The 72,089-nt window shown below is 32.2% G+C and overlaps 4 protein-coding genes, 1 non-coding gene and 1 pseudogene across 7 annotated transcripts; 4 read left to right on the top strand and 2 right to left on the bottom strand.

Annotated features, from left to right (window-relative positions):
• Window positions 1–19,953: 19,953 nt before the first annotated feature.
• Window positions 19,954–27,032, top strand: LOC129876375 (glucomannan 4-beta-mannosyltransferase 9). Its single transcript, XM_055951793.1, has 9 exons — window positions 19,954–20,683; window positions 20,770–20,868; window positions 21,306–21,558; window positions 24,130–24,240; window positions 25,150–25,286; window positions 25,412–25,525; window positions 25,634–25,833; window positions 26,213–26,407; window positions 26,508–27,032. The coding sequence occupies exons 1-9, from the start codon at window positions 20,354–20,356 to the stop codon at window positions 26,668–26,670; spliced, it is 1,602 nt and encodes a 533-aa protein (XP_055807768.1). The 5' UTR covers window positions 19,954–20,353; the 3' UTR covers window positions 26,671–27,032.
• A 1,114-nt stretch (window positions 27,033–28,146) lies between these two features.
• Window positions 28,147–29,080, top strand: LOC129877479 (peroxiredoxin-2B-like). The gene has a single exon (XM_055952988.1). It carries the CDS (start codon window positions 28,237–28,239, stop codon window positions 28,921–28,923), a length of 687 nt encoding a protein of 228 aa, XP_055808963.1. The 5' UTR covers window positions 28,147–28,236; the 3' UTR covers window positions 28,924–29,080.
• A 3,418-nt stretch (window positions 29,081–32,498) lies between these two features.
• Window positions 32,499–35,009, bottom strand: LOC129876879 (eukaryotic translation initiation factor 2 subunit beta-like; annotated as a pseudogene).
• A 14,772-nt stretch (window positions 35,010–49,781) lies between these two features.
• LOC129876025 (splicing factor U2af small subunit B-like) lies at window positions 49,782–54,275 on the top strand. Of its 3 annotated transcripts, none has more exons than XM_055951307.1 (6): window positions 49,782–50,155; window positions 51,662–51,748; window positions 51,834–51,915; window positions 52,447–52,573; window positions 52,700–53,262; window positions 53,898–54,275. In XM_055951307.1, the coding sequence occupies exons 1-5, from the start codon at window positions 49,919–49,921 to the stop codon at window positions 53,217–53,219; spliced, it is 1,053 nt and encodes a 350-aa protein (XP_055807282.1). In that variant the 5' UTR covers window positions 49,782–49,918; the 3' UTR covers window positions 53,220–53,262; window positions 53,898–54,275. The 3 variants fall into 3 exon arrangements, with proteins under 3 accessions (XP_055807282.1, XP_055807283.1, XP_055807281.1); XM_055951308.1 differs by lacking the exon at window positions 53,898–54,275 and adding an exon at window positions 53,365–53,891; XM_055951306.1 differs by having other exon boundaries at window positions 49,783–50,155; window positions 53,969–54,275.
• Window positions 54,276–55,570: 1,295 nt separating this feature from the next.
• Window positions 55,571–55,730, top strand: LOC129877959 (U1 spliceosomal RNA). Its single transcript, XR_008763674.1, has one exon. It is a non-coding gene; the product is annotated as a U1 spliceosomal RNA (small nuclear RNA).
• A 10,895-nt stretch (window positions 55,731–66,625) lies between these two features.
• Window positions 66,626–69,423, bottom strand: LOC129876877 (zinc finger BED domain-containing protein RICESLEEPER 1-like). The gene is made up of 3 exons (XM_055952356.1): window positions 69,336–69,423; window positions 67,530–67,898; window positions 66,626–66,687 (listed from the first exon to the last, which is right to left on the bottom strand). The coding sequence occupies exons 1-3, from the start codon at window positions 69,418–69,420 to the stop codon at window positions 66,626–66,628; spliced, it is 516 nt and encodes a 171-aa protein (XP_055808331.1). The 5' UTR covers window positions 69,421–69,423.
• Between the last annotated feature and the right edge of the window lie 2,666 nt (window positions 69,424–72,089).

Below are 72,089 nucleotides of genomic sequence, written 5' to 3'. Positions count from 1 at the left end.
TTCATACTTTTCTCTAAAATCCAAATTTCCATTTGACAATACTTTTTGATTTCAAATCATGTTTCCATAAAGATATTCCGGGATGAGCAACAGATAGTTGTTGCTCAAGAGAAGCCGTTTCAATATCACATAGTGAAGACATGCTTAAATGAAGCCTGTAGTAATCATACATTTCAATATCACAAAGTGAAGACAAGCTCAAATGAAGCCAGTTCAATATCAACTACGTGAAGAATGTGTTCTTTTTATAGGTACAACTTTCTGAAGTTGGAGTTTCCTCACTGCTATTCCTATCCTCTCTTTCATGTCCATCTCGTTGTGTTAACCCTGTGTTCAAAAAATGTAAATTGGAAGCAGGAAAATACGTTATCTTCTTCATATGTGTGTATAATATCATATTCCAATATTATTATTATTACGGAAAAGGGCCAAAATTACCCCTGAACTTTGAAAAATAGTTTATTTATGCCTTTCGTTCTAATTTAGGGCCAATTATACCCCTACCGTTATACTTTGGGCCAAATATGCCCTTGAGTATAACAGAATGCCACGTGTCAGTTTCTCAGTGGTCAACTTATTTCCCCTTTTAAATATGTTTTTTTAATTTTTTTAAAATCTGTTTTTAAAACCATATTTTTAAAATATTTTTAAAAAAAAAAAATCTATTTCGTTTTTTTTTATCTATTTTTAAATCTGCTTTTTAATTTATTTTTTTAAAATCTGTTTATTTTATGTATTTTTTACAATATGTTTATTTTATTTTATTTTAAATTTGTTTTTAAAATAAATTTGCATTCACAGATTTAAAAAAATATATTTAAAAAGCAGATTTAAAAATAGATTAAAAATGGATTTAAAAAACATATAAAAACAGATTTTAAAAACAAATTTAAAATAAAAATTTTTAAATCTGTTTTTTTATGTATTTTTTACAATATATTTATTTTATTTTATTTTAAATTTGTTTTTAAAATAAATTTGCATTAACAGATTTTTAAAAATAATAATTTAAAAAGCAGATTTAAAAATAGATTAAAAAATGGATTTAAAAAACATATAAAAAATAGATTTTAAAAACAAATTTAAAATAAAATAAAATAAACTGATTTTAAAAAATAGATAAAAAAACAGATTTAATTAAGCCTTTTGTTAAGATACTAGTTCATAGAAATCGTTGATCAACGAATGACATTCACGGTTGTGATAGAATGGATAGATATATTTACCCTGTTCATTGTAAGGGTAAAATGTATAAAAAAAATTAATTAATTCTGTCTTGATATAATAAATAATTAGGTAATATGGGACAATTATATTTAGTGATGTCCATCTAATATAGGACAGAGGAAGTATTCATTTTTCAATATTTAAATGACTTATAATTAATAGGGTGATATGGTAAAACTATCCCTCTATTTATTAGAAATGTACCGAAAGAGTATTTAATTAGAGATGTATTTTACTAAACTAACTTTATTTATAATATTTTGAAACTCTAAATTTAACTATTACTATTTTATATAGTTATTTAATACAAAAAATAACATAAGAAAAAATAATAAAACTCTTTTAATTTACTATATGAACAAATAAAATAAAATGAAACACTAGTTTTGATATAAAGGTCGATTAAAATAAAGGAAAAACTACGCGATCAAGCAAACATATATTAGTTAATTAGTTAACATTGCAAGATAGTCAAAACGCGTTTTGAACGCGTAGTCAACAAAACGCGTTTTGAACGCGTAGTCAAAAAAAGAACAAAACGCGTTTTGAACGCGTAGTCAAAAATGGAGGTTCAATACGCGGATTTTACGCGTTTCTAGTTTCCTATAAATAGAAGACCTTTTGCCCTCATTTATCCCATCCCCAAAAGAGAGAGTAAGAATACAAAGACAGTTATACACCAAGATAAATATTTTAGTCTTGAGTGTCCTCTTTAGTAATTGTTCCTTTTACAAGAGAGAAGTGTTTATTGTTGTTTTCTCCTTGTATTTGAGAGCTGTGTACTCCATATTAAAATAGTGAGATCCTTCTACCCCGTGGTTTTTCCCCTCTATCTTTTAGAGGGGTTTCCACGTAAAATTCTCGTGTCCAATTTATTTTCATTATTTTCATCATATCAAACTTTAGTTGTGATGCTTCCTCCCCCCAACAGTGGTATCAGAGCCCTCGGTTATTCTGTCTATTTTATGCGAAGGTACTATCTGTGAATAGTAACTTTTCGTGAATAGTAAAATTCGGTGAATAGTAAAATTCGGTGAATAGTACTATTCACGTGAATAGTAAATTTTGGTGACGGTACAGTTTGTCACGGTTGTTCGCAAAATATTCAGAAACGATCTATAAGGGTGTGAAGCAAATAACAATATCGAGTACAACAAAGTTTGACGTTGAGAAATTCAATGGGACTAATTTCTCATTGTGAAAAATGAAAATAAAAGCAATATTGAGAAAAGACAATTGCTTAGCTGCAATTGAAGGCAGGCCCACAGACTTTGTTGATGACAGCAAGTGGAACGACATAGACAGCAACGCAGTTGCTGATCTACACTTGGCACTAGCTGATCAAGTGTTATATAGTGTGGCGGAAAAGCGGACGGCGAAGGAAATATGAGATACTCTTACGGGGTTGTATGAGGCCAAGTCTTTACATAATAAAATCTTCTTAAAAATAAGATTGTATACTCTTCGAATGGCAGAGTACATGTCAGTTACTGAACACATCAATACTTTGAATACTCTGTTTTTGCAACTTACAACAATGGGTTGCAAAATAGAGGGGACTGAACGTGCGGAGCTTCTACTTCAAAGTCTGCCTGACTCGTATGATCAACTCATCATCAACCTGACGAACAATACAGACAGTCTAGTTTTCGATGAAATTGCAACCGCTGTCTTGGAAGAAGAAAATCGGCACAAAAATAAGGAAGACAGACAAACAAGTTCGCAGCAAGCTAAAGCCTTGATGATAGTGAGAGGAAGACCAACGGAACGTGGCCCTAGTGGGAGTCACAATCATGGCAGATCTCAATCAAGAAGTAAGAAGAATATCAAGTGCTACAACTGTGGCAAGAAAGGGCACTTCAAGAAAGATTGTCGGTTCAAGAAGAAGAGTGAAAACCCTGAGCCATCAAATGCTCAAGGGAATGTTGCATGTACCTCGGATGATGGCGATATTTTATGTAGTGAGGCAATATCAAATAATGAAGGCAGAAAATGTTTCGCTGATGTCTGGATCATGGACACAGGAGCAACATGGCACATGACTTCCAGGAGAGAATGGTTCCATCAATATAATCCTATCTCAGGAGGGTTGTGTTCATGGGAAACGATCATGCTTTGGATGTTATTGGTATTGGGTCCATCAAAATAAAGATGTATGATGGCACAGTTTGCACCATCCAGGAGGTACGACATGTAAAAGACTTGAAGAAGAATATATTGTCTTTAGGACAACTAGATGATAATGGATGTTCATATAAGACTCATGGTGGAGTCATGAGAATATCCAAAGGAGCGCTTGTAGTGATGAAAGCGGAAAAACTTGCGGCAAACCTATATGTGCTTAAAGGTGAAACACATCAAGAAGGAGAAGCATCAACCGCGACAGCAAGTTCATTTGAAGAATCAACGATGATGTGTCATCGTAAACTTGGCCATATGTCGGAACGAGGTTTGAAGATTCTTGCTGAGCAAAAACTTTTTTCAGGGCTTAAAAAGGTTTCACTACCCTTTTGTGAGCATTGTGTTATCAGTAAGCAAAATAGACTGAAGTTTAGCAGTTCCTTTGCTAAAAGCAAGGAAATACTAGATCTGGTTCACTCTGATGTCTGGCAAGCACCGGTGGAGTCTCTAGGAGGAGCGAAATATTTCGTGTCATTTATCGACAATTACTCCAGGAGAAGTTGGGTGTATCCAATCAAGAGGAAGGCAGATGTTTTTTCAGTTTTCAAAGAATTCAAAGCGCGGGTGGAACTTGAATCTCAGAAAAAGATCAAGTGATTGAGAACAGATAATAGAGGAGAATACGCTGGTGATGAATTTAATAACTTCTGTAAACAAAAAGATATTAAACGGCAGTTCACGGTGGCATATACTCCACAACAAAATAGAGTAGCAAAGCGGATGAACAGAGCCTTGTTGGAACGGACAAGAGCTATGTTGGCAACTGCAGGGTTGGAAAAACCATTCTGGGCAGAAGCAGTCAAAATTGCCTGTTATGTGATCAATCGGTCACCATCAACCGCAATTGATCTGAAAACGCCAATGGAGATGTGGACAGGAAAACCAGCTGATTATTCTCGCTTACATATATTCGGAAGTCCTGCGTATGTTATGTACAACACCCAAGAAAAATTAAAGTTGGATCCAAAATCTAGGGAATGCATTTTCTTAGGGTATGCTGATGGAGTCAAGGGGTATCGCTTGTGGGATCCCACAGCCCGCAAGGTGATAATCAGCAGGGATGTTGTATTTGTTGAAAATAAGATACAAGCAAAAGAAGGTAGCACTTCAAAAGAAAAATCAGAGACTACTACAGTTGAAGTTGAAGAAATAGAAGAAGTTCCAATTTCTTCTGAAGCAGCACCAGAGCACGAAGAACAAGAGCAAGCTGAGATCGAAACTCCAGAAGTTCGACGGTCAACTAGGGAGAAAAGAGAACCAGCTTGGCACTCAGATTATTCTATGGAGAGTAATATTGCATATTGTCTACTAACAGAAGATGGAGAGCCTTCAACTTTTCATGAGGCTATGAAAGGCCAAGAATCATCTCTGTGGGTGGAAGCAATGCAAGAAGAAATTGAAGCTCTTCATAAAAATAAAACATGAGATCTTGTTCAATTACCACAAGGAAGGAAGGCCATTGGAAACAAATGGGTCTACAAGATCAAACGCAATGGTAATGATCAAGTGGAGAAGTATCGTGCAAGATTGGTGGTGAAAGGATTCGCTCAGAAAGAAGGCATAGACTTCAATGAGATATTTTCTCCGGTGGTTCAACTCACAACAATTCGAGTGGTCTTGGCGATGTGTGCTACATTTGACTTGTACTTGGAGCAGTTAGATGTCAAAACTGCATTTCTTCATGGAGAACTTGAAGAAGAAATTTATATGCTCCAACCAGAAGGTTTTGAAGAACAGGGAAAAAAGAACTTGGTTTGCAGGTTGAACAAATCTCTATACGGTCTCAAACAGACGCCGAGATGTTGGTATAAGAGATTTGATTCCTTCATTATAAGCCTTGGATATAATAGACATAGTTTAGATCCTTGTGTTTATTACAAGAGATTTGATGATGAAGATTTGTTATTTTGCTGTTGTATGTTGATGACATGTTGGTAGCAGGCCCCAACAAAGATCGTCTCACAAATTTAAAGGCACAGTTGGCTAGGGAGTTTGAAATGAAGGACTTGGGACCAGCAAACAAGATTCTAGGGATGCAAATTCACTGAGACAGAAATAATAGAAAGATTTGGCTTTCTCTAAAGAACTACTTGAAGAAAATCTTGAGACGCTTCAAGATGCAAGATTGTAAGTCAATTTCTACCCCACTTCCTATTAATTTCAAGTTATCCTCAAGTATGAGTCCTAGCAATGAAGTAGAGAGGATGGAGATATCTCGAGTACCGTATGCATCAGCAGTGGGAAGTTTAATGTTCGCTATGGTATATACAAGACCTGACATTGCACAAGCAGTGGGAGTGGTTAGTCGATACATGGCTAATCCTGGTTGAGAGCATTGGAATACTGTTAAGAGGATCTTGAGATACATCAAGGGTACCTCAGATGTTACAATGTGTTATGGAGGATCAGACTTTACTGTTAAAGGTTATGTTGATTCAGATTATGCAGGTGATCTTGATAAAAGTAAGTCTACCACAGGTTATGTGTTTACTCTTGCTGGAGGAGCTTTAAGCTGGGTTTCAAAACTGCAATCTATCGTGGCAACATCTACGACGGAAGCAGAATATGTAGCAGCTACACAAGCTAGCAAAGAAGCAATATGGATGCAGATGTTACTGGAGGAGCTCGGGCACAAACAAGAGAAGATTGCTCTATTTTGTGACAGTCAGAGCGCTTTGCATCTTGCAAAGAATCCGGCATTTCATTCAAGGACAAAGCACATACGAGTTCAGTATCACTTTGTTCGTGAGAAGGTGGAAGAAGGCAGTGTGGATATTCAGAAAATTCACACTAATGACAACCTGGCAGATATGTTTACGAAGCCGATCAACAGTAACAAGTTCATATGGTGTCGATCTTCTATTGGCCTAGCAGAAACGTAACATTGCAGTAATTGGGTAGAAAGGATGATGTGAAGACTTAATTGATTCTCAATTAAATCTTCAAGTGGGAGAATGCAAGATAGTCAAAACGCGTTTTGAACGCGTAGTCAACAAAACGCGTTTTGAACGCGTAGTCAAAAAGGGAACAAAACGCGTTTTGAACGCGTAGTCAAAAATAGAGGTTCAATACGCAGATTTTACGCGTTTCTAGTTTCCTATAAATAGAAGACCTCTTGCCCTCATTTATCCCATCCCAAAAAGAGAGAGTAAGAATACAAAGAGAGTTATACACCAAGATAAATATTTTAGTCTTGAGTGTCCTCTTTAGTAGTTGTTCCTTTTACAAGAGAGAAGTGTTTATTGTTGTTTTCTCCTTGTATTTGAGAGCTGTGTACTCCATATTAAAATAGTGAGATCCTTCTACCCTGTGGTTTTTCCCCTCTATCTTTTAGAGGGGTTTCCACATAAAATTCTCGTGTCCAATTTATTTTCATTATTTTCATCATATCAAACTTTAGTTGTGGTGCTTCCTCCCCCCAACAAACATAACTATAGTTTAACTAATTTACAATTCGTCACTAACATTTAGCGTTAATTATGGTTTATGTTTGTGTAATTCGTACGTTTGTATAATTCAAAAAATTTATAATATAATTTGCATAACTTTTGTATAATATAATTTGTATAACTGTTTAAAGTTCAAATATTTGTGTTTGTATAAATTCTTTATTTCTAGTTTATACAAAAACAGCTCAATTATCTGTAAATTATACATATCCATGAATTATACAAACTCGCGAATTATACAAATAAGACAGATTAAATTATAATTACAGCCCGTAAATATGAAAACTATAACTAAGGAATCTAATTAAATATATTATACAAGTTATTTTTGAAATTTTCCCTAAAATAAACGGACAGAATATTAGTCAATTCAAGGAGGGATCGTGAATTCATTGTGTTTTGGACAATTTTGGACATTTATGGATGTAAAGGAATTGAAAAAAACAAAATTGCTTGCATGTCTGTGGTGAATCATATTTGGTATTTATTAGAATACTTTGAGTTCTTCTACATAGAAAAGAATACGAACAAGTCTATGAAAGATTTATAACGTTGGTTTTTGTTTGTTTTTTTTCCTTTTCTTGTCCAATACCTCTATTAAAATTTGTCTAATACAGATTTTCGATGTGTAAGGCCTCATTTTGAAGGAAAATGCTCCCTTTTAAATATAATTTCATACTCAGAATTCGAATTCGAGATTTCTATTTAAGAAAGGAATAAATTTATTTGCTCAAATTCGAAACCTATAATTAAGGGAGGAACTACTTTATTTGTTGCATTGTATTCTTTAGTGATAATTTGGGGGTTATTAGGGCGGCTCAACTAATTTTGGGACCTAAAATCAAATTTCTATTGTTTTTTGATTTTAAATAAAAAAATTTATATTTTCAGTTGGCATATTTAAATTCTTATAATTAACAAAATTTCAAATGTGAAAATTATATCTTAAAATAAGGCACTCCCTCCGATAAGAAATCATAATATTATTCTACCATTGTCGTATTTCTTACGGTTATTCTTTTATACCTTAGTTATTCTTATTATTATGTTGTCAGTATATTTTTTTCTCCGATATCTTCATCTCAATTTCCTTATTTTTATGGAAAAATTATTAGAAAAAAATACTTTTTAATAAATAATTATTAATTTTAGCGATACTTTTTATTTATTATCATTTATAGCAATATTATGATATATCTACTATATATTAAAAGTGAATTATGCATGCAATATAAATGTATTATAAGTGTTTTAAAATATATTATACTTGTCTGGTAAGAAATTGACACAATGTATTATAAGTGTATTAAAGTATGTGATAAATATATTATCCGTGATTAAAACTTGTATTATATGAGTTTTATAAATTATTCTCGCTAATATGTATTAAAATTGTATTATAAGTGTTCAGTGAAAAAAATAATATTATTGCTATAAATGGTAAATATTTTCTTAATGTAGTACATTTATGTAAATTTCCCTATTTTTATCCCTTTTCCTCAAACTTGTTTCGTTAAATACTTTTCTTGAGCCCATTGTGTATCAGAAGCAACCTACATATCCTACGAAGGGATAAGGTCTACATACCCCGCATATCTGTTTCTTTTTCTCAGATTTTTTATTTTTGTTGACTGGGCTCACATTCTTACTATTGGGCCTTAAGCCTTGGGCTTAAATGACTGAAGCCCAAATAGCTCAATCAACTATGCTTTACTTCAAATAACCAATCAATTGAAAATAAAGAAAATGACAATTTAATAACTGTGTGTCTAATCCATATGCATCAATTTAGAGGTGTCAAACGGGCTGGTTGAACTAAATTTGGCAGGTTAGAATAAGCACAATTAATTAATGGGCTAAAATAGGAATCATAATTCAATTCGCCCAATTCATTACGTTTTTATTGTATGGCAATTGATTTCGATTTATTCACTAGTATTATACTGAAACTTTGTAATCAGAAGCTCTATAGTTCCGAAATACAATAACCTCTTTCTCTTTCGGTAACATTACCAGTCAGCTACGACAGAATACAAGCTAAACTTGTTTTTCTATTTCGTTATTGTTACTTGATTCTATTATTTGTATGTTATTGAATTACGTCTTTAAATTTAACTGTTCCGTTTTAAGTGTAAACACTTTTCCGAATTAGTTTCAAATAAATAATTGTTATAAAGCCTATGTATTATTAATAATATTGCTAATATTTAGTTCCCTTGAATCCTTTTAAATCAAGGAATTTTCCAAATTATATTCCACCTGGAGGATGTAAACTTAAAGAATAATCAATTTTGATGAATAACAAATTAACAAACTATTTTTGTGACTCTCGACCAGTTTATGGAAGCTGGATATTTAGGAAGAATATATTGTAACTACAATCTGTTTCACCAATCATCAGAAATTTTCACGAAACAAATGAATTTTCTTATTTTTACAGCCTAAAAATACTCGATAGAAAGATGGAAATAAATTCTAACCGTCATATTAATATAAATTTCTAACAACTCCCATAATTATGCAATATTTCACGAAAAAGATAAATTACGAGCTAACGGGCTAATTAGTAGCTTTTATGAATAGACCCAACTCAATAACTATTTTGTATAACTTACATAAATCACATAATATTAAGAGTTAATTACATCATATCTCTATTTTTTTAAATTACAAAAATCTCTTATTTTTTTATAAAATTGGATACATAAGTCATCTTCCCTAATACATAGTGATGCATTTAATGTTGTTGCGCTAAAAAAGAAAAATTAATGAAAGATCTGTTAATTGAATATTTTGTTACGTTTATAAAGGAAAAAAGTAAATAAAAAAAACATAAATTATGGAAAAACTTTATTGGCAATGGGATTCAATCCCTGACAAATTGAAACATGCTAGTACAATTCAAAGTTCAAAAATCTTCTTTCCATCCTTCCAAAAAAAACTCTCAATTTTTGAATCAAAATTATCGACAAATTGTACTGATACAACATGAACATGTTGATCTTGTTGAGATATTCCGAAATCTGAAAAAGTGAGGTGAGGTATGAACGATACAAAAGTAATGGAATTGTTGTTGGTCAAAATATGAGAGTTGGTGGTGGCTCTGATAAGGGCTTTGAGTCAAGATCAATGGATGACGCCATTGTTGAAAGTGAAAAAAGTTACGGGATTGGTATAGAGCAAAGAAGAATGTGTAGAATGATTTCGTCATCACGTTTTTTTGTTTTCAACAAATTAGACTGTTGATTTTTTTTTTTCAATTTTTTGTTGTTCATCAATTTGTTATACATATAGATTCAAGTTTTTAATGTATCTAGTTGTTTTTTTTTTTCTTAACTTAATGTACCATGCCTTCGTTTTAATATTATGATACATTATATTTTTATCATGCACAATATATTGTGTTTAAATATAATATTTTGATACATAACCTTAATTTATTAAAACACAAATTAGTATGTATCATGTTCATAGTTATTTATTTGATACATAACTGTTACAAATTTTGTTATTTTTTACTACCAAATATGTACATCTTAACTTATTCAATTAGAAGGTTATGTATCTATAGACATTATCAAATATAATTGTTGATATATAAACACTAATGTTTTTATAACAATATCAGTTTGTATCATATTCATTGTTATGTATATGACACAACATTGATAGAACAACTGATTTATTTATTTTTTGATTTTTTGTTGTTAATCTTTTTTTGATACATTTGAGTTCTGGACATGATACATGAATTTGAATTTATAATAAATGTATCTGATATATAACGACTATCATTAATGTATCTATCTCAAATATAACATCTTATGAGCAACAATTACCTATTTAATGTATCTAGTAGAAATAATGTACTTAATAATTCAAACAAGGTACACAAATAGCAATGTGTCATGATAAATCTATGCATCTCGAAAATACAATTCAAATGTAATATATCATAATGTTGAAAAGAAGACATTATACATTAATTTAAGAAACCAAAATAATTAGATACATTAAAAATGTGAACCTATATGTATCACAAAAGGATAAACAACAAAAATCGACCTTCATTCATATGTAACAGCAATTTTTTAAGATGAAAAAACTATTTAAAAAAAAAACCTTAAGTGATGGAAAGAAATCTACCTCTTGAATAACTTGAAATCATTAATTGGAAAAAGAAAATATTTGAAATTTAAAAATAGATTAATGTATGTAATTGTGGAGAGATTTGTGGAGTAAAAAAAGAAGAAAATCATGAATATGGTATTTGAATTGATGTATCTAAAACAAGGGGATGATGAGACCAAAAAAAGGAAGTTTTAATATTTTTTAAAACGATAGAAAAAATTAAAAAATATGATAAAAAGGGGTGTATAATTAAGTAATTTTTTTCAACTATTTTCCATACAACATATAAAGTTCATTAATATCCTAGAATTGTGTTGGATTATGAGGCGAATCAAATTTAAAATTTATAATAGTAATTCAATTCATAATCAAATAAAAAAAATAATAAAACAAAAAAATAATATATATATATATATATATATATGTAACTAGGCCTTTGAATCGGTCCTATGTGTGTTACTTCGGAGGTTATCAAATAACGAATGCCACGTAACAAATTTTTATCCAGGTCATAGTACACGTGTCATATTTTTTTTAGGAATTTGACTTTAGTCGATCATTCATATAGGAACAAGAGTAATTAACTAAAATAAAAATATATAATAATTAATTTTTATTAAATAAAATAAAATTATATTTAAACGCATGAGATATATATTGACTTGATATAAATATTCGTGACGGACAAATTATTAGCATACCGAGAAAGCGACTCCACATCTACAAATTATTTTCCTTGACTGAAAATCTACTTCTGTCAAGTGACTAATGACTAGCCTTAATAGACAAAATTCTGGACTATCGACATATTAACTTTTAATTTCTTTATATAACGTTTTCTAAAGTAGAAAACATATCTAGATAAATTTAAATGGTAAGTGATCAAACGAGATCATTTCTCTCATTAATTTTTTCACTTGTAGGATATTTTTTAAAGCTCCTTTTTATACTTTAAAATATTACTTTTTTTAAGAAATATTATTTTACAGGACCATAATTTGAAAATGTTTATTTTTTCTTTGAAAGGGGTTGGGACAGATGGGGGAGTGGGTGGAACATACCATTAATTTGAGCATTTACACAAAGAAAAATCAAAGATAAAATCTAATATACCATGAAATTAACTTTTCCACATTCTTCTAGTTATTTAAGAAAAAATTGACAAGTCTTCTGATAAATAGACATGCAACCATCCTTTTTTTTTTTTTTGCTTATGTTTGCTACTAAAAATGTTATCTGTCTGTTTCATGATTAATTAAACTTGTTTAACAATGAAGATTATTGAGTTTAATTAGGTTCAATGTTTCTTATCTGAGGTAGATATGGGAACTCCTTGGTAAACTTAGACTATATCTGAAAATGGTTTAACTAAAGAGTCACATTATAATGATAGAGTATTAATATAGCCAACTTTTTTTTTTCCTATTTAGAGTTCGGTGTTTATATTGGAGTTCGATTAATTTAGATTTGCACATTGTAGGAGCTCAAATTTGAGACCTTTGACTAAGGATGGAGCTCAACTATTACACTACGACTTATATCGATAACCAACGATGGAGTTAGGTAGGATCGAGGGGTTTCATCTAAACCCCCTTCAGTTAAAAATAATATTATTTATACATGATCAAAATTATTTTTCATATATCTATATATAATAAACGTTGAATCCTTTTCAACTATTTCATATATTTACTTTTTCACATTTTAAATTCTCTTTGCTGAAAATTCTGGCTACGCCGCTATCGATAAGATAGCTAACTGTTTACTTGATTGGAAATCTACTTATTAGCCTAGATTATTAGCTAAGCTAGATAAAACTTAAATTGACTAATTGTTGGATGGTGGCCATGTCACTTTGAAAGAGAAGATAATGAGCATTAATATGTACAAATTAACTACTATGTATTTGCTTTTCCTTTTTTATGATGAATTTCATTGGTTTAAGGTTAGAATTTTATTCAGTCATTTTTTTAGGAGAAGTGGAAATGATGGTAGAACAATTATTTTTGCTACAAAGAATTTTAGTTTTTCACCTATATCATGAAGGTACAATGAGAGAGATGATCATTAAGTGAACTAATTCTCAATATCTAATTTCAATGGTATTTATTTAACACGATAAGCTAGTTGTGTTAATTACCTTGCTCTCCATCGAGCATATTTTGAAAGTGAGTCTTCCGCAATCTTAGAGTACAATGCATTTTTATTCGCGCTTTAAAATTCAATAACTTTATATTCATAATTTTTAAATCCTAACTCCGTCATAGCTAGACAAGACATTAACTTTTAAACTATTCAAACAAGTGATGGAATATGTTAGGGAATTTAGGAAGGGGCAAGTTAGATGAGGCATCAATTCCATATCTGCTTGGGGCATTTTGAACCAACCAACCACATCCCGAAAATCCTATCTGCCCACCAAAACTTAAAACATTAAGAACAATTCCACCACTTCCATGAAATGTTAATATTAAGTGACCAAGTTCTACTAGAAATAACTTTTTTACCTCACAAAATATAAATATAAAATTTTACGTATATTATATGTTTTAAAAATTTTATAAAATTATATTAAATATGTTATTATTGTTGTTTATATATATATGTGTGAGAGAGCATGTGCGCCAGCCGCTATAGTCACACTAAAATCTTGAATTTAATGGGATAAATTATTTTTACATATTAAGTAAATTTCTTTAACACATATGTAAGTTTGTGCCAAAAATACCGAGTTCATCAAGCTCAAAGTAGGGATAGTAAAATTAGTTCATAAAAATGTTTCACCTAAATTTGAGTTGGTTAGTGCCCCGCCCATTTATTAGTTCAGCTTACCAAAAAATTGAATTGATATTTAGTCTAAATTGGCCTATTAGAAATCTTCTCAAAATGTTTTCAAAACAACATTTTAAAATTTTGATAGCCATAATAAAGGAAAAAACTAATTTTATTAGGTGTTAAAAAATTATTAAAGAACAATTATGAACCACTCTGTAGTCCATTTCAATCTAAGTAATTTTTGTACGGATCACTAATCCGCTCATTTATTAATTCTGTCCATTTTAACTTTCCCAAATATTTCAATCCAAGACACTCATTTAACATCTCTATGTACGAATAATTGATTTGATTTCAAATGCATACCTTATTATTATTATTATTATTATTCCTTATTACCTTCATAACTTATAGCCCACACGTAACTAATATGAGTTGGGATGGATAGTTGAAATTCTTTCACCCTTGATCAGAATTTAGTATTTGAGCATTTAAAAATGAAAAATTATGTTTGAAGAGCTATTCTTAAAAATAAATTATGTTGTACGAATTCTTTTAAAATTTAATTGAACTTTCATACGAATATATTAAAACATGATTTGAGGAGCTTCCAAGGGCACATGTTAGTTTTATGGTGTTCGGTTCGAAAGGATACACGTTTGCAAAGTCCACCGCTCAATTAAATCCAAAATATGACCATATTGTTGATATGTTAAAATCATCCAACTTTAAATATATCTAAATGCACCGTTTATCTGACTTTTTACAAAAATATAATGTATTTTTAGTCGGTTATTTTGATTTATTTTGTGCATTTTGAGTTGTCAAATTAGGATTACTATTGACCATAAGCTTAATTTGATAAGGCAAAAATAATAATAATAAAGTGTACATTGTAAGTAATGCACATTTCTACACACGTATGCATATTAGGGGTGAAGTTATATAGTTCTTATGACACTTGTTTAAACTGGTTTCCTAAAAGCTTGTTTGGATGGTTGTTACCTATTATATTTTGTTCTATGTTTAAATCTAATATTTATTTTAATTATTATTTAAATTATATTATATTATATTGTTAAATTGTTGGTTAGATGAAGAAGAAATCTTTAATTTTGTGTAAGAATCAATTTAGTTTGATTATATTGTTACTTCTTTCTTCTTCTTTTTTCCTCATTTTGTTATTACTTATTATTTAATAATTCTATTTAATTATTTACTCTAAGGGAGGGGGAGGGAATACCTTTTTATAGTATTTTTATCCTGTAATTTATTTATTTTTTAAATTTATTCTTCAAATTATTGATATGTGATATTATATATGACGAAAAACGATATGATCTATCTAAATGATGGATTCATTAAAACAATATAATATTATACGATACTAACATATTATAATATAATATGATATGACATATTATAATATAATACAATATAATTATATAACAACCATTCAACCAAAGTATAAATAGCTTTATCAAAAGCTGTGGTGATTTGAAGTGGTAACTATCTCGAGATTTGCATTTTAAGGTCGTTTTTTTAGGTGGATAAGAAATAAGTTATTAATATATTAATTTTTTGTATAATCTATACGATATTTAATAGATAAATAGGAAATAAGTTATTTATGTATAAAATTAATATGATGTTTGGTTGACAATTTAAAAACAGGGGCATGCATCCATCCTCTCCTCCTTAATCCATGATTAACATTGCCATTTTTCTAATTAAGTTCTTAAATTTGTGTAGGTGAACCCATGGACAAGTGAGGACTTTAGTGTATTGGTAAAATATCTACAAATAAGTAGTGCACAACCTTAATTCTTACATTACTAATACTTGCATAACTTTAACTAGCTACCAAACGACCCCTGAATGCAGTCACTTCTAATAAGGAGTAGTGTTTTTATTTTCAAGATGGTAAAATTTTTCGATACAAATCTAAATTAATTTAATCTCGATGTAAATAAAATTAACTAATTTCAACCTCCTATCAAGATAACATATATTGTTATTTCTTCTTCTTCTTCTTTTAAAAAGAAGAATTTGTACATTAATTAGAACCGACAGACATAGGAAAGATATATACTATTAGTCATAGGACATGGATCTTGTTCCATAACTACTAGCTAGTTATAATAATTACTATAACATTTATTTAAATCAAATAATTGAATGTTTTATATGTCGTTAATACAATCTTATAAAATACATTCATGTCATTATCATTAATAAAACGAGAACAAAAAAGAAAACAACAACATTCAATCAAATGAATGAGAGGTAATTAACTTTACTAATAGTAGCTATGTAACATCATTATTTGATTGTCCTCTCAAAATATGTTGTAATCATCATGAAATTATTTGCAAACAAACAAGTAGAGATTACTATGAGAGTTTTAATTTCAAAATCAAGTCCCCCTAAATAAGTAAAGACTTGTAATTTTTCAAAATCGATCTTATCTAACGAAACCAACCTACAAAGATATTCGACATGAGCGAAGAGAAAATCTGAACGGTTACCTTACCATCACACAAAAGGAAAAAGGAGGACCCCCTTTATCATTTATTATTTTTGGTCGATAATTAATAACATAATAGAGGAAAGAAGAAAATACAAGAAAGTGATTATGTAAAGATCCACAAGCAGAAAAGAAAGAAGTGTTATATATATATATTAGTATATTTTTTATGTGTTATTTATTGCTTTTTGGGGGAACTACTTGAGTGTTTGTTAATATTCAAATCTAGTAAAAGTAGATGAAAAGTCTCTTAACAACCTTGACAGTATAGAAAACATGTCGAAGTGTCAATTTCTTACTTTATAATATAATGAGATTTAAACATTTCTTAGATGTTTTATTTTCTTGGTTATGGGTAGTTTAGTTCCTTCTATGGTTCTACAGTTTACAAGTTTTATGGTAGAGTTTTTCCAATGTGGGCATATATTAGTCAATACTCTTTTCTAAGTAATTAGAAAATTGATGCTTAACGTCTGGATATAGATTTAGTTGAAATTTATATAATTTTTTTTTTAAAAAAAGAAGATATTAAATTTAAGTTGAAAAATATGTGGGCTTCTTTGAGATTTCATTAAATCTATTAAGAATCAAAACTTTATATATGAATGAAAATTTTAAATAATTTTAAGATACTCCTAAAACTAAATTTTTCTAATTTAAAATTCTTTTAAAATAATCGACCAAATTCATAACCTAGAAGTGGAAGTTGAGATTGTATTTCCACATGAGTTTCACTTAAAAAGATTAGAATTTTGGGAGTGAAAATGATTACTTTTTCGATATGTTTGTTTGATTTTTACTTGATAAGAAGTTTAAGAAAATAAAAAAAATGTTCAATCACATGATCTAAAATTAAAGATATGCTAATGTACTAACTTTGTGTTTTGGTCTTAAATATACCATGTAAAAAATTAAACATTAAAGAATTGTTAAAAAGAAGAAAAAGATTTTTTTTGAAATGGAATAAAAATAAAAGTAAGATAGACAAATTAAAACGAAGTGTTCACTTTAAATAGTCTTTAAAATAGTTTTTCAACTTCAAATTCTCCATTTTCAAATTGAAGTTAAAATAATTAATGAGAAAAAATTGCAAAATAAATACTAAATTAAAAAAGAAAGATATGAATCTAACTCAACCCGGCAAGAGTTAGTTCATGAGTGAAAAATTGATCAAGATTATATAAGGAGATCGTACAAATTATTATCCATCAACGTGGATTCGACCCCCCACCCTCTCCCCAAACCAAACACACTTAGCATGGCTAATATAACTCAAAGACCAATATCGGGTAAATAAAAAATTGAAATGGACTAAATCTGATATCATGATAAGAAAATAAATTTGAATCTAACTTAATTTAAAAAATAGCTCATGAAATAAAAATTGTCCAATATCATATAAAATAATTCACCACTTGGGTAATTGACTAGTGGAATTAATGATCAATAATTATGCTAAATTTATGAATATTCACAAATAAAAAGGTCAAAAATGAATACTATTAACCTAAAATTTAATATGATGATTATGAACTCTAACCAAATCCTGCGGCACACTTGGTTTGAGACTTAATTAATTCCTCAACTACTCCAGCAATATTGCATTAATTTGTTTTCTTTAAGAGAAAACACAAAAGTATTATAAAATCATAAGTACTTAAATAAATAATTTGCTTCAGTTGATTAAAATAATGTACCACTAATTCCAAAAAATTCAGAAAATAAAATTTACTTTGACACACAAGATTGAATTGTTATATTAATTATTTATTTGTAACAAAGATTTCTTGTCTGCTAATAAGACAATTTATTTTAGATTATTACAAAACAACTTAAGTTCTTAATTATTATTTTTTGTAAAAAAAAGTACTATAATAAACTATATATGTGTCCAAGCAACATCATAATCATAGGATTCATTGTGACAACAGCCGTCAGACATAGATTTTTCCCAAATAAAAAGTTAAAATATAAATTAGGAGATTAGAATATACATAAAATTGTTTCTAAAATATAACATGTTTTAAGACTCTCACAAATCATATAACAAATTCAGAGTGAGGGAATCAATAAACAATGTCATAAGTTACTTCTTTAACCAGCAATTAGTATTTCTTTATTCTTAATCAGATTAGTATGGAATTATTTTTAATACGGAGCGCTTTATTCCACAAAGTGAGATTTTTATGCAAAAAATTAAATTAATCTAGCTCCAAAATGATTATCAATTATTAAGTGAAAAATAAAAAAAAAACAAATTACTTCTTTAAAGGTCAAGTAAAAATCTATTGTTGACTGATATTTTCCAAACATTTTTAAAGTCAAAAGTAATTAAACCTAGGTAATTTTTCTCCAAATAAATAAATAAATTAAATTTAAATAATAATCAAAATAAATATTATATTTAAAATTATAACACCGATTACTCAAAAAAAAAGAAATTCCTATTTTTCTTCATAAAAGAAAAAATGGAACTAGAAAATGTACCAAAAATACAGTTGAACTGTCAGAGTCTTGCAAACTGTATAGAGTAAGTTGAGGCAAATTAGTCAATATATCATTACTTGAATTACTCTACTTCATTTACCTAATTTAAAAAATGTAACCATTGATTACTGTGGTATTTACGATTGATTACCTACTAATCTTGTTTTAGTTATAGAGTAGATTATACTAAGTTTTCTTGGTTCTGCAATTTCTATATGGAGCTTATGTATTATTATTTTTACCACTTTATTTTAATGTTTGTCATGGAACTAATTATTTCTCCCTGTTTCAATTTATGTAAATTTATTTAACTCATAGAAGGTAAAAAATAAAAGATTTTTTTAAAAAAATTATACTATAAAATATATCGTAATATTTATGTAGTGACTATAAAAAACTTTCACAAATGTGTAGTCTCTAATATCTCATAACATCTGCAGTGATCTGCATAGCTATGAAAACTTCTCATTAAAATAAAATGAGAAGCTTAAATTGTTATTTCCGAATAAACAACTTAGAAGGAAATAGGTTTATTGAAATAAGTTTTCTATTCTATATGATTTCTTCATTACTATATTTTCTTTTCTTACTTAACTTTGATATGTTTTTCTATTAAAAATAGTCTTTCAACTTTCGCTAGGAAGAAATAAGACTGCATACACACCATCCTTCTCAAACTTTTTTATGAATATATTGTGCGTGTTGTTGTTGATGGCATAAACTTTTTTCATAGTCGTTATTATATGTATAATTTTTGACTAAATAAATTTTTTTTACGCTATTTAATTATCTATTACTCTTTTTTATATTAATTTATGTGATACTATTTTACTTGATACAAAATTTAAAAAATGAAGGACTTTTAAAAATTATAATCTAAAATACTTCTTGATCATTTGTGTTCTTATAACCCCCTTCATTAAAAATAAAATAAAATTTTTAAATTAAATAGTTTTCGATTATAAAAATTCGAGATTCTTCTTAGAACAAACTTAAAAAGAGTGTGCTCTGAGACAGATGTAGTAAAAATCAATAGTATCATATGAAATATTAATACTAATAGCCTAAAATTTAATTAATTTAAACATTTCTCAATCAATTTTTTTGTTTATTTCTTCTTACTCCACCAGCCCCAAACACATAAGCCAAATTATAAAAAGATGCCTTTATTCTCTTCCTCTTTCCACATTCTCCTGTGCTTCTTCTTTTTCTCTCTGGTTTCTTCTGTCACCGTTTCTTCTCCATTAATACTATAACATCTGCTTCTACTTTCTCATTGATTGCAGAAGCAGAAATCATCATTTCTTACACCATTTAAAATTGCAAAAAAAAAAAAAAATTAAAAAATTCTGTCCACATTTGATCATGAGTTCAATTTGATCTTCTTTTTTTTTCTGTTCTCTGACATTCCACCATTGTTTTGCTTCATTCAGAAGCAAAAAATCCTCCCCAAAAAAACATTCCTTTTCACTTTTTGCCTTAGTTAAAAATCTCCCCTGTTTTTACTCTGTTTTGCGGTTACTTAAAAAAGCTCTTTCCACTCTAATAATCCCCTGTTTCTGCTCTGTTTTCTAAAATGGATCGTTTTTCGTCGACGACTCTGTTTCCTGATACACTTTCTGGTAATAGAGATGATTTAACAGAGCAATTGACGATAATTTGGGAGGAAATCAAAGCCCCATTAATTGTTCCACTTCTCAGAATTGCAGTGTTTTTGTGCCTGTTAATGTCGATTTTGCTCTTCATTGAGAGAGTATACATGGGGATTGTGATTACACTTGTGAAATTTTTCGGTAGAAAACCAGAAAAACGTTACAAATGGGAATCTTTAAAAGATGATGTTGAGCTTGGGAATTCATCTTATCCTATGGTTCTTGTTCAAATCCCAATGTATAATGAAAAAGAGGTCTGTAACTTCTATAATTAATTAATTGCTCTGTTTCATAATCATTTGTTAATTAATTGCTCTGTTTCATAATCATTTGGTCACAGGTTTATCAACTTTCAATTGGTGCTGCATGTGGCCTTTCATGGCCTTGTGATCGTATTATAATCCAAGTTCTTGATGATTCAACCGATCCCATTATCAAGGTGTAAACAAATATGTCTAATTTATATACACCGTCACTATGAAACAAAATTTTATAATATCTCTTCACCTAAGAGATAACAATAGTTAACGGTCCAAAAATAAATAGAACTACTAGTTCTTAAAAATGACGTAGGCAATCTACTATAAACATGTTAAATGACACACATAGTGTTAACTATTATATAGGTTAAATCTCTTTTTTTCAAGTGTCAATTTTAGATAAACATTTTTTTACTATCTATATCTATATATTAGATGTTAAATCTTCTTGACGATCCAGATGAGGGGTTCGTGTTCTATCCAACCGGAGAAGCGCTTAGTGAAAGTGGGTTCTCCCGTTTGGACACATGCCAAAGGCGCTTGATTTTATATATTTATTTTTTTATATTTTGTGATGAAAATTTTAATTCCGCTGTTGTTTTTGAAATTGGAGTAGAATTTGGTGTCAATGGAGTGTCAGAGATGGTCAAGCAAAGGGATAAATATAAAATATGAAATTAGAGACAACAGAAATGGTTACAAAGCAGGAGCATTGAAGGAAGGATTGAAACATCCATATGTGAAACAGTGTGATTATGTTGCTATATTTGATGCTGATTTTCAACCAGAGCCTGATTTTCTGTTGCGCACCATTCCATTTCTGGTTCACAATCCTCAACTTGGACTTGTTCAAGCTCGTTGGAAATTTGGTAAGTTACTTATTGCTCATTTCCAATCTCAGATTATTTGAATCGTGAAAATAATCTCTTCAGATAAAAATAAGGGCGCTTTGGTTGGTCTAGTGAAGAAATTTACAAACATAATTGGTTAAATTTTTAAAAGTAGTTTAAATAGCAGTGTTTCTAGAAAAATAAAATATTCTTGAAGAGTAATAATTTGTATTTCACTAATTAATTTGAAAAATATTCTAGTCAATTCTAGAACAACAATTTGTGTTTGACTGAGGTTTAAAAGTACTTCTGGAAAAAATAATTTTTTCAATTTCCGGAAACAACTTATACTACTATAAAAACATTTATTTTTCAAAAAGATAGTCAAACACTTCAATACTATAAAATAAATATTTTTGAGTTTTCAAAAATTTAACCAAACAAACTATTAATCTCCGCATAAAATTTGAACCATTAATTAATAATAATACCTGCATAGATTACAAGGAAATCTTATATATTATTTTGTCCCGAATGGAACGTAAAACAAATATGTTAGTATTTAAATACAACGACATCATAATAATAAACAAACTTTTGTTTTATTCAAAGAGTAAACACAAAATATATAAATTATATATAATATACAGTGACTTGTAGTACTAAATTAGATAGTACTAAATTGGATATTCAAAAAAGGAACAATTTTTGCATTATAATCCACGTATTCCTAATTACAGAATAAAGCTTTTGTCACTAATTATTGTTTTAAAAGATCACGTGTTATGGTATCATCTTTCTAGCAAAATATATTTTATAATTCTTTTTAAAAAAAAAACCACTAGCTGTCGGTGGCTTTAGACAGCTATTTTCTTGTTGGGTGTATAATGACGATAACTAGATTTAGGTAACAATCTTGGTTGGTCAATTTGGTTGGTCCACGTATACTCCTATTAACTTCGATGGGACCTAAAAACAAAATTATTTCGAATACCATAAAATGACAGTTCGATAGATAAAGCATTCCCGTGTTAGCAGGGGGAGAGAAATGGCCCCACTTTAAAATGTATGATGTAAATAATCTATCATGATGCAAATATGCAAATATTAGAGACGACTTCCAGACTCGAATCCGTACTCCATCTAAATATAAATTTAGGATAATGGTCTAAAAATAGTTTATTAAGTAAATTTTTACTCTTGTGATCTAATCTCACAATATTTTTTTGACAACAAATTTCAAAAATAATTTTATTTTCTTGAATTCAATGTTCAATTAAATTATTCAAAAATAACTTTATTTTCTTGAATCTAATGCTCAATTAAACTACACCACATAATTAGATGTGTTCGTTAAGGTATTTATTATTGTCTCGTGATATAGGCACTTCAAAAGGTTGAACAACAATATACACCTATATATACTAACATGAATTGTGGCAAGATGATTGAAATTTTCAAAATTTGAATTTGAATTTGAATTTTCGAATTCAAACCCCTTCTAATAAAAAAAATATTCTATAAGGAGCTTCCCCTTCAAAAATGCTATTTAATGCATGAATTTGAATTTAGTTAAACACGTCAATATCAATATCGAATGTCTAGTGTAAAACAAATAAATATACACCTATCCTTTTGAGCTGGAACGATACTGAAAAAGCTGCAGTGTTTTATACTTGAAATGTAAGGCTGTTATGGATTAGTCTTCATGAAGACAAATGGTACTTATAATACATAGCCAGCAATTGCATGTGCCAAAAGAGTTGTGGACCTAAGCCCCCTCCAACTAACCGACACTAATAAGTGAAATAAATTCCACACTATAACGTGAGTTTCGGAGCAATAACAAATTATTTAAATTATTTATCTTATCGTGTGATTTACGAATTACGAATTCGAGTAATACGTAAGTAGTAACTAATATATATATATATGTGTCAGCATAGCATAACATCGCATTAAAATGTGACTTTTTTTAGATTTTATGTGAACACAAGATGTTTTGTGCACCGAACAACGTTCTAATATAGTTTAATGCGACTCTTTTTTAGATTTTACCTGAACAAAGAATGCTTTGTGCATCGAGCAACGTTCTAATATAGTTTTATCGATTGTAACATTAGATAGACTTTACATAACTGCGAGATGTTTTGTGCACCGAGCTATTTTCTAATATAGTTTATTTGTCGTAACATGTGATCTATCAATTCATGCTGGCTTTAGAGATTTAATTCGTGAACTTTCATGTTCTAATTTATTTAACACGCTTTCCTAATTAGTCGATCTAAAAAAAGGTGATATTTCTATAAATAGAAATAATTTAACTTTAAAATTTTCCTTTTATCTTTAAAAAATAATTTATAGTGATCATACGAATGTATAAAGTTTATTTTAGAGAACGAAATTCCAATGTATTTCCTCCTTTTTAAAACTTTGTTCTAATTCAAAGAATGCTAGATAAATTAAAATCTCACATTGGTTAGAAAATCATGAACTTGTGATTTGCAATATATTGACTTGGACAATCTTTACTTTTTTGAGTTAGCTTTTGATATTAAGTTAAGCCCAGTCGTCCTATCTTTAGGATTTTGTGGTGTGTAATGTTTGCAGTGAATGCTGATGAATGCTTGATGACAAGAATGCAAGAAATGTCCCTGGATTACCATTTTACAGTGGAGCAAGAAGTGGGCTCTTCCACCTATGCTTTTTTCGGCTTTAATGGTATCAACAATTTGCTCTCCCATTAATTATTTTTTCCTTGTCTCAGCTAATTTTATACATGTAATTAATGTATTGAAATCTACCTGAATGAACATATCCCTAATAATTAATAGAGCAAATATGATATATATTGTTTGAACTCTTTAAAAATGTCATTGAGTGAGTGTGTCAAATCCTCTAAAGATAGTGTATTTTTGGAGGATTCGACACGAGTCGTGCAACCATATTTTTGAATAGTCCGAGCTTAAAAGACAAAATAATATTGACAGAAGTGGTCCAAAAGGATGTTCTTTTTTGCTTGTATTTGAGATTTTGCCATTACTTGTGTTCGAAAAAGAAACCAAAGTTAGAGAAACCAATTTTTTCTAATATTCGACTGGAATGGACTTAAAATCATATATAGGGCCTTTCGGAATCAGTCTTATTTCACGAGATAGGAGTAAGGTTTGTGTACACTATATTGGACATGTTGTTGTCGTTTCGGAATCAGTCTTTCGAAATCAGTCTTATTTCACGAGATAGGAGTAAGGTTTGTGTACACTCTACTGGGCGGCATGTTGTTGTTGTTTAACGGACAAAAAATCGGAGGAATGGCAAAATCAGTAGATACTGAGCTTGAAACATCTCAAACCACGTGTACTACAAGCGCGATCTTAAAAATAGAAACTATAGTTTGGAACAAATTAGCAGATAAGCTTGACGAAGTTAATTCCTGTGCCATTACAATGACATGTCACCTAAAGAGTGATCGAAACCCGTGGAACTGATTTTAAACAGAGCAAAATGAATACTATGGATTCATATAGACGGTTCCAACTTGCATAGAATTGAGGCGATGTTGTTGTTATTTTTGTGTGTGTTTGAATAGAAGTAAAGCTCACAGTGTATGTCAAAAAAAAAAAACCATAGGGACAGCAGGTATTTGGAGAATTGCCGCATTAGAGGAGGCTGGAGGTTGGAAGGATAGGACAACAGTTGAGGATATGGACCTTGCTGTCCGCGCTAGTCTCAAGGGCTGGAAATTCTTGTACCTTTCTGCTCTCAAGGTAATACTTAACTTGTCCGAAATAGGAGTGATATATCCTATTTACAAACAAATAAATGTCATACTACTATGGTGACATTGAGTCATGAAGTGAGAAATTTTTAAGCTCTTGTTTCATTTGTATAGGTGAAAAATGAATTACCAAGTACATTCAAGGCCTATCGCTATCAACAACATCGTTGGTCCTGTGGCCCGGCAAATCTTTTCAGGAAAATGTTTATGGAGATCATAAGAAACAAGGTAAATTCCTCAAGTAATCGTTGTTATGTGAACTTGATAACTGCTTAGTATTACTGAGCTTAGCCAAGTCTCCGTTGAGCCTTTATGTTGCGTGCATCTTTCTTGCAGAAAGTATCGTTGTGGAAGAAGATTCATGTGATATACAGCTTCTTCTTTGTAAGGAAAGTTGTAGCCCACATTGTCACATTTGTGTTCTACTGTGTTGTACTACCTGCAACTGTATTAGTACCTGAAGTTGAGGTTCCGAAATGGGGAGCTGTTTATATTCCTTCCATTATTACAATACTCAACGCAGTTGGAACTCCAAGGTCAGTTCTCTTTCTCTTAACATTTCGTTTAGCAACTAACTGCTATATATTCTCATTCCATGTTAAGATTTTATTTCAAATATTACTTAGGAGAGCTATATTGCTCGGACTCTTCAAGAATGCATCCTAGTGCGTGTCGAAACGTCCAAAAGTAGCGCATTTTTGGGACGATCCAACACGTGTGCGGTAGCATATTTGAGGAGTCTTGAGCAACATGGCTTAGGAGTGACATTAACAAAAAAGGGAAATAGGAAAGTCACTGTTAGACTACAGATCCTTGCAAGATGAGCGATAATCAAACATTTCATAAGCTACAGAGCAAGTACTCAAATACAAAGAAAATGCTGAGAGTTTCGTGCTCGTGCCTATTTGACAACAGGTCGTTACATCTGATAATATTTTGGATCCTTTTCGAGAATGTCATGTCACTACATCGGACAAAAGCTACATTCATCGGATTGTTAGAGGCAGGAAGAGTCAATGAATGGATTGTCACAGAGAAACTAGGGGATGTTCTCAAGATGAAATCAGCTATCAAAGCGTCTAAGAAACCTCGATTTAGGTTTGGTGACAGGTAAACAATCCTCTAAAGTCGCTTCCCTTTCGTCGTTTTTAGATCAAACAGGACTAGCTGTACAACAAACTTAAGTCATTCTTTGTTCTTTTGACGACAGACTTCATTTGTTAGAGCTAGCCACTGGCGCATACCTCTTCTTTTGTGGATGTTATGACATTGCCTTCGGGAAAAATCACTATTTCCTCTACCTCTTCTTTCAAGCATTTGCCTTCTTCATCATCGGATTTGGTCATGTTGGCACTTATGTTCCTAACTCTTAAAGACACTGCTCGTGGAAGCAACGCTGAAGCAGTAATATGTTCAGCATCCATTTTTTTCACACGTAAAGACAAATCGAGTTGTTCATTCTTTTTGGTTCTAGCATAAAGTATTCGAGTTGATGGCTCGAATCTGTTTTGTTCTCGTTGCGTATATTCCAACATTGTTTGAAGGTTAAAACAGTACAAGAAAGAAAATTGTATTGTGAAAATGTGTATACAGAAGACAAGGCAAGAAAGTGAAGGATAATATCTTGTGCTATTATACACCAAGTAACAGCTAAATTTTGCTGCTTATTTTTTTGTTTGTTTCCTTGTATTCTCAGTAGTCTTGTTATGTTAATATATAGAATGAAGTTGCCAAAGCTATTTTTTTTTCTTTATCTTAATTTGCGTTAAATGTTGCGCAAATTCAAATTAATTGAGTTTCAATAAATAACACTTTGAAGCAAAATATTGAAATCAAGAAATAAATTAATAGTATTACAATGGCGAAATGGTCTGATGGACCTTTGTATTAGTATGAGTTTATATTCTGAATTCTTCTACTTAATCATTTGCCAGCAGAACCACTGAGCTCATTGAAACTTAGCCGGTCAACGGTAGCCTAAGAGCAAGTCAAAACTACGAGAAGGGCGCGAGTATTTTAAATTATTTTTTTGACCTGTTATCCTATGTGACATTTTTGTCCAAAGTGTGTGTGATACACACATTGTATGCGTGTGGGACCTTAAAAAAGACAATAAATGTCAAATTTTGACCTAATTAAGAATCATCTTCTTCCCCATTTATTCATTCACCATTGTTGAACAAAAAGAAGTTTTTTTGAGGCTTTTCTACTCTTCAAATTTTTTCATCATTTTTTTTTTCTATTGCGGTCTTTCACGCTCATCATTTCTAGTGCAGATTCTTCTTTTATCACTTTAGAAAAGAGCCTCCACAAGCACTAAACCCTCTTATTATTCCACAAAGAAGTATTAAGCTTATCGATCTTATTTTTCAAACAAGCAATCCGCCTTCCCATCATATACCCATATGAACAAATTTTTAACAAAAATAGAGAAATTAAAATTGGCCCAAAATTGTAGAGAAGAGGAGAAGAAGAAGAGAAATCTGGAAAAAAAAATTGAGAAAAAAAATGATTTCTCAAATATTTTGAGGGTTTAATTTAATTTTAATATTTTATTCTATGTGACAATTGAAAATGATGTAAAATTTGACGTTTGATGATTGTATTACACGCATTATAGATTAGATGAAGAAAGAATTTAAAATACTAAATTTGAATGAATTCAAAAATTCAGCTAACAAATAATTAAGTAAAAAGGATTCAAAATATAAATTCAAACAAATACAAGTGTAACTTCTAAAACTAAGTGGGTTGTTCATGTAATAAACTAATCACAGATGGGATCAAGAATGAAAATGTCAAACTGCCCTAAAAAATCTTTTTGTCCCTCTTACCAAATTGACCCTTCATAGTTTGTTCCGTCCATATCCTAAAAAGAGTCTCTAAAAAGGCCACAAAAATCCTCAAAACTCAACAAAAGTATTTTGAGTACTTCAACAATGGCTGCCGCTACAGCTGCCATTTTCACCCTCCCAAAGCTGTACAAATCCTCCACTAACCCAAAACCCATTTCCTTTCTTTCCCCAAAATCCATCCTCTCTTCTTCTTTTTCCATTTCCTCTGTTCCATTCAAGGTACAACACCCAAAGAGCAATGTACAACCCCTTTCATATACCACCACTCCAAGAATCTCCGCTGCAATCTCCGTCGGAGACAAACTACCCAATTCCACACTTTCCTACCTCGATTCATCCGATGAACTGAAGACCCTTTCCGTCTCTGACCTCACATCTGGGAAAAAAGTCGTCCTGTTTGCTGTCCCAGGTGCATTTACACCAACATGTTCACAGAAACACCTTCCTGGTTTCGTGGAGAAGTCTAAGGAGCTAAAATCCAAAGGGGTTGACACAATTGCTTGTATTTCAGTCAATGATGCTTTTGTGATGAAAGCTTGGAAGGAGAATTTGAACATCAGTGATGAAGTTTTGCTGTTGAGTGATGGAAATTTGGAGTTTACAAAGGCAATTGGGTGTGAACTAGACCTTAGTGATAAGCCTATTGGACTTGGTGTTAGGTCTAGAAGATATGCCATGCTTGTGGATGATGGGGTTGTTAAAGTGTTGAATTTGGAAGAAGGTGGAGCTTTCAATGTTAGCAGTGCAGAAGATATTCTCAAGGCCCTTTAGAAGGTTTATTTGTCTTTTTCTTTCTTGTTTCTTGCTTTTGAGGAAATGTTGATGATAATCATGAGGCTAAAGTGTTGCTTTCAAGTGTTTGATTACTAGTCTTTGTGATAAATAATACAGATGTCTTCAAAGATTATGAAGCTAATTAGTTAAAGTACTGTTTTTTGTTTCCTATTCTATCTATTTGGATATTATGACTATATGTGATCAATTTTTAAGCTGAATGAACTTGGGAATTGAGAGGTAATTTTGCTAAGACAGATGAATGTTGTTTGATTTCGACATTATGAGATTGGTTTTGTGTGCGTTAGAGATCATCAAACTTGCGACATGGATAAGATTGGAGTTCATGATTTTGCGCAAAGAAATGACTTGTTGAAACTTGAAATTATACATTGTAAAAATGTTTTGTGCTTGTGGATGATGGGGTTGTTAAGGTGTTGAATTTGGAAGAAGGCGTTCTTTCTCTCTTTTGAGGGGATATTGATGATAATCATGAGGTAAAATGTTGCTTTCAAGTGTTTGATTACTAGTCTTTGTGATGAATAATACAGATGTCTTCAAAGATTATGAAGCTAATTAGTTGAAGTACTGTTTTTTGTTTCCTATTCTATCTATTTGGATATTATGACTATATGTGATCAATTTTTAAGCTGAATGAACTTGGGAATTGAGAGGTAATTTTGCTAAGACAGATGAATGTTGTTTGATTTCGACATTATGAGATTGGTTTTGTGTGCGTTAGAGATCATCAAACTTGCGACATGGATAAGATTGGAGTTCATGATTTTGCGCAAAGAAATGACTTGTTGAAACTTGAAATTATACATTGTAAAAATGTTTTGTGCTTGTGGATGATGGGGTTGTTAAGGTGTTGAATTTGGAAGAAGGTGTTCTTTCTTTCTTTTGAGGGGATATTGATGATAATCATGAGGTAAAATGTTGCTTTCAAGTGTTTGATTACTAGTCTTTGTGATGAATAATACAGATGTCTTCAAAGATTATGAAGCTAATTAGTTAAAGTACTGTTTTTTGTTTCCTATTCTATCTATTTGGATATTATGACTATATGTGATCAATTTTTAAGCTGAATGAACTTGGGAATTGAGAGGTAATTTTGCTAAGACAGATGAATGTTGTTTGATTTCGACATTATGAGATTGGTTTTGTGTGTGTTAGAGATCATCAAACTTGCGACATGGATAAGATTGGAGTTCATGATTTTGCGCAAAGAAATGACTTGTTGAAACTTGAAATTATACATTGTAAAAATGTTTTGTGCTTGTGGATGATGGGGTTGTTAAGGTATTGAATTTGGAAGAAGGCGTTCATTCTTTCTTTTGAGGGGACATTGATGATAATCATGAGGTAAAATGTTGCTTTCAAGTGTTTGATTACTAGTCTTTGTGATGAATAATACAGATATCTTCAAAGATTATGAAGCTAATTAGTTAAAGTACTGTTTTTTGTTTCCTATTCTATCTATTTGGATATTATGACTATATGTGATCAATTTTTAAGCTGAAGGAACTTGGGAATTGAGAGTAATTTTACTAAGACTGATGAGTGCTGTTTGATTTCGACATTTTGTGTAAAGAAATGACTTGTTGAAACTTGAAATTATACGTTGTAGTAATGCTTTATGCTTGTGGATGATGGGGTTGTTAAGGTGTTGAATTTGGAGGAAGGTGAAACTTTCAATGTTAGCAGTGCAAAAGATATCTCAAGGCCCTTTAAAAGTTGATTTGTCTTTTTTTTTCTTCTTTGTCTCTTTTGAGGAAAATGTTGATGATAATCTTGAGGCCAGAGTCTTGATTTCTAGTGTTTGCTTACTAGTCTTGTGATGACTAATATGGATGTCTTCAAAGATTATAACGCTAACTAGTTATAAGCACTATATTTTTTTGTTTCTTGTTCTATCTATTTTGAGATGATGACTGTATCTGATCAATTTTTAAACTCATTGAACTTGGGAATTGGGAGTAATTTAGAGGAATTTTGCAATGCTAAGACAGATGATTCCTGTTTGTTTTTGACATTTTGTGCAAAGATATAACTTGTTGAAACTTGAAATTTACATTGTGAAAACATTCTATGCTTGTGTATGATGGGGTTGTTAAGATGTTGAATCTGGAAGATGGTGCTTTCAATGTTAGGAATGCAGAAGATATTCTCAAGGCCCTTTTAGAGGTTTCTTCCTTTTTTTCCCCTTTCTTTTGAGGGAATGTTGATGATTATCATGAGGCTAAAATGTTGCTTTCAAGTGTTTGATTACTAGTCTTTGTGATGAATAATATAGATGTCTTCAAAGTCTTTGTGATGACTAATATAGATGTCTTCAAAGATTATGAAGCTAATTAGTTGAAGCACTGGTTTTTGTTTTCTATTCTATCTATATAGCGATGATGACTATATCTGATCAATTTTTAAGCTGAATGAACTTGTGAATTGGGAGTAATTGAGAGGAATTTCGCAATGCTAAGACAGATGAGTGCTGTTTGATTTTGATGTATGATTGTGATGCATGTAATGGTGTAGCCTATGGTAGGAATTGTTTTATTTTCAATGTAGGACTTCCTCGCGCAAATCCAGATTTAGTTTGGGCCCCAACTGATGGGAAACCAAAAGAACTGTTTTTTTAAAGACTAGTCGTATGTGAATAACTTTCACCAAGTTTGTTCCTAAATTGCAGCAAAGTCTAGCCATTTCACTTGATTAGATAGTAAAAACATCTTTTTGAACTGAATCAACTTGTGAGTTAAAGACAGGATCATTGCAGAAATTATGCAGAATGATTTTGAAATTTTAAGCAGTGGGAATACTGTTGCAAATTTACATTCATATTAGCCGGTTAGAATCTCCATTTAAGGTGAAAATGTGGTTCAGAATAGGTAGGACATTAGTGGGTGATTATGATGCTTGCACCTAAAGATTGTTTAGTTTCAGAAATTTTTCTTTTTTATGACCAAGCAACCCTTTAGGACCAACCACACTGCTCGGTTCTCGGGGATAATGGGCCTGCCCCACTGCCTTTCTCGACTTAAATATCAAGCTTAGTTTTATAAATGATATGCAGAAAACATGTACTTTCTGTATTTATTCTAACAAGAGGATACTCCGAGAACTTGATGCAGGGTAGTAAGTTGATGATCAAATTTGCATTGCTTGAATATGGAGTTTCTTATTTTAAACCCTATCCAGTTTTTGAAACTCACTGGTCTGACTAATCCATACTCGCACCGCGTAGGGCCCATCAAAAGTGAAGCATTGTCACATCAACCCATTTTAATTCAAAACAGAGATTAGGAACTTGATTTTGGTGATAAAATAGTATTTGAAAATCTTGGCTTAGCACTGCGTTCCAAGACTGTCCAATTTTAGCCTATCCAATGTCTATTGCGCTCCAGTAGTCTTCTGCAGGTATTCGTGGAATTAGTTAAGATATGCGAGTTGGCCTGACATTACTCATTTTCTCTACTAGGTAAATGAGTTCACTTTAGGTAATTTTCTGCATTTTCACTAATAAATTTGTGTGCCTTGACATGTACTTACAAGATAGTACTACAATATGCATATTTTTATGAGTAAACATTTACTACTCTTGATTAATAACAGTTATGGACATTCGATAATATTTTCCTAACGAACAGTACATCAATTAAACTTGCTGGATCTATATAAGCGTAGCACTTGCAAATAGCTAAATAAGTAGTAAAAAGTTGTCCAACTAACAATCCCCAAGCTGGATCAGGTCTCAGCTTTCCCACGTCCAACACGAGCAACGAACCAGCCTTGATAGGAGCAACTGATCTTCCAGACCCACACTGCAGGAAAATAAACAAACCAAAAACGAGTTTACATGAGAAATAAACAATTTAAAGCTAACTTTTTCCAATTTTCAATATTTTCCTATTACACTTTGAAATAGGAAAAATGCAGAGTTTTGTAAATAAGGAAGAGAGTCATTTTTCCTCCTTTTTTTGAGGTAAAAAGCATGCAGTCATTCTTCACCTCTGTTTCAGGTTTTAAAGAGATGGAAATACTAAAAATACCTATACAATCACCTGCCACATAGGCTATTCTCTATTTGTCTGATGGAAGAAAAATTGGAGCACAAGTTAACAAAGATATGCTTTTCCATTCACAAATGTGAAGGTTGAATGCAGATAAGAAATGGATATCGCGTCTATTTTTTAAAAAATACCTTCTCGCATCTGAGGAAGAAAAGACGGTTCTCCTTTGAAAGGATAGTATTTGGACTTTTACAGCCATTGCAAATGACATACTCATCTGAAAGGAAAACAAAGTTGCCAAGAGAAGGCTGTTATATCGTAGGATGCAGAAGCGCATACAAAGCACTATTAATATAACAGAAAATGTCTCTAAATAGCTGCAGCCTGCATATAGATCAGGGATTGACAACAGGAACTTACTGAAATATCGGCGGAGGATTCCTTCAAAATTCTTATCAGTAAATCTTCCCTTGATGACCAATCTTTGCTGCCCATCAAGTGATCCAATAGTCCCCATTTCAGCCAGCAAGAAGGTCATAACATGCTCAGGCTGCCTGTGCATCCAATAAATAGGAAACACTTAATCAAGCAGTGCAATGAGGTACAACATACAGAAAGATAAACTGACCAAAAATCACAGGTAATCCAATGATAACCTTCCATTAATGAAATTGTTGTGGCAAATAAAAATGCAGGTTCCTATGGAAATTTCATATTTTAACTAGTTAAAACGACTAATGACAATTCTTAGCCATGTAAGGCAGCAATGTAAAACAAGACTATTTATATTGTGATCGGTAAATATGGTGGTCACTACTCATCACTATCAAAGTACAAGCAAAATTCAAAGCTGTGAGGAAATTGACATGGTGCAAAGATCGTCTACACGTCACTTACTAAAGCAATTAGCATATGATGCCTGTCGTCAAAACAAATAAAAAAATACACATCCAGGATGCTGAACATAAAACATTCAATCAAAAAAACAAGTGGACGACAGTAATCGATGCAAAGGTTACAAGGAAACAGAACCAAGTGAAAAAAGAACTTACGTCTTGCAAAGATCCATGAAATTCAGAAACACAGTTTTCTTTGTGCCTTCACGAACTTGAGGGGGCCTCATAACTGTCCTTGGACTATCTCCAGCAAGCTCAGGATTATTCTCACGGAGAATGTTGAATATTCTGCTCAGAAGCTGCAGAATCGAAAGCACAAATCAATTGCCATTAACAAAAAGCCTAAAAGCAAGCCAGTAGTGTGCATCAGGAAACGACAATCAGATCTATGCCACTAGTTCCATATAGAAAATAAAGAAGAAGTACAATGGACACCTCTTTGACAATATAGTCCTAGTCTTAGCACAGATTCCTTATATTAGAAGTGTATACAAATGATACTGCCCTTACACTTAACTTGTCTTAGGGTTATTTATTTATTACATAGGAATAAGATAACATTTGACAACGTTTTGAAACTTAGGGTGCCCTGGTTACACAACTACATAAGGTTTTTAATCATATGCCTGGACTGGTTATGTGAGGTTGCAGTAATGCATTATTACTCGATCGGTTCAAGTTCATGTGTGGAGTAGCTACCTATTATCTTGGACAATCTAGCAGAAAATACAAACAATTAAGAAAATATCTCCTCGTATTCAAAATCTCGATCAGTTCCCTCCCAAGGTAACTGTTGTAGGACAATTTCTCCAGCTTCTTCATCATCTCCAGGTTGAACTAGAAGAAGAGAGAAGGTTAAATCTCAAATACTACCACAATTAAACTCAACAAAGCTGAAAATCGAAGATCTCACCATTCACATCCTTGCCAATGCTTTCTTTTTCATCACTCAGGAGATCAGTGTGTGCCTGCACAATTTTAAAATGGTTTGTTGACAATGGATCTCAAGAAAATACTCCTAATGTCTTATCTCTGTTGGAAAAACGCGAACTAATACAAAAATATATATGGTCAAAATAATAAAATAAAATGAAAAAAATAATGACACCAAGAATTTACGTGAAAACCCTTTTAGAAATGGAAAAAAACACGGGCCAAGAATAACAACTGATATCATTATAATAAGAAATTTTACATTGGTTAGTACCAAGTACAGTAAGTAAAAATGACTACCATACACTCAAATGGAATAACACTCTTTTAATCTCCACCTTACTAAAAATATCACTCACACTTTATTTTTTCAACAGACTATTTTCTTATTGTCTATGAAATACCTCACAACTCAAATATTTTTCTCTTTGTCTGTGAATTGAATGATGTTGAATGAGGAGCTGAAGAGCTCCTTTTCTAGGTAAAATTTTTACCGTGTTGCTTTTTCACCGAAAAAAGGCTGTTTTGCTGCAATTTGTTGATAAAACAAATGCAGCTATTTTTTACAAGAAAAAGTATGCCAATTTGCTGCAATTTGTTGACAAAACAAATGCAGCTATTGTTGACAAAAAATAATATGGGATGGACCCCACAAATCTCCCCCTCCAGTCCCATGCACTAGAGGGAGGTATCTTCATCTTCTTAAAGAGAGTCATGCCAACAACTTCTTTGCACAATTCGAACTTGTCTCTTGTTACTACTTTGGTCAGCAAATCTACAAGATTCTCATTTGTAGAAATCTTTTCAACCTGCATAGATTCGTCTTCTATCTTTTTTCGAAGCCAGTGATATCTCACGTCTATGTGTTTCGTCCTTCCATGGTACATAAAGTTTTTGCTCAAGTCTATTGCACTTTGACTGTCACAATAGATGACATACTCCTCCTGATGCAAGCCAAACTCTTGAAGAAATTGCTTGAGCTATATTATCTTCTTGCCATCTTCAGTAGCCGCAATATATTCAACTTTAATTGTAGACAGTGCAACACACTTCTGCAACTTTGACTGCCATGATATAGCTCCCCCTGAAAAAGTAAACAAATATCCAGTAGTGGATTTTCTGTTATCAATGTCACCTTCCATATTAGCATTTGTATAGCCCTTTAAGATTGGATTTGATCCTCCAAAACACAAGCATTTATCTGAGCTTCCTCTCAGATACTTGAGTATCCACTTTACAACTTCCCAATTTTATTTTTCTGGATTGTCGAGAAACTTGCTGACAACACCAACTGCATGAGAAAATCAAGTCTAGTGCATACTATTGCATACATTAGACTTCCGACGACAGAGGAATATGGAATTTTAGCCATGCTCTCTTTTTCCTCACGAGCTGTAGGACACATCTTTTTGCTCAACTTCATATGACTAGCAAGAGGTGTGTTAACATGCTTAGCATTCTTCATGTTGAAGCGTTGTAGTACACGTTCAGTGTACTTTTCTTATGACAGATAAATCTTCCTTTCATCTCTGAGACGAGTAATTCTCATGCCCAAAATTTGTTTGGCATGACCCAAGTCTTTCATAGCAAAAGACTTACACAACTGTTTCTTCAACTTGTCAATCTTGGAAGTATTCCTGCCCACAATCAACATATCATCCACATATAGCAAGAGGATGATAAAATCATTGTCATAAATTTTTTGTACAAATACACAATGATCTGAAGAAATCTTCTTGTAGCCTTGCTCCCCCATAACAAATTCAAACTTTTTGTACCACTGTCTAGGAGCTTGCTTTAGCCCGTAGAGACTCTTCTTGAGTTTGCACACAAAATTTTCTTTATCATTTACTTTGAAGCCCTCAGGTTGTTTCATATAAATCTCTTTTTCTAGGTCACAATGAAGAAAAATCATCTTCACATTCATTTGCTCAATCTCTAAATTAAGACTAGCAGCCAAACCAAGAACTATAAGAATAGAAGATATTTTCACGACAGGAGAAAATATTTCGTCAAAGTTTATACCCTTTCTTTGACTAAATCCCTTAACAACCAATCTAGCTTTGTATCTAGGCTTCAAGTTGTGTTCTTCAACTTTGACTTTGAATACCCACTTATTCTTCAAAGCTCCCATGCCTTTAGAAAATTTCATCAATTCATAAGTGTGGTTCTCATGCAAAGATTTCACCTCATCTTGCATGGCTTCAATCCATTTATCCTTATGTTCATCTTACATGGCCTCCTCATAACACCTAGGTTCACCTTCGTCAGTGAGTAACACATACTTATTAGATGAATAATGAGAGGAGGGAATACGTTGTCTTGTGGATCTCCTAATAAGAATATTTGATTCGTCCACAACTTTATGAGCATCATTAATCACAACATCATTATTAGCATCAATATCAATATGTTGATCTGAGATTTGCTTCTGAGCATCACCATGATCATTAGACCCATCAACATTATGCACATTTATATGAGGAACTTGATCAAGATGGACTACTCCATCTGAACTTGAAGATTTTAGCTTCTTCGCTTTGTCCATATCTTCAATGGTTTGATTTTTCATGAAGACAATATCACGGCTTCTCACAAGCTTCTTCTCAATTGGATCATATAGCCTATAACCAAATTCATCAAAGCCATATCCAACAAAGATGCACTGCCTTGTCTTGGCATCTAACTTTGACCTCTCATTTTTCGGCACATGTACAAAGGCTTTGCAGCCAAATACTTTCAAATGGTCATAGAAAACATCTTTTCCATACCAAACTCTATTTGGAACATCACTTTACAAAGCAACAACAGGAGATAAGTTAATAATATGTGCAACGGTCAATAAGGCTTCACCCCAAAAGGAGTTCGGAAACTTTGCTTCATAAAGCAAATATCTAACTCTTTCCATCAAGGTCATGTTCATCCTCTCAGCTAACCCATTAAGCTGAGGAGTCTTAGGATAAGCCTTCTGGTGTCTAGTGCCTTGATGCTTGCAGTATTCAGCAAATGGTCCACAATATTCACCCACCATTATCGGTACGAATACATTTTAGTTTCCTTCCAGTTTCTCTTTCAACTGAAGCCTGAAACTGCTTAAAGACACTTAACACTTGGTCTTTAGTCTTCAAGACATTGACCCAAAGCTTTCTTGAGCAGTCATCAATGAAAGTGACAAAGTAGAGTGCACCACCTTAAGTCCTTATCTTCATTGAACCGCATAAATTAGAGTATACCAACTCAAGAAACTCTGTCTTTCTTGGAGGAGGGTTAAACTTAATGAAAACTCTATTTTGTTTTCCAGCTAAGCAGTACTCACACTTTTCTAATTTAGCACTTTGGAAATCTGATAATAATTTCTTCTTGGCTAGAACATTAAGCCCTTTTCATTGATGTGACTAAGCCTTTTGTGCCATAATGTTGAAGAGTTATTGCTCTCAACTGCATTCACCATATTGGCACAAGTAGAAGTCGTAGTCCAATATAGACCACGACGTTTGTTACTACGAGCCACAACCAAGGAATCCTTAATGAGTTTCCACTTTCCACCGCCATTGGTACTAACATATACTTCATCATCTAGCACCAACAGAAATTAGGTGCAGACGAACATCAGGTGCATGTTTTACATTGTTCAAAGCTAGTTTAGTTTCAATACTAGTTTTCAAACAGATCGTACCAACACCAACCATCCTAGATACAGTCTCATTACCCATACTCAAGGTTCCAAAGTCACCATGAGTATAGAAAGAGAAAAAATCCTTTCTTGATGTCACATGAGATACGACACTAGTGTCCACAACCCAGCTTGACTCATCACAAGCAATATTTATCAAATTTGCATCAAGGACTGTAACAAAATCTTCGGTGGAGACGGTGGCTAGGCAATTTTCATTACCATCTTCTTTATTTTCCTTTTTGTCTTTGTTCTCCCTCTTCAATTTCCGGCATAACTTATTTATGTGCCCTTTCAAGACACAATTATAGCACTCAATATTCCTAAGTCTGTTTCTGAATTTGCTCCTGCTATGTTCTCTATTTTGAAAACCATGATTTTTATTTCTCCCTTTGGAGCCAGTTACTAGAACATCCGATGAAGAAGAAGAACCTTGAGATTTTCTTCTAATCTTTTCGTTCAAGACACTACTCTTGGCAAAATTCATAAAGATCACACCATCCGGAGCAGAATTTGACAATAAAGTTCTAAATATTTTCTAAGAGTCTGGTAGGGAATCAAGTAGAAGCAAGCTTTGAATTTCTTCGTCAAATTTAATGCCCATAGCAGATAACTGGTTCATGATTTCCTGAAAATTATTCAGATGATCTGTCATTGGAGAACCATCATGATATTTTAAACTTAACATCTGCTTTATTAAGAATATTTTATTGTTCCAGTCTTCCAAGCATACAAGCTTTCAAGATGCTCTCATAGGGTACAAGCATGTGTCTCCCCAGAAATATGGTTCAACACATTATCATCAACCTATTGCCTAATAAATCCACACACCCGTCTGTGCAACAGATTTCATTCTTCATCTATTTTATTATCAGACTTTATAGTGGTAAAAGACTAGCTGATAAAAATTCTTGACATAAAGCAAATCTTCCATTTTCCCCTTCAAATGACATAATTAACACTATTCAAAGTAATCATTCTATTAGTATTGACTTTCATCATTTCCCCCCCCCCCCCCCCCCAAAAAAATATAACTATAGCAAATCAAAGTAAATCTATTCTGATGTGGAAGTTCAGACTATGTTGAAATCACACAGCATACTCAGATAAAACTTTGCTCTGATACTAGTTTGTTGGAAAAATGCGGACTAACACAAATATATATATATATATGATCAAAATAATAAAATAAAATGGAAAAAATAATGACACTAAGAATTTACGTGAAAATCCTTTTAAATAAGGGAAAAATCACGGGCCAAGAGGAGCAATTGATATCATTATTGTAAGAAATTTTACACTGGTAGTACTAAGTACAATACTCAAAAATGACTACCTCACACTCAAAAGGAATAACATTCTTTTGATCTCCACCTTACTAAAAATATCGCTCACACTCTATTTTTCTTCACAGATTATTTTCTTATAGTCTATAGAATACCTCACAGCTCAAATACTTTTCTCTCTATATGTGAATTGGATGATGTTGAATGAGGAGCTGAAGAACTCCTTTTATAGGTGAAATTTTCATTTCACCGTGTTGCTTTTCCAACGAAAAAAGGTTGTTTTGATGTAATTTTGTTGACAAAACAAATGCATCTACTATTGACAAGAAAAAATATGCCAATTTGCTGCAATTTGTTAACAAAATAAATATAGCTATTGTTGACAAGAAAAATATGGGATGGACCCCACAATATCATTGAGTGAATCTCACTGAAACATTATGAGGTCGTAAGATTAAGCCTTTGATTATTTCTGTGAAACGTTAACCCCTCGTGAAATCTAATATTGAAAAAACTGATTATATTGGTGCCGAGTGAAAAAATTGATTTTTTGAGATACATAAGAAAAAAAAGAAAGAAAACAAGTGTCCATTATTCATCTCTCCACTCCCACCCTCTTTCTCTGAGTGAAAATAGATAAGGGTGCAAGGTATTCACTGATAATTCAATCAAAAGAATTCCATGTGAAATTGAAGAAAACTAATTGGCTTCTTCTTCTTCTTCTTCAATATAGCCTCAAGGCCCTCAGAAACTACATAGAAAAACAATTGAGAGAGATCACATTCAAGGTTCAAATGTTCAGAGGGTGTACGTGTATGTGCGAGATTATGGTGAAACCAGGTTTTACAACTAGTGTACCAGATAAATTCTCAGTTTTTTCAGCCAAGCTATCAATAGACTTATCTGGGGGATGTTGGATTACAACCTCCTTTTTCTTCTTTTTTGTAGGATCAAAAGGTGCTATCTGCATATGTGTAGTAAGAGAGGAAAAGATAATGAAACCAATGCAGCAATCACACAGAAAATAGGCTCAGTGTGATCTTAACAACATATCAATTTGAAAATCGATATGTAAAACCAATTAACTGTTTTGTGTTGTATAATTGGATGAGGTAAACGACCAACACCATTTCTATCTCCAGTTTGATGACAACTCTGGCTACAACCTAAGAGGGAACCAAATGATCCTTCCCCTGCACATACACTTACACCCCTAGCAAAAGTATAACAGGTTTGAAAATTCAACTCCGTCCTAATGGGAGCTCCATAGAAGCACAACTATTAATATTTTTTTAGATATTTTTGCAATTAGACCAACACAACTTAGGTTGCAAGTGAATCCTATGGCATTACCTGTATGAAAAATGAACTGTTAACATTAAATTGTGTATTTAGTGATGCTATTAACAAAAATCATAAGGAAGAAAGATTCATGTATAATTGAACTATCTATTATTTTCACTCAAGCACTTCTAATGAGGAATACATGCTTAAAGACCAGTGGTGCTATTAAAGATATTATGCAAAGCGATATAGCAATTACAGAAACTTCAAGCAGCAATACTCTAACACTTTGTTTGGAGGGTTGTTACTTAGTGTTTCATAATGTATTGTATCGTATTGTGTTGTGTTGCATCGTACCGTATTGTATTGTAGGATAGATTATATAGTTCTCCGTTGCCACATATCAAGAGTTTGATTGATAAATTATCAAAAAAAAGTAGGGTACGAGGTAATGCTACTATAAAAAAGTAAATTAAAAGATAAAAAAAAAATATGATTATTAAGATAATATATAAAGATAAAAAGAGAAGAAAATATTAAGATAACGATGCGATCACATCAAATCTGTCGTTACCTAAAAATGGATTTAAATGATAACATAGACAGAGGAAAAGTTGAACCTACATCAGCCATCAACTCGTTTTGATTCTCTTCTTCAGCCATGACTGCACTAAGATCTAAATCAATACGAATCAACAAATCAGTGAAACATGTATATATACGCATATCCAAACGCTAGCTTAATAATTTATAAGTATATAATAAAAATTGGATTTATGATTTATTCATTGATAATTGTAAAAAATAATTACAGAATTATTCACTTAGACATAAAATTTCCTGATTGTAATTTTATCCTACATCACAAGTACATATTATGTATTAACTTTACGAAGCTCTTCAATATGAACGTCGAATATATTAACTACAGCATACACTCTGACCGGAAACTGAACAAATAATGCAATCATATATAATCACATGTACGAATATCCTTTTTAAGTCATCTATTTAGATGTAAGTTAAACTCTTGATGCCAATTGGGTACAAAAACATATACACAATGAAAGCATTTTAGAAACTTACCGCTTACATGAATAATAAATAATACATATATTTGTGCTAGAATACTAGAACACATAAACTTTTTAAAGCTAATTGGATAGATACATCATATATCTTGAAGTAAGTTTGAACTCTTTTAATACTTGAATGACGAATATCTTATACCTATTTTATTTTCCAGGTTAGGACCCTACTTATAGGGCCTGTCCAAAACAGAAACAAAAAATAAAGCGTTCCTTTGTTTTCTTGAACAAGAGAAAAACGTGCTTCTCCGTTTCCCCTTAGAAAATAGGATTCCTACTTCTAGTTAAATAGGAGCACGTTAGGAACCACACAATTAATTAGTGAAATTTTCTATTATAAAAATAATTTCAAAATTTAATTTGAATTATTTTTACCATTATAAATTATAAATCATTCCACTAAAAAATATTTATAATTGCACTCCTTTATTTATAAATCGAAATTTCCTATGAAACAACTTATGAAATTCCTCATGTTAAGATTACAAATACTAATCAATAAATTAAATTATTGACGAATTTAATTTAAAAATTAATTTTTTTAGAGCACTTCTTAACTTCATGTGTCAGATTCATAAATCTACTTGCCAGGTTTGACACAATTAAAACTTATAAACTTCTCAAAAAAAACATATCATCAATCTCTATATTGAGACATGAATTTCGTCAACTAACTTATTATTTCACCAATATAGATGAAGGAGATTGGACGAGTCAACCCAGGTTCATGAGAAATTAAATATATAATTATGTATTATATATATTAATAAATATAAAGGGAAAAGACACAACTATTTGAATAGTTATGTCTCTTTAGTCTTATAAAAGGTTTATGTTGAAAAGAAACAACACACTTTTTCCTTACTAATATCAAAAAGAAAAAGTACTTTCTTCCTTCTTCTTCTCCAATTCCTATAAAGTTTCAAGTGAAGATTTCTTCTACGAAAAGCGTTGGAACTATTCTGTGACAAGGTACAATTCATAGATTGTGATTCTTTGGTGTAATTCATGTCTATATACATGTGATTACACTATTAGACTAGTGAAACAAATTCAATGATCCTGCAAACTGTGTGTTTGATTAGATTCTTCAATAGATTATTATCATCCAATCTACCAGGCATATTGACTCATCTCATAATATCACCTTTTAATAAATCAAAACGATAATTAATATATACAACTAATAATAGTTATATCAAGATTGAGAATATAAGTAAATTTAACATCTTAGAGAATATGCATATTTTTACCCATCAGTTTAAAACATCTATCTCTACTTGATCTTGTGTACTAGTACAAGAAATAGGAACAACATCGTCCCCACAATCAAAATAAATTAGATATAATCTTATACTACAATCATACCAATGTCTTGTCCAAGTTTCACTCTCAACTTTGCGAAATGTTCACACTTATCCTTCATGGTTGGGATCAAATTTATCTTTATAGTTACTAATTGGCTAATAACATAAACATCCCAACACATGGGCCTCTTCTACGAGGAAAAATTATCAAACTTGACGTTTAATTACACAAAGTGATCTAGATTTTCTCCTAAACTTTCAAGAAGTTAAGATTTGACCACCATTTTTTCTGTCATTGGCCCTCGTCCTTCTAAACCGATCACCATCGTAATAAATTCTCCACAAATATTTCTCATTCTAATGACACTAACAAAACGAAAACATACAAAACTTTATATAAGCAAAGTCAATTCATTCAGATGATATCTCTTTCAGTTTTATCTTTATCATTTTCTATAATCACTATTTAGCTTCACTAGAAAACCAACGACCCTCAATCACTATAATCTCATCTTGACCACATAATTTAGGAGTTGAATTCTATGTATTGGATTTGTTTTATCATTAGAAAGTCTGAGCTTATTTGAGCTCTGCTTGCAGTCCAGAAATGGAGAAACAGTTAAGATGAAGAAGAGAAGAAGAAGCGGAGAAGAGGGAGCAGAGAAGAAGAAGAGAGGAGATTTATTTTGGGGCTTCAACAGTGAAAGATGCCCTAACTATTTTTCTGTACATAGTTGCCCTTATACACATACAGAGCATTGTATTATATTAACTAACTAACTAATTGGTTAGTTAGTTCTAACTGTGTATTAGGCAAAATGACTATATTGCCCTTACTTCTAACTAATTTCCTAACTCCTTTAACAACCTTCCTTACCTCTCAACACTCCCCTTCAAGCTAGGAGGTGTAAAAATATTCAAGACTCCTAGCTTGGATAGAAGGTGCTCATGTTGAGCTCTAGGCAGTCCCTTTGTCAGTATATCAGCTGGTTGTTCTTGGGTTGATAGGTAGTCAACTTTGATCATGCCTTGTTGTAATCTTTCTCTGATGAAATGGCAATCTATCTCTATGTGTTTTGTTCTTTCGTGATAAACTGGATTGGCTGCAATTTGAATGGCAGCTTTGCTATCACTATAAATCTGTGCTGGAACCTTCATATCAGCCTCAACTTCCTTCAACATTCCCAGCAGCCACACAAGTTCTGCAACAGTAGAAGCCATGCTTCTATATTCAGCCTCAGCTGAACTTCTAGACACTGTGGTTTGCTTCTTGGCTTTCCAAGATATTAGTGATTCTCCCATTTTAATTAAGTAGCCTGTGACTGATTTTCTGGTGAGTGCACATGCTGCCCAATCTGCATCACAAAAAGCTGTAATTTGGTTGTCTGACTTACTGGACAGCAGAATGCCTTGTCCAGGTTGTCTCTTCAAATACTTGACTACTCTTAGGGCTGCCTCCATGTGGGACTTCTTTGGCTGATTCAAGAACTGGCTTAATGTTTGAGTACTGAATGCTATATCTGGCCTTGTCATATTGAGGTACAACAGTTTACCTATGAGTTTTTGATAAGCTGTCTGATCTATTAGAGGGTCATGTGGCTCCTCTTGCTTTTGGTTCACATGGTCATCATAGAGTTTTGATGTGAGCTTGATGTTGGCATCTATTGGTGTTGCTACTGGCTTCACTGTAGTCATCCCTACTTCTGCTATTAGATCAAGAGTGTATTTCCTCTGATGCATGAGTATTCCTGCTGTAGACCTTGAAAATTCAATCCCCAGAAAGTATTTGAGCTCCCCTAAGTCCTTCATCTTGAATGTACTTTGTAGAGCTTTCTTTGTCTCTTCTATCAACTTTAAGCTGCTGCCAGTGACTAACATGTCATCTACATATACAAGCACAATAATAATACCTTCTGCTGACTTGTTGATGAATAGGGAGTAATCATGTTGGCTTTGTTTGAATTTGAGAGAAATTAGGGCCTCAGTAAGTTTATGGTTCCACTGCCTTGGAGCTTGTTTGAGTCCATAAAGGGACTTTGTTAGTCTACATACCTTCTCCCCTTGACTTACAAAGCCCTGAGGTAGCTGCATATATATTTCATCCTCTAGGTCTCCATGTAAAAATGCATTGAAGACATCCATTTGATGGATGTGCCACTGCTTTGAAGCTGCAATGGCAAGGACAGCCCTGACAGTCACCATCTTCACAACAGGAGAAAAGGTTTCTGTATAATTAATCCCTTCTTGTTGGCTGTATCCTTTAGCTACTAGTCTGGCTTTGAACCTCTCTATTTCACCTGTGGATTTGTATTTAACCTTGTAGATCCATCTGCAACCAATAGGTTTCTTCCCTACAGGTAAGGAAGTGACCTCCCAGGTGTTGTTGCTTTCTAAGGCTTGGATCTCTGTCTGCATAGCTTCAACCCATCTTGGGTCTTTGACTGCCTCAGCATAGCTGGTAGGTTCTATCACAGTGGATGTAGCAGCAATAAAACACTGATGAGAAGGAGAAAGATGAGAGTAGCTTACATAGTTGGATAGAGGATATGGAACATCCTGGTGAGCATTCAGAGAGACAAAATCCTTCAGCCATATGGGAGGATGTTTAGACCTGGCAGATCTTCTGGTAAGAGGTTGCCCAGACATACCAGGACTACTTGCATCAGTGTGAGGTTGAGTTGACACACAGTCTTGTTCAGCAACCTCTGGATGACTATATGCAGCCTCATCTGGTATTACAGATGGAGTAGGACCTGAGCTTATAGATGGGGATAGGTGAAGCTGTGGATCTGTTTCAGCAAGACCATGTAGATTATCTACAAACAACTGATGTGCTGTAGAGTGATCATCCTTGGCAAAAGGGAATATGGCTTCTCTAAAGTGAACATCCCTGCTGACAAAGAATATGTTATTTTGCAAGTCAAATAAAATATAACCTTTCTGTACTTCAGAGTAGCCCATGTGCACAGCTGACTTTGATCTTGGCATGAGTTTATCATGTTCAATGAGATTCTTGGCTAAGGCTAAACAACCAATGGTTCTCAAATGAGTCAAACCAGGTTTTCTGCCATATACTCTTTCATAGGGAGATTTGAACTCAAGTACACTACTAGGAAGTCTATTGATCAGGTAAACAGCAGCTAGTACACAATGGCCCCAAAATTTGGTAGGTATTTTGGCTTGAAATCTGATGGCTCTGGTCACTTCTAGTAGGTGTCTGTGCTTCCTCTCAGCCACCCCATTTTGTTGAGGAGTGTATGGACAGGATCTTTGATGTATGATGCCCAGTGATTTGAACATATTATCACATACTGAGTTCACAAACTCAGTACCATTATCAGACCTTAAGACCTTGATCACCTTGCCAAACTGATTTTGAGTGTACTGCAGGAAAAGTTTAAGAGACACACACACATCTGATTTTTGTTTAAGTAAAAATACCCAAGTCATTCTTGAAAAATCATCAACTATTGTAAGGAAATACTTGTTGCCATCAAATGTAGCAGTATTATAAGGTCCCCAAACATCAACATGTACCAGATCAAAGCAACTACTGCTTTTGATTATACTAGAAGGAAATATAGGTCTAGTTTGTTTTGCAAATGGACATACCAAGCATTCAGACACCTTACACATACTAACTTTATTCATAGTGAACATCTTAGCTAGTACAGCTGAAGACACATGTCCTAGCCTTTTATGCCATAGTTCCATATCTGTTTCCTTGTCTGTTGAATATGCAGCATCAACAGAGTTTGCAGACTCCTTGGGATTACTTGCATCACCTTGAGTTAATTGGCTCCATAGCAGATATAGACCCCCTTCCTCTTTACCAACTTCCTTCACCTTCCCAGTGTAGAGTTCCTGGAAAACACAGAAGTCAGGGAAGAAGGAGACAGAGCAGCCTAATTCCTTGGTTATCTTGCTGACAGACATCAAGTTATACTTGAACTCTGGAATATGAAACACATTAGTAATCATACTTCTAGATTGTAGGCTACAAGAACCAATATGAGTTACTTTAGTGGTACCACCATTTGGTAGACACACATCCTTAGGAGTGTTAAGTTGAAGCACAGACTCCTTTAGTAGCATCTCCAGTTTAGACACCATATGGTTTGTTGCACCTGTATCCACAATCCACACTTCACTTTTTTCAGTTACAAATAGGGCCTTACCTGCATTATTTGCCTTATTGCAATCAGGTGCATTTGCCCTTGAACCAGTCTGTTGATTCATCATCATAAGAATTTGTTCATATTGATCTTTTGTAAATGTACAGCCTTGGAGTAGTTGTTTGACCTCTCTCTCAGCTGCCTTGTTTGAAGTAGAAATTGGTGATTTGTCTGCAGTATTCTGCACTGTGCTATTTCTGCCCCACAATGCTTCATCAGTCACATTTGTGTTTAAGCCATAAGAGAAGTTAGCCTGACTTGACTGGTGATTCGTATGGCAATTGGTATCTCCATGAACCATGTTTGCACTCTGAAACTTCCTTTTGGACTTGAAATCTGGGGGGTACCCCACCACCTTGTAACAGGTCTCTTTGGTGTGTCCCCTACACTTACAAAAATCACAGATTAATGATGTATTTTTCTTGAACCTATTGTTAATACCTGAACTGTTGCCAACTCTGGAGTACATAGCTACTGAATCAGAAGATGATGCATACAGCCCCAAATTGTTGATTCCTGTAACTACAGCCTTTTGACTCTCATCTCCTACTATCATAGCATAAGCTTGATTGACAGTAGGTAAGGGATCTATCATGAGAATCTGACTCCTAGCTTGATGATATGTGTCATTCAGCCCCATTAGAAACTGATACAACTTTTGTCTATTCATATGCGCTACAAAACCTCTGGATTTCTCACAATTGCAGCAAGGCGAGGGCACTAACACTTCAAACTCATCCCACAATGCTTTCAGCCTTGTATAATAAGCTGATACAGAAGTTGTTCCTTGTTGCAATGTAGCTATTTCTTTGTGTAGGCTATAAGTTCTTGATCCGTCAACTCTGTCGAACCTCTCCTGCAGATCAGTCCATACATTTGAAGCATTTGATGCAAACGCGATTCCACTCAACAAACTCTTCGAGACTGAGTTCATAAGCCATGACAACACAATTGCATTTGCTCTTTCCCATTGGCCCCACAGTTCTTCAACATACATTTCTTTTCTACACGTTCCATCCACAAGCCCTAACTTGTTTCTACCTAACAGTGCCAATTTGATTGATCGATTCCACAGGGTGTAGTTTTCAACACCTTGTAACTGAAACGATATGATACTTATACCACTCACATCCGTGGGACTAAGGAAGAGATGGTGATTATAGTCGATACCTTGTCCATTGTTACCTGCTGAGTTTGCTGAACTTGGTATACTCACTCGTTGTGCTGAATCTACAGCTTCACCTGTCATTTCTTCAACTTTGTTGCTGAAGTCAGTGTTTGTTGCAGATTTAGCTTCGACGTAGCTTAGATCTACAATCTACGAACTAATCGCTTTGATCGATTCTTTGACTCTGACCTTCGAGTCTTTGAATCAGCTATGCGCACTCGTTACAGAGATCATGCTCTGATACCATGAGCTTATTTGAGCTCTGCTTGCAGTCCAGAAATGGAGAAACAGTTAAGATGAAGAAGAGAAGAAGAAGCGGAGAAGAGGGAGCAGAGAAGAAGAAGAGAGGAGATTTATTTTGGGGCTTCAACAGTGAAAGATGCCCTAACTATTTTTCTGTACATAGTTGCCCTTATACACATACAGAGCATTGTATTATATTAACTAACTAACTAATTGGTTAGTTAGTTCTAACTGTGTATTAGGCAAAATGACTATATTGCCCTTACTTCTAACTAATTTCCTAACTCCTTTAACAACCTTCCTTACCTCTCAACAAAGTCGATGTGGAACTTTGATATCCTATTGATGATACAAGAAGCTTCGGTGATGGAGTCACACTGATAAAGTCCCATTAGAGATGAAAATTCAATTTGATTGTGTAATTAATCATTATTTAAGCTTTATATAAATCTAGTCAATTTTCATAACGAAAAAAGTAGAACTAACCAACTATTAATTAACAGAGAACAAATATAAACCATTTCGCAAAATTGAAGTACAAAATTTGACCATTTTCCTATTTAATATTACTGCAATCCCAATAAAAAATTATGAATATGTTTAGACTATTTTTTTTGAAAAATTATAAAAAATTAATTCATCTATCACAATAAATATATTTATATCTCGTAGTTGCTCCAAAAGGTATTATTTGACCCTCCCTCTTCTTTTCTTTTTTTGTGTCAAACCTGAAGAAGATATCAGGAGAAAAAAAAAAAACTACAATATTATTATTTGACAATCTTAACCGATAATTACAAATTTACCATTGTATCCCAAAAAATCCACATTAGAAAACCCCCTCCCCAGCCGAAATCAGAAACCCTAGTTTCACAATAAATTGAAATCGGGGCGGTGCTGGAGAAGAAGAAGAAGAAAGCAAGAGAAACATGGCGGAGCATTTGGCTTCTATATTCGGTACGGAGAAAGACAGGGTAAATTGCCCTTTCTACTTCAAGATCGGTGCGTGTCGGCATGGTGACCGTTGTTCCAGGCTTCACACAAAGCCTAGCATCAGTCCGACCTTAGTTTTATCTAATATGTATCAGCGACCTGATATGATCACCCCTGGTGTTGATCCTCAAGGCCAGCCCCTTGATCCCCGCCAGATCCAGCGCCACTTCGAGGTATATATATATATATATGTATATGTGTGTGTATATGGATCTATGTTGTTATATCGAGTGGCGAAGCTAGGATTTTCAATTTTATGGTTTTTGAGTATATGGCTTCATTGAGCCTATGAGAAAGTCAGCTCAGACACGAAGAAAAACATATACTTCTGTATATATGGATGCATACTTGTTTATTTTTATTTTTATTGAAGTTGGGTAAGCGGAATTGCTATTATATGTTGGGTTAATACTTCATTTGGAGTTCATTCATTTTCTGTTTTTGCACGTCCAGGGAATGCCTGAAAATATATGCAAATTGTGTGGATTTATGTCTTCTTACCTGGTTATTGATTATTTAGATTGGAATCTTTCTGTGAATTCATGTTTGGGAGAACAACTATGTATTTGTGTAAGTTTAGAAGTCCATTGAATTTCTTAAGATTTGACACTAAACATAAAGAGTCCTCCAGTTTGTTATTTTTGGTCACTTTTGGTTCAACAGTAATTGAGTTCTCTAAGTTTTGGAACTAGTTGAAGGAGCGGCCAAAATCATCTCTTTAGTTTTGCAGGGTGGATTGTATTCTTCATACACTAACCATAAATTATCCTTTGAACATGCAATTAGGGGGACATTAGTCCAAAACTAGAAGTCTCTTCAGTTTTATAGCATGCGTGCATGAGCACCACCATGTTGCTTTTGCATACTAAGGTCATTTCTCTTACGTGTTTGCTTTTGATTGTGACAATGAGACACTTGGAAATTTATTTAGCTGTAGGTTACATGTGCTTTTTGAAGGAAATTGACTGGATAAGTAATAGTGCGTTTGTTTTTCTTACAGCAATAAAACTTCAAACACTCATAAACCGAGAAAAGCTGAAGTTTCAAACTAATTGTAATGAATAAATTTTCTTTTTGTCATGTTACCAGTTTCAAAAAAGAATAAATTTCTTTTTACTTGTTGGCTAATTGCTAAGTTCTGTTCTACTATCCACTGGGATGTAGCCTGTAGGGGAGACTATTTTGTGAAGCATAAGAAAGTTAACTCATAACTGTGTTGAATGTTGTGTAGTATGCACAAGTTTGTCATTGTCAATTGACTGGGTTTTGCAGATTTGTTAAAAGTGAACTTGCTGTCGGGAAGACCTCATATAATTGACCATAGCATTTCTATTTACAACTGCTGTTAAATCTTAGAACAATGAAAATCCAGAAACAGTCAAACTTTAAGCCCATCTCTTATGTTTGTGTTCTGATGGATTTTTGGTGTGATGTAATTGCATCCTTAAATGGAAGTCGTGTCAATGCTTATTTAAAATTATGGTGTCCTCGTTTTTAGCATCTGTTTCTTGCTGTGGTGACATCTTTTAGAGGAAATTTGAGGTTTGTTTTACGTTTAGGTTATTTGTTTTTCAAGTTACTAATGGTATCCTGTCCGAGTAAAAGTAGGTTGATTTATTATCCTGTGTTTCCTCTTGATTTCATGGGTATGAAATATGCAATCACCATTGAACATGCAGGACTTCTATGAAGATTTGTTTGAAGAGCTTAGCAAGTATGGAGAGCTTGAAAACCTTAACATCTGCGACAATTTAGCTGACCACATGGTATGCCCACTTCTCTCACATGTACTTTGCTGTGGTGATTTACTCTCGTCTGACCGTCTGAGTGATGTTGTCCCTCTTTCCGTAGGTTGGTAATGTTTATGTCCAGTTCAGAGAGGAAGATCATGCTGCAAGTGCTCTTCAGAATCTTACTGGAAGATTTTATGCAGGTTATTTCTACTCATTTTGGTTGAATGATGTTTATTTTTTGGTTTGATTGTGTTAGTAGTTAGTTTTGGTATGGTTTTTCTGGTGACTTTGTTGTTTCTGTGGAAAATAACCTGAGGAACTCAGTATGTATCTTATATAAGATCAATATAGGTGGTTTTTGGTTATATGCAATTGACCCATAGTGTATCTATTAGGCAGATATCTTTCAAGCTGTTGCTCCCTCACCATCTTCATTTTCTGGAGACTTATGTACAATATTATGCTGATTGTTGCACTTGTCAGTGTCTTTAAGCCAACATTATTGCAGTCTTTAAATCATGTATATCCCAAATGAGGTTCAAGGAAATTTGGGTTTTGGATGATGGAGTATTTTATTTTGCAGGGGGCATAGTTTATTTCAAAGCTGATTCTATAATTTATAATGTAAAGGAACAAATCAAATCCCTTTTTTGTTATGTACTTTCGGTTCTTTGTTGGACCTAAAACTCAAACTCTATGGCTGACAATAATGAAATTTGAAATTTTTTTAGGACGTCCAATCATTGTCGACTTCTCCCCAGTGACTGATTTCCGGGAAGCCACTTGTAGGCAGTATGAGGAAAATGTATGTAACCGAGGCGGCTATTGCAACTTCATGCATCTGAAAAAGATAAGCAGGTTCTTATCTCCCCATCCCTCCTCTTCCTCTCCCATCACGCAGACATCCCCAACTCTCTTTGCTTGACCTTGCTAATCTTGGTATTTGGTGGCTAATGCATTTGTGGTTTTTTTTGTGTGTTGAAGGGAGTTGAGGCGGCAATTATTTGGGAAGAGTAGTAGGCGAAGGCGCAGCCATAGTAGAAGCCGAAGTCCGCGTGGTAATCGCAATTTCGAAGAGCAGCGCCCACAGGGAGGCCGTGGTTTTGGTAGAAGAGGAGGTGGAGGAGGTGGTGATCGCTACCATGATAGAGGGAGAAGGCCTAGAAGCAGAAGTCCTGGACGAAGGAGCGGACACAGCAGAAGTCCTGGGGGAAGGAGAAATAGAAGTCCAATTAGGGAAGGAAGTGAGGAGAGAAGAGCAAAGATTGAACAATGGAACAGGGAAAAGGAAGAGGCAGGATCTGGGAGGAATCATGGCGGTGGGACACGTAGGGAAGACAGGGAAGGCAGTGCTGAGAGGAGGGCAAAGATTGAGCAATGGAATAGAGAGAAAGAAGAGGCAGATTCTGCTAAATACGATAATTTTGACACTGACAATGGCAGGAATGATGGTGGTGATCACTATGGAGAACAGTTTGATGATGATTTCCCGAAGCAGCAGTAGGTAGAAACTGGAAGTGATGGCTGCTAATAGTAGTGTTGCTCTGGTTAGTGGTACTTCCATCGTACTTATTTTTTCACCTGAATGTCTTTCAATCATAGTGGCACATTGCAGAAGTATAGCTCACTGTCCATTTTCCACTGTGCAGGGTGGAGTACAGGTCCACTGTCCTATGATTTTGAAAAAAGCATAACCCATCTTTTGTCTTCTTTTTACCAAATTTTAAAGTACAGGACTTTGTTTAACAGGGATCATAGTGAGGCCTACTTAGGAACACTGCCATTTTTCCCGACTCTGATGCATCCGTTGCTTGCACAGTGAAGCTTGCAGTGCTCAATTTTTCTTCTTAATTTTTCCAATGTCCTTTTTCCTGTCTCCTGTTGACACTATTTATTTCTAATTTAGGGAACCAGCCAGCAGTAATATAGCACCTGTTAATTGATAGAACATCTTTTAACTTTAGGGCCTTTGGTCAAATGGTCTTTTCTCACCCTAGTTTATTCTTCCTGAAAATGAAACATTTGAGTAAGTGATTGGGAGTTAAAACATATCCCTTCCAAGAATTCTGCCCACCTTAGATTTGTTAGTTGTCTACAGGCAAGAGGCTTCTCTCTTTCTAGGATAAAACATAGAGTTTGTCATTCTTATAAGATTGATGTTATCTATTCCAAGCTTTTGCAGGTTAAAAGGTTCCTGCTTTGCAGTGGTCGTGCCTACCTTTACATAGCAGCTTACAATGGTCTTGTATACAGGTTTTCTCTGCTGCAGACGAGTCCACAGGACTTTTAACATGCTAGGAATGGCGAGAAGTGAAGGAACCAAGTCCATGGACCTCTGAAGTTCTACTTTCTGTTTTGGAGTTTTACCATTTATTAGGCATTACAGGTTTATATCCTCGAAGACAATAGTGTTGTGTATAACTGTACTGGTCCGTAACCTGTTGGGTTGAGTTTTGTTTCAGTATTTAATCGTGTTTACTTTCAGTGGTTTGGAGGATTCTGTTGAAACAAATTTGCTGAAGAAAGCAGGATATTTATGTGCTAGTTGCTTCTTGCTTGACTTGCAGTCTCAACTTCTTTTGCAGTTCCTTTCACTGCATTGTTGAAGCCATATTTATCCTGTAGTGATCTCAAATGAACACTTTGAAGACTTACTGATTCTAACAACTGATTGCAGAGTGGATCATTCGGACCTTCCAATTTATAGATGTAGATCTTAGATTTATGACTTATTGATTCTAACAACTGATTGCAGGGTGGATCGTTCGGACCTTCCAATTTATAGATGTAGGTCTTAAGACTTATGAATGGGGATATTAGTATGCGCTTTCTGGAAATTTAACCAGATAACTGAAACAATATCTGCGCCAATCTACCTTATTCTTGAAATTGTTGATTTGAGATTGCTTCTTTTTTAGGTGTTATCAATAAACTGGATGTTATCGTTTTCAATTCAGCCTCTTCAAAAAACTTTATTTTATCTTTATACTTAATGGGATGATTTGCAATTAAGAGAAAAAAAGCTTGTGCTAAACAAACTAGGTGCATCATTGGAACGTATTTTGTTTTCACATAAGCATTTTTAAATTGGGTACATGAAGCTAACTTTTGGTTTATGTTGGACGGGTTGGAATATCGACAATTACTTAACCCATGTTTTCTCAATGTATACTATTACAATAACATACCCATTGTAATTAATTCTACAGGTGAGGTATGAGGAGGGTAGGATATGTGAAGATGTTATCCCTACTTTGTGAGGTAGAGAGACGGTTTCCGATGGACCTTTGACTCAAAAGAAAGGTATACGATGCAAAATTGTAAGAAAATAGACAACAAAATAGCAAGATACAATTTCTTGATCTATTGATCAGATCTGTTTTGACTCGTCCAAAAATAAGCAGCAACCTGCTGATTAAACACCTAATTTGCACCCTACGAGCTACGCCTACTACGGACTTGAATCATCACATGGTTGGTAAAGCAAGTTTAAATTTCACACGGCCCTGAGGAAGCCGAAAGACCCTCTCACTTTGTTCGAGCTTAATTACATCCACCAAATTCATTCTCCACTGAGTAACTTGGGAAATGAACAATCTGTAAAATAATTTTAATGAAAATTGATATGATCTGAAATACAAGCTATGAAAATCTTAATTAGTTGTTTATAGTATCTGTAAATGCGTTGTATATTTCTTTTGGACTGAAGAGTAATAATTAAACGGAACTATTATTAACTCTTTCATCTCTTATATTACTCCAAAAGATAATTAACGATACCTTACCACATCGAAAACACAGAGGAAAAAGTGAGCAGTATGCTGGTATAAACATGGACTGGGTTGTTTGATAAACCTACTTACCTGGACGGGGTCAATGGGTGATCAATAAGATCCATGGCCTAGGCTAGTGACTTCCATTGCACTTAGGAAGGGTGCTAGTTTAAGGTCGGCTCAAGTGGTCGAGCCTATGTCATAATTTGTGGTAGAGGGGGCCTGCGTCCGCGCGGCTCCTGCCCAAAACTTAGTCTAATATTTAGCTCAATGTATCTTTGTTAAATTTTGTCTTAAGCATATCTGGTGACTTTTTGTGTTTTGGATTACTTAAAAAAGAAGATTCAATGATTTTATCTTAATCATTTTGTTAAGGACACTATCAATTAGCATAGTTTTTCACAAGTTTTTGTTTGGTGTCATTAAATCAAATTAGAGGAGAGTTGTTCTTTTCTCATTTGTCAGCATCATCACTAGAATCATAGCTTAGGTAATAGAATTGACGTCTCAACTAACAACTATTTTAATCTTAAATTCACAAGCACTCGAGAGTCACAAATGTTGGGAGTATTAGTAAAGAATAAATAGGAAAGGGAGGGAATATGAAGTGTTCAAAATCATTTCTCCTTTGTCGGTGATAGAAAAAAAAGTTGAAATGTTTAAATAAAGAAATGTTGTTAAAAGAGTTAGAAAGAGAGACTCCTTCGCATCATCGTTGGTTGGCCTGACTTTGGCTTTGGAAATCAATTGAGAGATTCTTAAGTATACACTATGCATTCAGTGGGTTCTTGATTAACGGTGTTTGGATATAAATAATTGTTTATTATTTTCTCCAAAGTTATTGCTTTCAGTATTTTACTAATACAGATTGAATAACAACATAGGCATGGAAAAAAAGGTTGTTGGAATAAAGATCAAACTTGAGAACAAGTATACTTCTCGTATCACAAAGGAATTTTGGCTTGTTGTAGAAAGAATTTGGGGAGGGAAAGAGTTACATGGTCGCTACTCCTACTTTTGTGAGAGTAGAGATATTGTTTTCGATAAACCATCAACTTGAAAAATATGTAATCAAAGCATGATATAAAAAATTTGTTTTAAAAGGTGATCAACAAAATTTGATAAAGACCAGACATACATTTGACTATTTGAGAGAGTAGTAGTAGTTCGTATCTTCCTCAAATATGAGTTATTTGATCTCTATTGTCTTGCTATAACTTATACTTTCTTGAATAGTTCATAGCTCCACATAAATGTCATTGCGTAATAAAATTGCCCTCATATTACTAGGAACACAAATTTCAAGATTAATTTACTTGATTTTTATATTAAAAATACATATTTTATTTTACTTGTTCAATTTAGCAAATTAAGATAGTTTTTAATTTTCTCCATACTATATAAAGTAGCAGTAATCAAATTTAGAAGAGAAAAAGAGTCAAAAATGTCCTTAAACTAGATGAAATGTATAAAAATGTCTTCAGTTGATAATTTAGTCCAAAAATGCTCTTGTTATCAATAATTTGGTCCAAAATGCGCTTATTGTTACTGGTCAAAAATGAGCTTTTCCAAATAAATATATTCTTTCTTTTCATTTTGAACACATTCTTTTCCCAATGATGATATTTGTAATTGGAAAATATTTATTCTACTTCAATTTTAGAAAAAATTTAAGAAATAAAATATTTTTTATTTTATTATAATTTTTTTATCGTTATTTAAATAAAAATTAATGACGAAATTTTAAAAAGTAATATTTTTATCAAAATATCCTCATAGTAATTATTCTATGCCTTCATAGTAATCCCATTATTTTTAATCATTTCACATAATTTAATACACCTTTAATAAAAATTCTTTTTAACAAATATGTTAGATCAATAAGAGTCGAGTAATATGAATCGGAGGTAGAAATATTGGATAGTGAGAGTGGTGGATACAATGTTTGTACAGAGCTAGCTTGGTAGTTGTGGCAGAATAATTCCAATGTAGCTCTTGGACCATACATTTATTGTTCTTTCTTGTCAACTCTCCTCGTATTTATCAATTCTTTGAATTTTTTAGTATTTTATGAATCAAATCAAATAAAATGAAGAAAATACTAATTATTAAGGTTATTAAATTTTTTTATTGTAGAGTACTTTGTCATTTTGAGTAAATTACTTCTTAATTAATTTATAAATAATCCTATCACTTTTGTTACCCATGATGAAGTAAACACATTAGATACCATACCAAAAATAATCTTTAGCACCAATTAATATTTATTGTAAATGTCTCTAAAGTCTACATAGTCACATTGGATCTAATGACAATTAACTACTGGAGCTAAAAACTTTAACATTTTTTGTTAATGTATATATATTTCTTGCCGTTAAAAGGTATTTTTATTATACATAAATACTCTCACGTACAATTTTATTTTTATTTTTAAAAAGAAATAGATTTTTTTCCAATCAAAGACAATAGCTCAGCCAAAAAGAAAAATTCAAGGCAATTCAGAGTCAGAATTAAGACTTAAAATATGAAAAAGTACTATATATATATATAAGGGATAATTGTAATTATATTTAAATAATATAATTTTTATTTTAAAAGAAATTAAATCAACCCCTTAATCCTATGTGATCTATATCCGAAAACAATATAATCCAAAAAGATAAATTGTCATATAATCCTCAAAAAGTATTAAAGTAACAAAACCGACCAAAAGATTCACAAACAAGAGTAACACGAAAAGCGGTGGCACCGATAGTTGCTCATCCATCCTATTTGGACAATTCAATAAAATATCAAAGCTTAAATCGAGATTAAATTAGAGTTATGTTAAGTTCAACATATGATTGTAAAGTAAGTCCAATTTTATTGGGCTATTTTATTTAATGGGCTCGCTCCATTGGCTAAAAGTTTATATTATGTGTCAAATAATATGGCATATCGAGTCAAAATGAGGATCATCTATATCAGGTGCATAAGTGATGTAAAATGTGAAGTTAATGTGAAGACCAATTAAATTAGTCCTTCAGTGTTTTTCAGAAGAAGAGAGAAAATGCGTATAAGATATCTTTCTCTCCAGATACACAAGTCTTCATCTCTAATGTTAATCGATAATTCTTCCCATATCAAGAATTCATTCATTTTTAGCAGTGATTAGTAAGTATTCTGCATATTAAAAAATCTACTTCTCTGATGATATTCATGAGTTTTTCGTAAAATCATGGAGTCTTAATAATCAACAAATTAAAGTGAAAAAATATGTATTTTACATTCATTTACTTAGTACAAACTACAAACACGCGATACAAATAAATTTCTGCCCTAGATATAATTAGCTCAAGTGAAAACATAATAATAAAAGGCGAATAAAAAGAAAACGAAAGCATGTGAAGATAAGATTCTTTACCTCAGAAGTAACGAAGGTTTGGTATAAAAAGTGGGCCAACTACTTACTTTATTTTTACTTGTACACTTTAAATTTACACGATGTATCTGGATGTCGGATACATTACTTTACGTAATGAATTGGTCGGACACATCACGTAAAGTGATGTATCAGGACGTACGTAATGTATCCGGATTCCACCAAAAAAAGGGATTTCGGATAGTTTTTAAAAGAGTAGGGATATAGTGTAATTGAGAAGAATCACTATGGGATTTAGGTAAAATTTATTTAAATTTACACTCCCCATAAAAATTAATAATTAATATAAAATTTTATCACAATAGTCGTATTAATTGGTATATTCTCTGAAATGTTGAGACATGATTTGGAGAATAAGTAAGTAATATTGAGAAAAAAAATATGAAAATAATATATTTTTTTCTTAATATGCTAAAAATGACAAATAAAAAAAATTATATTTTTAGTATAGTAGACAAATAAAAAATGAACGGAAAGAAATTAAGATCTCCCATACAAACTGGAATTGATTAAGTTCGTTTAATCTGCACAATTCATAATAATTGTGATAAGTTTTATAAATTAGTTAACCAGAAATAATAAATGAAGATAATGATACTTTCCAGCAAGTTCTTGATACGTACAACAGAAATTAATAAGAAGGGCAATACGAATGGAAATTACTAATTATGATAACAATTTTATATATTATGCTCAACTCCAAAATTAGCAAGTTTTATAGTACAAAATTTTGGAAAAGTCGTATAGTTATTTTATTTATTTTCAAGGTTTACATACGCTATTTGTGTGAATTTGAGTTCTTATGTTAGTGTTTATCAAAGAAGTTGTATGGAAATAAATCTTTAATTAAGAAGAGTTATCACACTCAGAGCCAAAAGCCTTCATGAAAGATTAAGCATAAAATTGTTCTAATACTAGTAAAACTGAGTTTTAAATTAATTAGTCAACACAAACTATTATTTTATTTTACTTTAAAAAAATTTTAATTAAAATTATTTTTTCAAAGTAAACTAACTTTAAAAGATTGATCAAACAAACTATAAGACAAGATATCGCTTCTTAGCTTATATGACCAAAAAGTTAATATGACGGTTACAACAACAATAACAACAACAATGATTGTATTGTCCTTTTCAACTGAAATTTGAAAAAATAACATAAAAAATTGCACCAATAAAATATTACTATTAGTAGCAAATCAAACTACCTAGAAAATCGGTTGCATATACTCCTGAGTCCTATCAATTGGTCAACTGTGGGCTTTTTCCAAGCATAAAATTTGTTTTTTAAAAAAATTATTTTGATGTTTGAATATATTTTAAGATTTTGATTAATTTTAGTTTAGTTCGTGTTACATAAGACATATAAAAAAAAGTGCTTTTAATAATAATAAAAATTATACTTAAAGACTGAAATCTTTACTCAAGAGTGAAGAAATCAGATTCATCTTATCATAATTTTTATTGGTTCATAAAATCCGCTTTTATACAAATTGAAATCATGATAAGTCTTGCAAATTAATTCCAAATGCAAAGGAAAATTGTTAGTTACAAATTCAATTGAACTTAGTAATTTTAATTCAAACTCTATATTTATTTTAAAAGTTCATTGATTATTTCGAGATTATTAATTTAAAAGTAAAATTAGAGTGTATATTATATCATAATAAAAGACAAAATTAACTAATCATTCAAAAGTTAGCTTGATGAAAAAATATGATCTTTAATAAAGTTCCAATATAGCAAGCTTTACATAAATTTGGGGGGAAAAAGATTTTGCCTTCGACCATATAAATATTGTCAATTGTTAACAAACAAATCTACCAATGATAATATCAAACTAAAAGTTACAATTGGTTTTACGACATATTAGACTATCTCAGTGACGATAAATATGTTTCTTGTTCTTCGTATAAAAAGATCAAGATGTAAATTTTATTTTAATTAATGTGATACACGTTTCTTGTTATTCAGACAAAAATATAAATATTTAACTTCAAAAGATTATGAAATAAATAAAAACAAAATAAAATTTATAAATTAAAATTTCCATCTACCAACTTGTCATATAAGACAAGACGTCACTTTTTGGTTACAGTGTGACCAAAAAGATTAATGTGTCAGAATAACAATTATAGTATCGCAAAAAAGTTAAGAATATCTCTAACTTATTGAAACTAGTTTAATTGTGTCCTTATTTCATCTAGTGGACCACAGTTTGAATTTCTAAAAATAGATCTTTAGGAATTTTCAATCTTTTCTAAATTTTCATTCACTAAACTATAACAGTTTTTTAATTCCAAATAAAACATCAATTCCCAGATATCATTTTTAAACTTGACATCAAATACTATTATTTTCAAATGTTATCCAATTTATATCCAAACGCCTTTTAATTAATCAAAAAATTTATATACATATTTAATTAAATAGTTAATTTTAATAATCAACAAATTAAAGTGAGAATGCTACATTTTAAAGTGAGAACGCATAGTGTTAAAATTATATAAGATATTATATCATTAATTTAATATAAAATATTTGATATGAATAAATTTATACTTGAATATAATTAATCGAAAAAGAAATAAGAAAAAGCGACATCGGGAAATGGAAAGATTCTTTTACCTAGGAAATAACGAGTGTTAGGTTTGAAAATTGACCAATTATTTGTTTGTTTCTCCGATAAAGTTTGGCTTAAGAGCATATCCCATCCAAATTTGGCGTCAACACTATTTTTAGCGTAAACTAATTCAAATCTATTGCATCAAATTTTATACTAAAAATGAATCTATTTCTCTGTTTTCGTTATTCCCTCTATTTTATATTAATTGAATTTTTGAGAAATTTTTTATCGTTCAAAATTTAAAATGGATATTTAAATTTTTTTTCATGTTTGCCCTTTCATTTATTGAAGTTTTATATTTTCTAGAAAATAAATCACACTACTTACAAAGTTATATTTATGATTTTACAAAGGACAATAGTGGAAAATATGGTTCAAATTATGTCGTTAAATATTTTTTCTTAATATATATGCATTACCTCACAAATTTAGTTAATATGAAATAGAGGAAATATTAAATTATTATTTCTTATTTCACTTATATTTTCTTATTTCACAAAACAAAATTCTTTCTAAAACATTTACTATATATAATTTTCATAAATTGCTAGCAAACATTACATATTATACATAATAATGGATAACACAAATAAAAGTGAAATCATTAACGAAATAGAATTAAATAAACATAACACAATTGAAAATTTTATTTTAAATTCTATATGAATATTCAACTTTTAAGATCACTACGCTGCTCCTATAAATGCTTTATTAATATATTAAATAGTTCAAAATGAGCTTTTTTGTCCTTAATTTTTTTATGTCGAGCAAGAAATTGTTGAAAGATAGAGCTTTGAAATTTACAGAATATAAAGAATAAAATAAAATTATATTTATGAATTTGAATGATATTGTTGGTCCAAATTTTTTGTGAATTTGTTCGACAAGAACAAATTCGAATAATGAAAAAAAGAAATCAACAATTTCAGCAGCAGCAACCATAGACACAACAACTTCGGCCCCATACAATCCATATATATATATATATATATATATATATATATATATATATATATATATATATATATATATATATGGGTAGATTTGGAAATAATCTATCAGATTATTAAGTTGTTGTAATTTTTGTAAATCATAATATTTTGTTGTACTCTTTAAAATTATTATGTATTTTATATTTCAATTTTTGATGTATGTCAATTACTAGTTTGTTGAATGTTTATTATTTTCGATAATTTTAAAGTACATTGTATTATTTGTCCACTAATTTATATTTTTGAATATTTAATTTTTATAAAGATTAATTGTAATTATATCCAATTAAAATTTATATTAGAATTAACATTAAATTTAATTTTAAAAAATTCACGTATAGAAAAATAATTTATAAGAAATTAACTTTTTAAACTAAAATTAATATTATAAAAATATTACATAAAAATAAGGAAATGTTTAATTAAAACATACGATTTATATAATGTTTAATTAAAAGTATTGTATAATGAAATACTATTAAAATATTCAAAATGTAAAATTGGTGTGATGAATAGTGTTACACCAAACACATCAAATTTTTTGGAGCACCAAAACACCAAATTTTACACTAAATATAGAATTTGGTGTAAATTTTGGTGTTAAATTGGAGATGGTCTAATACATAGTCAGTACGTTGTATTTTTTAAAATACTTTATTTAGATATTTAAATTAAGCTATATTTTAATTGAATATGTCAACTCTTAATAAAATATTTCAATAAAACATTTTCAATTTGGACTTGAATTTTGTGTGTGTGTTGTCATTCGTTTATTAGATAGTTAGGTTAACATATAAAATATGTTACTTCATCTCTTTTAGTTATACATAGTTTCCTCAATAAGCCGTAAAATTTCATGAGTCTTTTTCTTGATTTTGGTGTGTATAATTAAAAAGGAGATGACATATTTTATGTGATTAACTTAACAAAATCATAGACGAATGAAAACACACGCAATTTTTTTTGTAAAATTTAAAATGAAAGTGTCTAATTGAAACACTTTATTAGAAATACTGCTTCGTATCGGTTGCTTCAGAGTGATTTTGAAGTTTATCGATTAGGTTTATCGGTTATCGATTTAACCGTTAAGATTTGACACGATTTTTTTTTGAAAATCACTTAGAAATGGTGACAAACGAATGAACCATGCACATAAGTTGATGGATTGCATCTTACTCAAAAGCAAATATTGCCACATTGTAAAATAATCGAGAGTTTGAGACAACCAGAAATAAAAGTATGAAACTAAAGTCTAAGTCAAGGACTTTACATATTGAATGGTATAAATAGAATTTATTAATTTATTATCGGGTTATCGGTTAACTTGATAAGAAAAAACTTCAAACCGTTAAGAACCGATAAACCTAGAATTAAACAAATCTAAATAAATTAATTGTAACGATCCATTATGTCGTTTTGAGAAATAGAGCTTTTTATTTCATAAAAGACGCATTACGTATATTTTTATGAGTACTTTAGACTATTCGATAACCATATTTATTTAGTTGAGGGGTAAATTTAAATAACTAATTTAATTAGTGGGCTAAGTTGGTATTTTACTTAACATTCTATACCAATTATTAAAGGAAAAAGGATAGGGTTTATTAATTTTGATACATAATTGAGTAGAAAAGAAAAAGAAGAAAAAAAATAATAAAAAGAAAAGAAAAGAAATTATTATATATATAAAACTTGATGGCATTAAGCCATCAGATGTAACGAGAAAATGAGAAAACGCAGAAACTAGAAGAAGAAAAAAAATACGGAGGAAGAAAGAAAAGAAAGGGAAAAAGAAAAATAAAGAAGAAGAGAAAAATAGGGATTTTCATTTCAAAGCGTCAAGATAATTATTCTCATCCTTTCCATTAAATTCTTATGTGATTATGAACATATTTTTAGGGTATATTGGTGGAGAAATAATGTTAAAATAAGAAAATATGACCCTAGGGTTCTTCACATAAAATCTTGATTTGGGGGTTGAATAACGATCCGTTTTAGCTGAAATTTGACATGTGAATTTATTTTATCATGAGTGAACATAATCGGAAAGAAAATTTCATATTTGACTTCAATGACTCGGGATGACTTTTTGACCCAATTTTTTTTATTCGAAAATAAATATAGCTATATGGGTGTCATTGAATTCGTATTCTTATGAAGATTATGTATTTGAACATATTTTGATCATTCGGAAGCGTTACGAGAGACTCAAGTTTTAAAGTGATTATTTAATTTAATTGAGGTTTAACCCTAGTTTTGAAATTAATAAAATATGGGAGTTGACATGTTAAGTGGCATCAAGATTAGGAACGTGTTTATAGAATTGGGTGAGTTATTGGGGCTAGGTTAAACATATATATAATATTGGTGTTTACGGATTAGTTTACTTATAAATATTATATATTTGATAGATTGAGATTGGTCTGAGGCATTGAAGAAGGGGAAAGACATTGTTGATTAGCTTGCTTTACTTCGGTTCTTCGGTTGAGGTAGGTTATGATTTTTATTCTATATCAAAGATAGACTTTTAATAGTGATTGATATTGATTGAGTAACGTGTGAAGTTTACTATGCATTTAATTATTGTGGTTTAGATGATCGATATGTTGTTGTGATTGGTCTGAAATCCCGAGACCGTGAAATCCATAATCTTGAACTTGCCCTATCAAAAATGGTGCCTTGAATAAAGAAGACTTGATGAAATATTGTTAATGAAGTGGAATGTAATCATGAAGAATGATAAATTAATTATATTTGGATCGGGTGTCACGTTCCGACACGGTATATTTGGATCGGATATCACATTTCAACACGATATATTTGGATCGGATGTCACATTCCGATATGATATATTTGGATCGGGTGTCACGTTCCGACACGGTATATTTGGATCGGGTGTCACTTTCCGACACGATATATTTGGATCGGGTGTCACGTTCCGACATGATATATTTGGATCGGGTGTCACATTCCAACACGATATATTTGGATCGAGTGTCACGTTCCGGCATGATAATATTAAAGGAAAATAAATTAAAATGACTTAATACTACCCAATCTCCAATAACTCATTTTCCAAAAGAGTGTGATATGGAGGCTTGAGTCCTCATGTGTGATCTTAATATTGTTGATTGGTTATGAAATTGTTCATTGTGTTGTCACTTGATCTTGATCTTGTTGGTTGTCACTTGTTAAGTGCTACGGTCGATTTTCCGCTATTACTTATTGCATATTGATTCCTATTTTGAGTCGGCCGATGATACCTACTCAGTACATGTTGTCCTGTACTGACCCCTACTTGTATCTTTTCTTGTTTTATTTTGTGGAGTGCAGCGAGTGTTCTACCGACTTCGACTCGACCTCAGCTCTAGTCAGTCTCCTGTTCATAAGATTTCAGGGTGAGCAATCCTTCTAACTGGCGATGGAATCTCTTGTCATGACATGGTGTCTTTAGTTTTCGGATACGTTATGTTATTTATTTATTTGGTGTTTGATAATTCGAGACTTAGTTTTAGAATTTAGATGTCTTTCATGTGATGACTTTCAGGTTTTGGGGAAAACGTATTTATTTGAGCTTCCGCGTTATTGTTATATTTATTAGTTGGAGTTTATATCGTTGGTTCTCCCACCTAGAAGGTTAAGTGTGGGTGCCACTTAGGGGTGTACATATACCGGGTTGGTTCGGATTTGTTACAAACCAAACCAAACCATTTGTGTCGGGTTATTAAATCTATAAACCAAACCAAACCAATACAAGTCGGGTTTTTCAATATTAATTTTTCTCAGATTTTTCGGGTTTTTCGGGTTTTTCGGGTTTCTCGGGTTTTTCGGGTTTTTTATAGACGGAGGCAAAATAAAGTTTTAACTTTATAATATAACTAAAATGTCAAATAGCCATAATGAATCCAAATGTTCACCACTTCTGCCAATTAACTTAATCACACATAAATAAAAACTAATATAGTTTCTTCCATAAAATTAAGCAACTACAGCTTTAGACAAAATGATATGTTAGATGTCACAAAAACAAAAATTCACCTTAGAGTTTGAGTATACTCTAAATCATCTAAACTATTACAACTGAAGTTGCTTCATCATCTCAATTAAACTCAATAAACATAATATTGGAAGCAATCTGCATATCTGGTTCTATTTTCTTATCTGCAAAATAAAAAGTTAAGTCAAATATAGCTCTAGAGGAGATATAAAGGTTTCCAAAGGTGCATCATGAATAAATGCCAGCCAATTCATAACTAAAAAAAAAATGAGCTTTACAAAACAATTTTTTGTAGAAGAAGTCTTTAACTTTTGTAAAAGAATAGTGTAATCAATTAACATACCAATTCTCACACAGATGGTGCATCGTGAATGAAATTGGCTAATTAATTTTCAAAGGTGAGTCTCGATACTCTGCAAGAAAAATGAATAAATTAATAACAAAAATAAGAAGAAAAAAAAATCTGTAACACTTTAATAACACATTAAGGTCTAAAGTAAAGGGCAAACCAAAAATTCTTATTAGTTAATTGATTGACTAGGTACAGGAATATATTGTAGACAGTGCAATATTTTGTCAAAGTTTCTCAAGTTTAAAAGGACCAACTTACGGGGAAAAAGCAATTTACTTACCAAAAATTGTATGATGCCTGCAGCATGTAGGAGCCTATTTAGTAATCTGCTGATTATTTGATGAATTTAGCTTCAGAATAATAACAAGGTTTGGTCATTGTGCAGAAAAACAAGAGTCTAATATCATGAAGTAGTGCCAGTATGGAACTATTTGCAGTAGCACTAAGGCAGTAGCAAAGTATGGAACTATCTGCAGTAGCACTAAGGCAGTAGCAAAGTTATACCAGTATGGAACTATTTGTCTGCTTTCCTTATGATACATCTATGTACAAGAGATGCAAATAAACTATGATTAGAATAAATCAATAAACCAATTAACAATATACTAAGCAATGTCAAAGTTATAGAATAAACAATAAACCAATTAACAATACCTTCATCTCTCGCAATTTTTGAAACAACTGGATATTTACTAGACGAAACTTTCCACCAAGACAAGATATCAAAATCTTTATTCTTCACCACATCATCCATCAAGTATATCTGAAGATCAGATTTGTTGGAAATATTTCCCTCGTTTGCCAAATGTTTCTCCCACTCAGATTTCAATAAATCATCGGTTTCATGCATGCTAGTATCACCTCCAATATTGTCATTAAAAGAAGCATCAACGGTAGAGTTTTTGTAAGAATCATACAAACGCGTTAAAACACTTGCCACATCTTCCGACTTTAATCTTCCTAACAAAGGATCATATGCTTTGGAAAGAGTGAAGTTTACATACTTCATCTTAAATCTGGGGTCTAACACAACAGCAACAAGCAATAACATATTCATATTCTCAAAATTTCCCCAATAGTTCTCAAATTTACTTTTCATCCTGTCGGCCATATCAACCAAAATAAGATCTTCACATTTAGAATACTTTTTAATAGAACTTCGAAGACTAAAAAATTCACGAAAGAAACAGTTGGAAGTAACATACGAAGTCCTTGAAAATTTTAAAGTGGTTTGGTAGAAAAGATCAAGAAACTTGACAAAAACTCTTACATTCTTCCAGTCAGTTGCTGATGGATTTCCTCTTAATGCCCTTATTTCCCGACAATACTTTTGGTATTTATGGTCATCCAGATACATTCTTGTAAAGGCTTTTTCAAATTTTAAAGCTGTATCTAACATTGTATATGTCGAGTTCCATCTAGTTTCAACATCAAGACTCACAAGACCATGAGTATCTATCTTAGTTTTTTCAACAAATGACTTAAAAGAAGCAAACCTTGAAGGAGAAGATCTAACATATTTTACCGCATTTCTTACACGAGAAATGGGTTCAATTTGTTCATCTAACCCTTCTTTTACAATCAAGTTCAATATGTGAGCACTACACCTAACATGTAAAAATTCATTTCCAAGTATTACCCCATTCCAATCATCCATTAGCACCTTCAAATGCTTAATGGCAGCATCATTGGCAGTCGCATTGTCTAAGGTTACTGTAAACAAGTTATCAATGCCCCAACCCAATAAGCATTCCTCAATTCCCTTAGCAATAGTCTCCCCTTTGTGATCTGGTGTTGTAAAAAAATTCAGAATTTTCTTTTGTAAATTCCATTGGTCATCAATCCAATGTGCAGTGACAACCATATAACTCAAATTTTGGAGTGATGTCCACGTGTCACTAGTAAGGCAAATACGTTGGTCTTTGATAAGACATTTAAGCTTATCTTTTTCTTCTTGATAAATCCTCAAGCAATGTCTTGCAACAGTAACACGAGAAGGTAGTTCAAAATTTGGTAAGGCTTTAGTCATTAATTTCCTAAAGCCTTCTCCCTCTACAACTCTAAATGGCTGCTCATCAATAATTACAAATTCAGCAATGGCCCTTCTAATTTCATCCACATTATACACTACCCTTTTATTAGAATCCAAAAGACCTTCTGTCCACCCTTCTTTAATAGGTTTTAACATTGTTTGTCTCTTATCAACGATTCTAAAGGGAGATTTGTTACATTTAACGGTTAGATGTGACCATAATGTAGTAGTCCCATTCTTGCTTTCGGCAGCAAACGTTTTTGGACAGTAATTGCATTTTGCCCTAATTTTACCTCCTTTAACTTTAAACTTGGAAAAGTGATCCCAAATCTCGGAAGTCTCTCTACCACTATTCCCAGATTTAGAAGGTTCTTCAGGAGTGATTCTTTTTTGCTTTTTAGGAGTGCGTAGATGAGGAATGTTCTTACCTTCTTGCTGTTGAGATTTTGTTGGCACAATCGGATGGTGGTTGTCAATCACTACTGATTTAGTTCCAGAAGTTGTACCTTCCATCGAGAAAGATAATTTCTGTATATAAAAAAAAAGGTTATAATTTGTAATAGATGTTTAAGATACAACTAAGAACTAACATAGATGAATGGAACTATTTCTAAGATATTACAACAGATAATAAGGCAGCACAGCAAATAGAGTAACAGCACAATAACAACTTAGTATATAAGGAATGCTGCAGGTTTTATCATGCCAGATTTCAAACAAGGCATCACCAAGGCATCCAAACTTACAGCAGACTATGACCAAACTACAGCAGACTATGACCAAACTACAGCAGGGTCAGAGATGCAGGGTGTTTTGCAACCTGAGGACCTACACCAAGGCATCCAAACTTTGCAGGATTGCAGTATATATTATTTTGACAAGGCCCAAGAAGTTTCAGCTCAAACGGATAATTGGAGACGTTAGGCGAGCGACCTTGAAACAATCAGCTGTCTTAAGCCTAAAGAGAGAGAAATTTGCTATTTGGAATGTCAAACTTGGATAAAAAGCCTTCAAATCTTGCAAGGCTAAAGAAAAGGATATATATGCAAACCTCATGAAGTTTCAACTCAAACAGGTAATTGGAGACGTTAGTCGAGCGACTTGAAAAAAACTAACTGGCTCTAAAGCACTTTCTGAGGTCCTTTCTTTTTTACTAGATTGTGCAAGTCATTTCTTGCTTGGGTTTGTTTGTTGTATTGTTGCAGGTTGCTGGAGTGATACATCAACATGCCTTAACAACAACTGCATAGAAGACATCACAGATACAACCACCAAATCAAACACCTCAACTAAGAGGACCTCACATGGCCATTTCTGGTTATCCTGTTTGGTTGGATGCTTGTATTTTGTTAATGGTCTATGTGTAGGCACAATAGCATCTAGGACACCTTGGAAAATAGAAGGCAATAATATGGAGACATCACCCTGCCATGCTAGGACTACACCAATACATCAGCCCTCCACCCAGGACAACTTCCCTTTTGAAATACCTGCAGCAACAAACATGCACCACAAGCCCCCTGCAGCTCCTTGCTTTTTTATTTGTTATGTGCAGGCACATATTTACTCTAAGAAGCTGACCAATTTTTCTTTGGAAGCAACAAGGAGTTGCATACATCAACATCTAGCACACAAGGAACAGCTATAGCAGCAAATAACAGTTTATAGCAGAAGAAACCTAACTTCAACATTGAATTTTAATTAGCAACTAACTATATTGATGTCAAACTTTAGCAACAATAATTGACTAACAAAACCCAAATCGAGAAAGCTGGGGACAACTATTAATAGAAACCAAAAGAACAGTCTCTGAAGCTCGACTTATCCGATCATTTCAGAAGTTGATCAAATATGTATCAACCCATATTATGTATACCATAGCATATGGAAATCCATGGATATCCACCATAACTCGCCTCCCCACCCTAACACAAGCGCCTCCAAACATTTGATGGCTTTAGGCCCCAATAAATAAGCGCCTCCAAAGAACCAAAAATCCTCCAAATTCAGTTCGCTCAAATACGAAAACATACAGAAGATGCACAAAAAAGGAAATGAATTCGACCGATTAAACGAAGAACCAAAAGAACTGAGCAGACAAAAGATGAAGGAGATATATACCTACATAAACATTCATAAAAGAGACAACAAGAGGAACTGATTGTTGCTAATTTGAGAGGAAAGCAACAGAGGGTCGGCGAATATTGTTGAGAGAGGGAAGAAAAATGGAAAGGAAGCTAGGGTTGTGAAAGAGGAGCATATTCTCTCCTCTTTATCTGATTGTTTTGGTCTTTTGGACCTTTGGGTCTTTTGAAAAGATTTTGGGCTTCATCTTCATTTTTTTGGGCCTGTTTTACATATTAATTAGTTGGGCTCAAGTCCAAATCTAGACAGAAAATCAGAAATTATGAAAGAAACTTTAAAATAATATTTATAAATTATATTTTAATAAATATTTTTATGTATAATATAATTTAAAAATAATATATCTATACTCGGGTCGGTTTGGGTTCGGTTTGACTTTTTTTAGTTAAAACCAAACCAACCCTATAATGGTCGGGTTTTTTTTCCGAACACCAAACCAAATCAAACCAAACCACTAGTCGGGTTTTTTTTCCGGTTTGGTTCGGTTTGTCGGTTTGGTGCGGTTTATCGGTTTGCCCTGTACAGATCTAGTGCCACTCATGACCCATTTTGGGTCGTGACATTAATATTTTTTTTTGATTCAGATTATCTATTTCAATTTGATTTTAAACATTCCTAATTAGAAGTTAACATATTCAGTTAAAACGTAATTTAATTTAAATGTCTAAATACAATATCTTAATAATGAAACTAATTAAACTCGTTCAATTTTGCAGAATTACTGATAATTGTGATAAGTTTAATTTATAAATTAGTTCAATGTTTTACCACTGATATTAAATGATGATAATGATACTTTCCAGCAAGTTCTTGATAATACCAAAAGAAATTGATAAGAAGGGCAATACGCATGGAAATTACTGATATAATAACAATTTTATGTATAATGTTTAACTCCAAAAATAGCAAGTGTTTTAGGCGTATAGTCTGCGTCCTTATAGACTTTGTTAAAAGGTGTCGTATTTCTCTTTTACACATTTCTCGAGAAAATATTAATTAGAAGGAATTTAATTATTTTATTTTTATTAATGTTTTAA

The sequence above is a fragment of the Solanum dulcamara genome, chromosome 12 (genome assembly GCF_947179165.1).
Source record: "Solanum dulcamara chromosome 12, daSolDulc1.2, whole genome shotgun sequence".
NCBI classification, from domain to species: domain Eukaryota; kingdom Viridiplantae; phylum Streptophyta; class Magnoliopsida; order Solanales; family Solanaceae; genus Solanum; species Solanum dulcamara.
Note: the sequence above shows the minus strand (reverse complement) of the source record. Positions and strands in the feature narration are given on the sequence as shown.

Excerpts from the sequence above, each read along its gene's own strand:
- LOC129876375 (XM_055951793.1), top strand. The coding sequence starts at position 20,354 with ATGGATCGTTTTTCGTCGACGACTCTGTTTCCTGATACACTTTCTGGT. Across the intron at positions 24,241-25,149 it reads TGCTTTTTTCGGCTTTAATG|GGACAGCAGGTATTTGGAGA; the intron begins GTATCAACAATT and ends AAAAAACCATAG. Across the intron at positions 25,834-26,212 it reads AACGCAGTTGGAACTCCAAG|GTCGTTACATCTGATAATAT; the intron begins GTCAGTTCTCTT and ends ATTTGACAACAG.
- LOC129877479 (XM_055952988.1), top strand. The coding sequence starts at position 28,237 with ATGGCTGCCGCTACAGCTGCCATTTTCACCCTCCCAAAGCTGTACAAA.
- LOC129876025 (XM_055951307.1), top strand. The coding sequence starts at position 49,919 with ATGGCGGAGCATTTGGCTTCTATATTCGGTACGGAGAAAGACAGGGTA. Across the intron at positions 50,156-51,661 it reads AGATCCAGCGCCACTTCGAG|GACTTCTATGAAGATTTGTT; the intron begins GTATATATATAT and ends TTGAACATGCAG. Across the intron at positions 52,574-52,699 it reads CATCTGAAAAAGATAAGCAG|GGAGTTGAGGCGGCAATTAT; the intron begins GTTCTTATCTCC and ends TGTGTGTTGAAG.
- LOC129876877 (XM_055952356.1), bottom strand. The coding sequence starts at position 69,420 with ATGGAAGGTACAACTTCTGGAACTAAATCAGTAGTGATTGACAACCAC. Across the intron at positions 67,899-69,335 it reads AAAATCTCAACAGCAAGAAG|ACCCCAGATTTAAGATGAAG; the intron begins GTAAGAACATTC and ends CTGTTGTGTTAG. Across the intron at positions 66,688-67,529 it reads AAAAATTGCGAGAGATGAAG|ATAAGAAAATAGAACCAGAT; the intron begins GTATTGTTAATT and ends TTTATTTTGCAG.